This window comes from Delphinapterus leucas, chromosome 4 (assembly GCF_059928025.1).
Source record: "Delphinapterus leucas isolate spDelLeu-1000000601 "Yukka" chromosome 4, BTC_Dleu_Yukka2, whole genome shotgun sequence".
NCBI lineage: Eukaryota > Metazoa > Chordata > Mammalia > Artiodactyla > Monodontidae > Delphinapterus > Delphinapterus leucas.
Genome location: NC_143132.1, coordinates 2,933,089 through 2,994,036, shown reverse-complemented (window position 1 = coordinate 2,994,036; position 60,948 = coordinate 2,933,089). Strand labels below are relative to the sequence as shown.

Genomic DNA, 60,948 nt, shown 5'->3' with positions numbered 1-60,948 from the left:
CCAGGCTCGGTCGCAGGCAGGTCCTGCGTCCTGGGGCCCAGGGGTCAGCCTTTCCAGCCATCCTGCCCCCTCCCGCCTCTGCCGCAGCCTCTGCCTCGCGTCTGGGTGTGGTTCGGGGTTTGGGGGCGTCCCTGGGGCTGAGAGGCTCCCTGCTCCTCCCCAGAAGCAGCAGCCTTCACCTGGGTGGGGTCGGGGGGTTGTCCCGCCCCCGCTGGATTAAGGCTTTGCTTCGAAGGAGGGGAGGGTCAGGGTGGTGGGTGGCGTTTCACGCCTTCTCCCCCGGGGCACCGGGCTGGGGGTGGGGGGGAGGTCTCCAGCCCCTGCCCTGCTCCCCGGCACACGGTGGAGAGAACGCTCGCCGGCCGAGGCGGTGCCCTTCGCAGCTGGGCTGCCGGCTATGCCAAAGGGGAACCAGCCTGCAACCCCGCCTCCCGCCTTGGGGGGCTTGTCCCTCTTTCGGATTCAGTCACCTGCTCGCCTTGCAACCGCAGCTCTCTGAGCTCAAGCAGCATTAAAGATGTTGTAGATTATCCACTTTTTCTCCTTGATAGGCTGTGAAGTGTTCTCATGGCCTCTACATCCAAAATGCAACTGGGGCCCCAAAATGATTACTGAAAACAAGATTTTACGATCGGTTTAAGTGGAGAAAAAGGAAGTGGAACAAGACCTGTTTCACCATTTAGGCACATGGGAAATGTACAAAACGCTGTTTTTCAAGGATACGTATCTTTCTGAAGGTCCCAGGGAGGATGCCTGGGACGGAGGGGGGAGGGCAGGCGTTAGGAGTGGGTCCTGAGGATGAGCCCGGCTCACATGAGGTGGGGCCTTGTCCAGATGGGGTCGGAGTGCACAACGAGCTCTCTGCACCGCGGGTCAGGAATTAAAAATGGGAATCGGGAGTGGGAAGAACTGTGCCTAGAGACTGTTTTTATTGGGAATTTAAGGGGCTGTTCGGTCGCCTACCACCTTACTGTTGAGCGACCTAAAGCCGTTCCCGTCCTGCTTCTTTGCCCAGCAATGTTGGTTCGCGGCAAGCCTTGGGGTCTCCACAGGTTAATTTCCCCGCAGCGGCCACAGCAGTCTTTCTAGGCTCATGTGCTCTTCTAGAACTTTGCCCTTCGAGCAAGTCCCCTTTAGAAACTGGCTGAGGTCTGGCTCTGCCTTGCCGTCGGGCAGGATGCGTGTCTGCGACGCTGGTGACTGAGGTTAGAACAAAAGTGGACAGCATCCCGTTGGCGCTGTACCACTCGGGACGCGTGCCCTTGTAAGGAAGCCCAGGCCACGTGCAGAGGTTCCAGCCACGGCATCAGCCTCCTGCCACGCACGGGCGGGTGGCCTCGCAGACGCTGGGAGCTGCGCCGTGAGGTGGGGCAGCTGCTCGACGTGGGAAGTGTGAGCAGGTAGATGTCGTCGTTGCCCGATGCTGCTGGGGGTGCCTACCTGAGCAGCCCCGGTGCCCGCGCTCCGCGGTGCCCCGCCTTCGCGGGGCCCCTTCTCCTTCACCACATCAGGCACTGGACCCAGGAGAAGACAGTGAGCCGCGTCGATTTTGATGCTGGTCTGGATCCAGTCACTAACCTTCCCCCCACTTTGATACGGGGCCCGAGGAGAGGCACTGAGAGGGGCTCCAAGGGCCCGTCCTGCAGGGACGCCGCCCTCCAGCCAGTCACCTGCCTTGTCCAGGGTGCGGAGCTTACGATTGGCCCTGCGGCGGTGTCTTCAGTGAGGACAGGCATCCGGGGCTGTGCAGCGAGGGGCTCAGCTTCCCACCCGCTCCCTCCCGACCGGCGTGCTTGTAACTCAACCCTGCCTGCTGAGAGCCTCCCGGCCACGGCCTGCCCTGGGGCTGCAGGAGGCCGGCCCTGCCTGGGACACTCCTGACCTGATGGAGGAGGTGGACGTGGCGATGCCCACGTGGGCCGGCCCGGTCCCACCGGGGGACATGGCTGGGCTAGATCGCGGAAGCCGGAGGCGTCCATGAGAAGGCTGAGCCATAGACTGCAGAGAGACCAGTCCTGTCGCTAAAACGCACAAGAAACGCGCCAGCGGCAAATCAGGTGTCCCTAGGACGGAGGCTTTAGGGCCTTGTTTAAATAACGGCCCGTCTGTAACGAGCAGCCTGTGCGTCCTGGCGATTAAGTGCCGCTGCGTTTCTGAAGCGATGATGCGTGTTCTCGAACGGCCAACGGCTGCACAAATGCGCACGTGGCCGCCCTCCGCGGACCCCCCAGTGCCTGCCTTGCCCAGGAGGCTCCACGTCCTGCAGTGGCGGCCGCAGCACCTGGGGCTGCGGGCTGCCCGTCCCGCGAGGTCACGTGCCCGGCCGGGGACGTAGGCACCAAGGGCTTGCCTGAGCCAAGGCCCCTCCCCGGGTGGGGGAGTCACTGCCGCCCCCATCCCCAACGTCTTGGCTGTAGGGAGGGGCTGGGGGCTGGGGGAGCCCCTCAGCAGCGTCCAGGACCCCGGCTTCCTCCTCCTGTCCTGCCTTGGGGGCTCCCGCAAGACCCCGGCCAGGAAGCAAGGGGACGCGGTGCCTCCGCGGGGGCCCACCCTGCATCGTGTTCCCCTTGCTGCAGCATCACACGTGGAGGGGGTAGATCTGATGGTCCCGCAGCACTTCCTCGTCTCCTCCCCAGCTGCCCCCCTTCGGGGTGTGTTCGTCCCCTCGGGGCTCATCAACTGGCCTTTGACGGTTCCCATAGTCTTCCAGTGGCACACGTGGTTCATCCATCTCCCCCTTTCTTTCAAGTTGTAAACCTTCAAGTAAATAAGTGTTCCAAAATACTGCACTCTTCAATTTTAACCACTCAGTTAAGTTAAAAATAGCTGACATGTATTTGTTATTATTACACAATACTGAAATGCTCACTTAATTTTAAATTTCAAAAAAATTAGAGAACTTAAAAAGTTCTGAGGAGATCGACTCACAAAGGCACGCCGCCCGCCCGCCTTGCCACGGTGACTCAAGGGTGGGGCTCCTGGACTCGAGGGAGGTGTGTCCACTGGCAGAGCCCACGCGAGCATCCTGCCCGGGGGACCCTGGGGGCACACTGAGCCGTCTGAGCAAAGCTCCAGTTCCACGGCCAGCTTTTAGGGACCCCGGGGGGGGACCAGTCTCTGAGGCAGGGCCAGCCTTCATACAGAGCCGACCTCATCACACCCACTGGCTCTCCCCAGCTCCCAGACGCCAGGCTGTCTCTCCCTGCCTGGCCCTGCTCACAGCCCGGCCTCCCTCTCTGCTCCCCTGCTGTCCTCCCGGCCATTCTGGTAAAGCAGCAGTCCCCAACCTTTTTGGCACCAGGGACCGACTTCGTGGAAGACAGTTTTCCCACTGATGTGGGGTGGGGGATGGTCTAGGTGGTGATGCCGGTGGCGGGGAGCAGCAGTGAAGCTTCGCCTGAATGCCCGCCGCTCACCTCCTGCTGTGCGGCCCGGTTCCTAACAGGCCGCGGCCCCCAGGGGTTGGGGACCCCTGTGGTAAAGGATTGAGGAGGAGCTGGCGATGCAGCTCTGACGACGCCTGCCGGCCTGGACCCCTCCTCTGTTCTCGTGGTTTCGTGGCCTCTGCTGTAAGAACCGCATCAGGAGATGCTTGGCAAGACCTCTGCACACCGTGGACTTGCCCTGTCCAGAGCACCGGCACACACGTGCCAACACGGGGCTTCCGTTCACCAAAGAGCCGATGTGAACTCCAGCAAAGCCGGCCTCTGGTGGGTGCATGGCTCAGAGCAGGGCAGACGTGCTCCTGCAGGAAACAGAGCACCAAGCCAGAATCGACGGGCCACCTCAGCTGCGGGGCTGCCCTCTGACTCGGCTCTGAACCTGCTCCCGCTGCGCACCTGGTCCCTCGGCCCATGCCCTGACTTGGAGAGCATCTCCTGCCCCAGGGCCTTTGCACCTTCTGTACCTTCAGCTTGCTGGGCTCTTCCCCTGCTGTCCACCGGGCAGCCCTGCCAGTCTGTTGGGAAACGCGGCCACTCTGCCTCCCAGAGATCTTCAACCCTTTCCTTGCTTTTTCTTTCTTTTTAAAATTGCGGTGAGGGCCTCCCTGGTGGCATGGTGGTGAAGAATCCGCCTGCCAACGCAGGGGACACGGCTTCAAGCCCTGGTCCGGGAAGATCCCACATGCCGCGGAGCAGCTGAGCCCATGCGCCACAACTGCTGTGCCTGCGCTCTAGAGCCCGTGAGCCACAACTACTGAGCCCGTGTGCCACAACTACAGAGCTCACAAGCCACAACTACTGAGGCCTGAGCCACAACTACTGAGCCTGTGCTCTAGAGCCTGCAAGCCACAACCACCAAGCCCGTGCCCTAGAGCCCATGAGCCACAACTACTGAGCCCACGTGCCACAACTACTGAGCCCATGAGCCACAACTACTGAGCCTCTGCTCTAGAGCCTGCGAGCCACAACTACTGAGTCTGTGCTCTAGAGCCTGCAAGCCACAACTACTGAGCTCACATGCCACAACTGAGCCCGCAAGCCACAACTACTGAGCCCACGCTGTAGAGCCCACGAGCCACAACTACTGAGTCTGTGAGCCACAACTCCTGAGCCCATGTGCCACAACTACTGAGCCCACGAGCCACAACTACCGAGCCCACGCTCTAGAGCCCACAAGCGACAACTACTGAGCCCGTGTGCCACAACTACTGAGTCTATGAGCCACAACTACTGAGCCTGCACTCTAGAACCTGCAAGCCACAACTACTGAGCCCGCGAGCCACAATTACTGAGCTGCGAGCCACAATTACTGAGCCTGTGCTCTAGAGCCCGCGCTCTAGAGCCCACGCGACACAACCACTGAAGCCTGCGCGGCTAGAGCCCATGCTCTGCAACAAGAGAAGCCACCGCAATGAGAAGCCCGTGCACAGCAATGAAGAGTAGCCCCCACTTGCCGCAACTAGAGAAAGCCCGCGCGCAGCAACGAAGACCCAAAGCAGCCAAAAATAAATAAAGTTTTAAAAATTGTAGTAAAATACACATATCATAACATGTACCATCTTAACTATTTTTAAGTGCACAGTTTATTTCATCTTCCCAAACGGAAACTCTGTCCCCGTTAAACACTCGCTCCCTGTCACTGCCCCCCGCCAGCCCCGGGCCCCCATTATTCTCACTTTCTGTCCCTATGAATCTGACTCCTCTAGGGACCTCTGTGAGTTAGGGACCTCTGTGAGTTAGGGACCGTACAGTACTTGTCCTTGTGACCAGCTGATTTCACTCGCATAATGTCTGCAGGCTCACCCACGTTGTGGCATGTGTCAGGATGCCCCTGTTCGAGGCCAAATACTATTCTACCACGTGTATAGACGGCACTTTTTATCCATCGTCCATAGGTCTCTTGCTTTTTCCTGGTGGCACAGATCACCTTTGCAGTTGTTTTATTTCTTCTTTGATTCTTCCCACGAGCAGGGAGGCCCCGGTGCCTGATCAGTGGTGGGACCTCAGTGGCTATCTGGTGAGCGAGTGAGTGAATGAGGGAGCATTTTAAGGCTCCTGCTCTCAAGCCGCCCTCCCCGGGGGTTGTCCCGGTTTGATTTGCCCTCGTCGGGAGCTGGTGGAGGCCCACGCCGGGTGGGCAGGGATGCCCAGCACCTCCCACTGCTTCCTCTAATGCTGACCGATTTGGTAGATAAAAAAGAGCCTCGCTGTGAGCCTGCAGGTCTCTGTGTACACGTGGAGGCACGTCTCCTAAGGAGCGCGGGGCTGCTGACAGTATTTCAAGCTGAAGAGCTCTATTAACGGGGGTAGGAGTCTTCCCAGCACCACCGAGACCGCCACGGAGGACAGCTGCTGCTTTCTCCAGCTGGCTTGGCTCCGGGAAGCGGGAAGGGTTCTGGAACCCACTGTGCGCTCAGCTTGAGGGAGAATGAGGGCGGGATGAAGACCCAGCCATCCCTGGCGGCGGAGGAGGGGACATGTCCCTGCTCAGGGCTCCTGCTGCGACCGGCACAGCCCGCGGCTTGTTCGGCCGAAGGGGAACTGTCAGGGGGGCCTGACTGATGGCCACGAAGTGGGAGGGCCAGGCTCAGGCTGGCCACCCACCCATGGCTGGTCACACCAGGGATGGGGAGGGGGCCACGTTGCTGCCACCAGTGGGTGGGACGGCACTGCCCTCTGCATGCCGGCCGGACCCTGAAGAGAGGCTCGCCGTCCCTCCTCCCTCCTGGTGGCCCTGGCCCCGGACCTGGTCGGGGTGGCGAATCTCATCCTCCAGGCATGTCGGGGGGCCTGCACCCTAGCTGCAAGGGATGGTGCGGGAGTGGCTGGCGCTTCCGGCCCAGAGGTTGGGAGGTGGGCTTTGTCTCCCCCCAGGACTTGAGTCATGAGATGAGGCAATCCACAACCCAGGAAGACCCCCTTCCTGCTGGGCACGGCCAGGCATGACCCGTGTCCACCACCCCAGCTCGGGGGAGGGAGGGCCCACCAGCCACGTGGGCTGACCACGGGTTTGGACCCAAGGAGCTCCATCCGTTTGCTTGCTCTCTGGGACACCAGTGTCCTGAGCCAGCTCTCTCTGTCATTTGGGTTTTCATTAAAAAGGGCACCTTGGGAAGGGGTGAGGGTATGGCAGAAATTGAAACCGGCACCCAACTTTTATTTTTTCTTCTTCCTTAGGACTTCCTTAGACACCCCCCCCCATTTTAAGCTGAGCCTGTGGCCACGGAATAAATGTTCCACTGCCCAGCCTCCCTTGCAGCTAAGGTGGGACACGTTCCCACATTCAGGCCAGTGGGCAGGGCAGCCTCCTGTGCTAATACTGCTGTGGCCAGAGCGAGGGTGTGGAGAGGTTAGCTGACTCCAGGCCGACCTCTGCTCACACTAGAGGGTCCCCAGCACAGGCCTGCGTCCTGGGTCTGCCTGGAGAAATGGCAGCGATGGACTAATTCACCATTTTTCCAATTTGCACAAAGGCACTGTCGCCTTGCCAAGCTGTGTGCCCCCAGGGCTGCATCTAGCAGAGGGATTGCCTTTTTCAAATTCCCCCAAAGGTACCCTGTGTGATGGCAGCTGGATCAGCCAATAGGATCCAAGTGGAAGTGTCGGGTATGACGTCAGAAGTGTCAACAAAGGGATGAGGGCAGGTTATGTCGGGGGCGTCGGGGGCTGACTGCGTCCCCTCCAAATTCATAGGTTGAAGTCCTAACCCAGCACCTCTGAATGTGACCTTATTTGGAATGAGGTAGTTATAGATAGATGCAGTTAATTAAGATGAGGTCATTAGGGTGGCCCTAACCTGATGACTGGGGTTCTTATAAAAAGGGGTGACTTGGAAACAGAGACACATGCAGAGGGAGGACGCCATGTGAAGATGGAGGCAGAGGTCAAGGTGATGCTTCTCCACCCCAGGGAAGCCCAAGAGTTGCCAGCAAACCCCGAGAAGTTAGGAAAAAGCCTCCAGACGGAACCAACGCTGCCCACACCTGGATCTTGGCCCTCTTTCCTCCAGAACTGTGCGAGGATTAATTTGTGTTTTTTTAAGCTGTCCAGTTTGGGGTACTTTGTTACACCAGCTCTAGCTAATGCGGGGTGGGGGGCGGATGGCCGTCTATCTCTGGAAAAACTGAAGACACCGTCACTCCTAGCAGCCCCCCTCCTCCTGCCTAAGCATCGCAGTGAGGGTCGGGCCCAGCTGTAAGTAGCACAGACCCAAAGTAAGAGTGGCTTATGCAACAGAGGAATGAGTGTCTTTCTCTCTCATAGAAGTCTAGAGGTTAAATCACGGGACTTAAACTGAGTGAATACACATGAAATGCTTAGAACAATGGCCAGTTCATAATAGTGATCTGTAAGGTTTAGCCACTGCGTTCAGAGATGTTTGTGGCCGCATCACGTGTCACAGTAAAGCACTGGAAACAAACACCCGTCCGTGTGGGTGGGCGAAGCGGTCTGAGGGAAGATGACACGGCCGGAAGTGGACGAGCCGGTGCGGCACCATCGACACACACCATCCTGAGAGCGCGGAGCTGAGCAGAAAAGGCTGGCGGCACAACGGTACCTATGATACCGGTAACACACGCCATCTAGGGACACACGCGTGTGGAGCGAGACGACACAGGCACCATCAGAAAGCCACGCGGGGCTCCAGCTGCCGTTGTGAGGTTTTATTTCTTCAGTGGGGCGGTTACTGTTCTTTCCTTCCTCCCGTCTGTTTGTCTGAAATACTCCCTTAAAATCAGAATATTATGCTGAGTGAAGGAAGTCAAACACAAGAGTATAACCTGATGATCCCACCGATACGCTGGGGCTGCTGAAACAAAGCACCACGAACAGGGGGCTGAAAGCAACAGACCTTCATTCCCTCCCAGTCTGGAAGCCAGGAGTCTGAGATCAGGGGGTCACAGGGCCGTGCTCCCTCTGGAGGCTCTGGGGGCGGGTCCTTCTGGCTCTTCCAGCTTCCAGGGCTCCAGGCATCCCTGGCTTGTGGCCGCATCCCTCCCATCTCTGTCTCCACGGCCGCATCCTCCTCCTCTTGTCCGTGAGTCTCAGGTCTCCGCTCACCTCTCCCCTAGACGGACCCTTGTTGGCACACACGTGAGGGCCTTTAGGCCTACCTGGATGACCCAGGATAATCACCCCATCACACCTGCAAACGCTTCCAAAGAGGGGAACATTCTCAGGTTCCAGGGATTAGGACCTGATATTTCTTATTTGTCCTACCACAGTTCTACTGAAAAATACTTTTTTGAAAAAACTTCCCCATCCTCAGTCAAATCATCAAATGAGCCCCCCTGAGGTCAGAGCACATCTCCCGCCAGCTCTGTGCAGTCCCAGGCCCTCCTCGGACCTGGTGGGGAAGGCCTCCGCCTGCCGGGTTGTCTGTGGGGACCGGGACGGCTTCCCGCACAGCCCCCGGGGGGACAGCGGCGTGTGGCCTGCTCACGGCTGCCGGGGGCCCGGGGCTGCAGAACACCCGGAAGGAGCCTCGGTCTTAGAGACAAATAGCTGACGAGTAAGAAACTGGCCATTTCCAAAAGGCACACCCAGCTGTACCTGGGGCTCTTTACAGAGGAGTGAAGCCACGTCCACGACAGGAGGCCTTTCCCGGAAGATGGATGGAGTGCGGCGGCCGGGACAGGGTCAGGCAGCTGTGAGCACCCCGTCCACACAGCCCAGCCCCGCCAGAAAGCTCCTGAGGGACAGTGGCCTCTCCCATCGAATCTTCGGCCTGCCCACGTGGTCTGAGGCCTTGGAAGGGGCCGTCTCCGGCGTTTAGGAAACAAGAGTGGGCCCTCAGGGCTGCGTCTTCAGCATGTCCTGCACGCTGTGTCCGTCTATCGAAATATCTATGGCTGCCCAGCCCTGTTCCCCGTCACTCTGGGGGTACCCGTCTTGATGGCCTGCTGGGGCCCTTGTTTTCCCCCTTCATTTTGGTGTAGTGCATCTTCCAGTGCTCCCCTGGGCCCAGAGGCCACCTGCTTCGGGGGAAACGTCTACAGCCTCCCTCCAGGGTTAAGGGAGAGCGTGCTTGCATCCAGGATTCTGGCCCACGTCCCTTCTTTCAGATGTTTTGAGTCTTCGCTCCCTTGTCTCCCAGCCTCCACATGCTAGAGATGGAGAAGCTGGATCCCCTTCTCATTCCCTAGACTCTCTCTGTGGGCTGGATTTCCCCACCCGTAAGTGGAAACTTTTTCTGATCTTCTTGTCCCAAGTGATCTAACATTTCACGATGATGTTCCCTGTGTGGGTCTTTCTCCATCTGTTGTGCTGGGTACTAGGTGGAACCTTTCAATCTACAAACTCGTGTCTTTCAGTCTGGGACAGTTTCTTGAATTATTTCACTGGTGATTTCCTTCTCTCTTGTTTCCTCTTTTCTGGAACTCCTACAAACCAGATACTGGAGCCCAAGAAGCTCAAAGAATTCCAAGCACAAGAAACATGAAGAAAGATACATCACGATTTCCAAAACAATACTGAACATAAACAAATCCAGAGGACTCACACTTCTTGATTTCAAAACTTACTACAAAGCTACAGTAATTAAAACAGTGTGGTACTGGCATAAGGACAGACATATAGACCAGTGGAACAGAACCAAAAGTTCAGAAATAAACCCATACATCTATGGCCAGCTGATTTTCCACAAGAGTGCCAAGACCATTCAATGGAGAAAGAATGTCTGTTCCCCAAATGGACAGCCATATACAAAAGAATGAATTTGGACCCCTGCCCCGCACCATGTACTAAAATTAACTCAAAATGGATCAATGAACTAAACGTAAAAGCTAAAACTATAAAACTCTTAGAAGAAAACATGACCTTGGATTGGCAAGGATAGAATACCAACAATGAAACAAAAGAAAAAACATAAATTGAACATCATCAAAAACAAAACACTGTTGTACACCAAAGGTCATTATCAAGAAAGAGGAAAGCTACCCCACAGAATGGGAGAAAATATTTGCAAATCGCATGTCTGATAAGGCTCTAGTATCCAGAATATATAAAGAACTTCTACAACTGAACAACAAAAGGCAAACAACTCAATTTTAAAATGGGCAGAAGTACCTGAATAGACATTTCTCCAAAGAAGATACACAAATGACCAAACAAGCACATAAAAAGATGCTCAACATCATTAGTCATTAGGGAAATGCAAATCAAAACCACAGTGAGATAACGCTTTACACCCACTATCACGGCTATAAAAAACAAAACGCAGAAAATAAGCGTTGGTGAGGATGTGCAGCAACTGGAACCTTCCTGCACTGCTGGTGGGGATGTAAAATGGTGCGACTGTGGAACACAGTTTGGTGGCTCCCCCAAAAATGCATCATAGAATTATCACGTGGCCCAGCAATTCCAGTCCTGGGTATAGAACCAAAAGAACTGAAAACAGCTGTTCAAACAAATGCCTGTACACGAAGGTGCGTAGCACTACTATAGGCTCAACAGCCCAAGAGTGGAAACAACCCAGATGCCCGTCAGCTGATGAGGGACAAACGAAACGTGGTCTGTCCGCATAAGGGATACTGATCAGCCACAAAAATGAAGCACGGATCCATGCGGCAGTGAATGAATCTCAAAAACAGCAGACAAAGGGAAATAAGCCAGACACGAGAGGCCACAGATTGTATGATTCTTTTTATATGAAATATCCAAGACGGTAAAGCCACGGGGATGGAAGGCAGAGTAGTGGGTGCCAGGAGAGGAGGGGAGAGGGGAGTGACTGCTTAATGGGGGGATGAAATGTTCTGGAACTCGACAGAGGTGGGGGCTGGACGACCTCTAATAAACGCTACTGAATTACACATTGGAAAATTGATCATTTTAGGTTAAGTGGATTTCACCTCAATCAAAAAACCCCAAACACTCAAGCCACTCCAACCAACCCATGCCCAGGTGAACCACGCTGCTGGGAGAAGGGCCACAGCGCCGACGCACGCTTCCTGGGCCCCATTCTCCTGCTCCCCCCTCTGGACTCCTGGGAAAGGCACCGGCCTCTGTCTTCAGTCCCCCTACCCCAGTCACGGCAGGGGTCCATCCGCCTGGCTGAGTTCTCTTTGAAAAGATTTGCTTGCTGAAACATCTTAAGAGAAAGTTAGTTAAAGAAAAACACATCTAATCGAATAAATCATATATAGATTCATTTAGGTGGCCAAGTGTTAATGACGGGGACCTATAACATCTCTGCTGGGCCCGGGCTAAGCAGTAAGCGTCCTTGAAACCCATTGTGACAGAGTGATGCCCAGCGCCAGGTGGCTAAAAATCACGTGTTTGTTTGTTTAGTGTTTATGAAAGCAAAAGAGAACAGCCACACAGCCCTGGGGGGTAGTCAGAACTGGGCTGCGGCCCCGGCACCTCCACTTCCCGAGTTTGTCTTCTGGTTCCGCTCGCGGGCGGCCACGAAGTTCAGCAAGTCGATGGCAGTGACGACTCCGAACACCATCTGCCTCTTACTGGACTCCCCGTGGCTGTGGTCTGAGGGGGGACAAGGCCGCAGGTTCAGAGGGGCCTTCATACGGAGCGGATCTGAGGCGGCCACGCCCCCGGGCACAGGGTGGCGGGGGTGTGCGGGGAGGATGCCCCGTGTCCACGGGCACCTGTGTGCCCTGGCGGCCCAAGCACAAGTGCCGTCCCCTCCCAACGCAAGCCACTTGGGCGAAGCTGCAGACAGCAGGGCCCTGACCCCTCTGAGCCACGTCCACCAGGGACGCCCGAGGGTCACATTCATTCAGAACAGCCGGTGGTCGCCCCTGGTGCCCAAGGCCCGAGTCGTGGCATGAAATTCCAATCCTACTCACACCCAACACCACCGGCTCATCACATCTCTGGCCTACAGTTCTGTGTTCAAACCCATGCCTTTCTCTCAGGCTTAGAATGGATGCAGGCCGCTGGCCCCCTGCCCTGCCGCCCAAGGGCAGAGAGGGTGATGGAGATGGTAAATTTTACATTTCAACTCGACTGGGCCATGGAGTGCCCCGATACTGGGCGAACATTCTGGGTGTCTTTGGATGAGATCAACTCTTGTTTGGATGGACCTAGTAAAGCAGATTGCACTCCCCAGTGTGGGTGGGCCTCATCCAGTCAGTTGAAGGCCCGAATAGAACAAAAGGGCTGACCCAACGCGAGTAAGATGGAAATGTCCGGCTTTGGACTCGGAAACATTGACTCTTGGGGCCTTGAACCTGGCCACTAGCCCCGCAGGTCTTGGGACTTGCCAGGCTATAAGCCATTCCTTAGAGCAAATCTCTGTATACACACATCCTACTAGTTCTGTTTCTTCGGGGAACCCTGACTGACAGCTGTTGTGAAGCACACAGCGGGCCGGGCAGAGCTGAGCAGCCGGTGGCAAATGCCCAGGTCGCACCCCATTCCACCAGACCCCGCTTCCCTGTCTGTCCCTCACGCCTTTGAGGGCAGAGGTCACACAGGGTGGGCTGCTGGAGACACAGAGAGGCCAGGCACCCTACTGGCCGGCTCGGAGCACCTCAGGAAAAAGCAAGGGGCACCCAGAAGAGATGAGGGGCTTCTAGGCAAAGGGGCAGCTTTGGAGCACTGAGCCCCACGGGGGCGGGCAGTCAGAGCGGTCTCCAGGTCCCCCGGGAGACTGGCCAGAGCTGGGTCAGCAAACTTTCTGTAAAGGGCGGTAGGGTCTCTGTTATGACCCCTCAGCTCCGCCCACACAGCACGAAAGCGGCCGTTGACCGTGCTTTCTGACAGGGCGGTGTCAAAGGAAACTTTATTTACAGACCCTGAAACCGGATCCCACGTCAGGGTGTGTAGATGTTCAAACACGAGTGTGTGACACAAGAAGGGGAGCCCAAACTCGGGGTCCGGGCCTGGACGCCCTCCTTGGCACTTGGAGGCTGCGATGCTGACCACAGCGCCGCTCCCCAGCTCGAGGGGTGGGCGGGGCGTACACACCTGCAGGTCCCCCCCCCACCCCCAAGGCCAGGTCCCACGCCGAGGAACCGAGGATGGGAGAGGGTTAGGTGGGGGCGCCCACGCCCCGGGACCAGCCCTCGGCGGGCGGGAGGGCGGACTCCGAGGCCCCCCCGCACCGACCCCAATTCTCGGGATTTGTATAACCCTCGTCCTCTCCCGGCACCAGAATAACATCCCGGGCCTCCAGAGATGCGGCCAGGAGGTCCGGGAAGGGCTTTGTGAGCAGGCTATAAAGCCCTGTGATCTCACCGCGAGCCGGTACCCAGGTTGGCCCACAGCGGGGTCCCTCTGAGATCTGCACCCAAGGCTGGGGATCAGCTTCTCCAGCTCCCAGACGCCCTGTGCGCTCACGGCTGGAAAGCGCACACACAAGCCTGGGCCGGGGGCCCGGCGGCCAGCACCCCACAGGGCTCACGCCCCCACCCACAGCCCGCAGAGGGCCCCACTTACACTGGATCTGCTCATGGACCACCAGGGCGAAGTGGTCCATCTCCAGGATGTGCGAGAGCTTGCCCAGAGGGTCCGTCAGGTGGATCTGGAAGGGAAGCCGTGGTCAGCGCTCGCCAGGGCAGCCCAGCTTGGCCGGAGCCCGAGGAAAGGAGCACAAGGCAGCAGGAGGGGCCGGCGTCCCTCCAGAAGGTTCTTCTGGAGCCTCTTGCTGACTTAGAAACTGAACGAGCCTTGACACACGTGAAAGGACACTTGGATGACCTGGAAGAGTCCGTACGTGAAAGGACACTTGGATGACCTGGAAGAGTCCGTATGTATCACTCTGCAAAGAGCCAGCAGGACGGCTTCCCACAGTATGATTCCACCTCTATGAATTTCCAGAAAAGGCAAAACTAGTCAGATTGGCGGTTGCAGGGTTCAGGCAGTGGGGAATGGGTACAGGGATCCAGGGCACGTGGGGCACATACACTACTGTGTGTGATGCTCTAATGGGTACAGGTCGCTGTACATTTGTCAAAACCCACAGAGCTATAGAACCCAAAGACTGAACCCTCAGTAAACTAGTGACTTTAGTTACGAACAGCGTAATATTCGCCATCCATCGGAACAAATCCTACATCAGTGCAAGATGTGACAGTACAGGGCGTGGTGAGGGGCGGGGGTACAGGGCCTGGTGAGGGGAGGGCAACGTGAGCGCCCACTCTGGGCCATCTGCTCAGTAGACACACGATGAGAGCTTCCAAGAAAAAGAAAACAAGGACACTTGGGTCCATCTTGCAAACCCCAAGGCGATCTCCAAAGCTGTGAGCCCCACTGGAACCCCTTCTAGGTCGGCTCTGGCAACGGAGGCAAGTTCCCTGGGAGAGGGCGCAAGCTCGGGGGTGGGAGGAAAAGCACCAGCAGTGCCTTAACCTGTGTAAGGAGGGTTGGGCACCACTGCCCGCCAAGCACTAGTGCAGCCGAGCGGTACACAACACAGCGGCCCCGGGCTGTGGAAGCAACTTCCCCCATGCTTGCCTTTACGAGGTCAGACGCTGGGCGTGGTCAGTAGACCACGGGGGTCAGGATTTCTCCTCTCCGTCGGGAGAACAGGGCGGAAAGGGGGCGCCACAGCTCCACGGGCACCTCCCCCGGCTGCTCACTGCCGGCGGCCAGACCCCCGTGGCGGCAGGAAGGGGCAGCCCTGGATGCGGAAGGTGTACCCAGGAGACAGGACCCACCCAGGTTTCCTCAGGGCCGCATTCTCCTCGGGACCCTGTCTGCACCAGGGATGCCGGGGACCCTGCTGAAGGACGTCCTGTGTCCGCTTGCACCCACCGCTTGGTTCCTGGAGCAGAGCAGGCACACACGGCCCCACCCAACATCTCGGTGGCAGGGCGTCGAGACCCCTGAGGGCCTGGATGGCACTAGAGCCCAGGGAACTGGGGCTCGGCTACACCTCGGGGGAAGGCTGCAGCTGGAGGTCAGCCTCGGCCACTAAAGGGGGTGACCTAGTGGAACAGGGAAGAGCCAATCCTGACTACTGTTTCTTTTACTTTAACCTTTGCTTCCCGTTGCTTTTGTTCGCTAAAAGGACAGCCTGCCTCGGGGAACCCCGCCCCTCTGCCTGAATGTTAAACCCAAGTGCCTTTGTTCAGGGAGGCTGCAAGAAAGAAGAAGCTAACACATCCCCTCCCCGAGGCTGGCCATTCCAGGGGACATTTGCATATCTTATGGCCTTTTTACTTTACTTCCCCACCTCCTCCCCCTCTCTGTTCTGTGAAAGAAACTGGCATCCAGACCCCGGGAAGACGGTTCTTTGAGACATCAGTCTGCCATCTTCTCCGTCTGCTGGCTTTCCAAATAAAGTTGTATTCCTAGCCTCGACACCTTGTCTCCCGATCTACTGGCCTGTCGTGCGGGGAGCAGAGCAAGCTTGGACTCAGTAACATTAGAGCGCTCGGCTCTTCCCTGGGGGAGGGGAGGGCACACACAGCAGAGAATCAGCAGGAGAGGCCAGAGACACACCAGGACTGGACTCAGGCACGGGAGGGGGTGGACAGCATGCACACCACACCTCGGAGGGACCTCAAAACACTCTGCTGGGCTTCCCTGGTGGCACAGTGGTTAAGAATCCGTCTGCCAAGGCCGGGGACACGGGTTCGAGCCCTGGTCCGGGAATAGCCCACATGCCATGGAGCAACTAAGCCCGTGTGCCACAACTACTGAGCCTGCGCTCTAGAGCCCGCGAGCCACAACCACTGAGCCCGTGTGCCACAACTACTGAAGCCCTCGCGCCTAGAGCCCGTGCTCTGCAACAAGAGAAGCCACCGCAATGAGAAGCCCTCGCACCGCAACAAAGAGTAGCCCCCGCTCGCCGCAACTAGAGAAAGCCCGCGCGCAGCAACGAGGACTGAACGCAGCCAAAAATAAAAAATAAATTTATATAGAAAATAAAGCACAAACCACTCTGCTGCATGAAAGAAGCCAGACAAGGGTACACACGGTGGGGCTGCATATGCGCACGAGCCCGGGGAGGGCGCACAGTCTACGGGACAGGATAGACGTGCAGGGAGGGGAGAGGAAGCCGGGGTAGAAGTGGGGGAGGGGATGGATACGCTCACTCTTGACTGTGGTGTTGCGGGTGTCTGTTCATTTCAAAATCATCAAATGGGACACGCTATGTTCAGCTCAACGCAGGGAAGAGGAGGGGCAGAAACTTCCAGAAATGCTGGTGGGCAATGGCATGGGCGGAAAGGTTGCCCCTGCTCAACCTGGCTGGCTACCCACGGGCATGTGACGCCGGGCCCTGTGCTCCCCACTCAGGGGCCACGGGGCCAGGATAGCCTCTTGGAGCTTCCACCGGACTGGGGGGCAATAAGTGCTCCAAGAACACACCCCGTGTGCTAGGTGCTCGGGGCCTGGGGGTCAGAGAGGCCGAGAGGAGGGGACGGGCGGTGGGGAGCGGGAGAGCAGAGACAGCCGGTGCCAAGGCAGCAGGAAGGGACCGGCCCGTCTGAGAACCAGGGCAGGTGGACGGCAGGAGTGGAGGCAGCCGGGGTCGCAGGGCCGGGACCCTCCCGGCTGGGCTTGGCAGGAAGGGGCAAGACCCCACCCACGTCTCCTGTGGGCTCTCCAGCCGCAGAGAGGGCCAGGAGTGAGGGGCCGTGCAGGGACCGCGCTGGAGGCGATGGCAGCGGGGCGGATATGGGGAGAAACACACAGATTCTGGTGACATTTCGGCTACGTGTGAGGTGGGGAAAAAGGAAAATCAAATCCATTCCTAGATTTGGGCTCCACCTGCTAGCCTTTCAAGCGGGGGACAGCCAGCGACCCAGCACTCCCACTCACTGGGGGTCCGAGGAGAAAGGAAGGGGTTGCAGAATGCCAGGAGACCAGGGAGAGGGGCTGCCCTGACCCCAGGCACCCTCGGGGACACAGAGTCGGCTCTGCCCTGGCCCATCACAGGGTGGCCATCATCTCAGGATGACCACGGGGTCTGACCAGCCCCGGCTCAGCCCCCAGAACGTTCTAGTTCTTATTAAGTACTTAGGCGCGCCAGGTGGTCTTAACTGAGGTGGGCACAGGACAAAATCAGGGCCCGGTGCCCTGGGAATGGTCATGCTGGCAGATGCCCGGCTCGGCTGGGATGACGGTCCCTGGGCTTGCCAGTGACCACAGGCGTGGCTGAGCCCTCACCAATGCTGGCCTTTCCCCACCTGGGGCTTCTCGCTTTGTGAAGCTGGGGCGAGCTGTCAGATTTAGGGGTCTGATGGGATCTGGGGTGGTGTCAAGGGTCAGGGGCGAGGGACGCGTGGCCCCGCCTCCCGGGACAGAGCTGGTCTCAGCACCGACTTCTCAGGCCTCGCGAGGCTCGTACCTGTTTGAACTGCTTGTAGATGACTTTTCGAACTTGGTCCGAAGGCTGAACCTTCCCCGCGAGCAGGGACGACAGCATGTTCCCCAGGGTCACCATCCCCAGGATCACCCTGGGGAAGCGGAGGCGGTGCAGGAGTCAGCGCTGGTGCCTCTCCCGCACTCTCCACGCCCCACCCCACCCCCTGCCAAGACAGCAGAGTCCGGCCCAGCCACCCTCAGGGTCAAACCCAGAACTCCTTAGAATCAACCACTATGCCCAGGGTCTCTGTGCGGCAGGAGCCGAGCAGTGACCAAACACCCTGCCCTTGGAGCTGACCGTCCAGTGCAGGCAACGGTACACCAGTGAGTCCTCTGGGCACCTCCATTCTGACAGGTGTCAAGGGTGACCAGCTGGCCAGTGTCGTGGGACATGGGACTTTCGGTGCTAGAATTGGGACAGTCCCGGGAGAGCCCTGATGGTGGGTCACTGTCGCCAGGGCACGTCTGTCACGGCCTTCCACCGTCAGGCACATGCCCAGAGCCAGGGCAGGACCCTACACCGGCCTCCTGTGCACATGCTGGGTGCAATGGGCTGGGACCAAGGCATTAAAGCCCAAAGGGTTAATATAAGCAGTCCCCATCCTGGCCGGTGCTCAGGGACCAGCCGTCCAATACTCTGAGCATCTGAGTGCAAAGTGACCAAGGTCAGCCGGCCAGCTGTGGGGTCCACTGGGCTGCCCCGTCCAGCACCGCGGACACAGAGCAGCGTGGAGCACAGGCTGGAGGCGCCCAGCAGGGCCCTCTGAGGGCAGAGCTCGGGATGGAGGCTGAGACTGACCCCGACTCGTCCACCACGGGCGCCTGGTCAAAGCCCTTCTCCCGGAGGATGTCGATGGTGTGCTCACAGGTGACCGTGGGCAGCACCGTCAGTGGGGCCGACAGGCTCAGCTCCTGAACTCGGAGGTGCCACCACCTGCAAGAAGAGGGTGGGCGGGAGGCTGAGTCCAGGACAGGGAGACCACAGGGGCGCCCAGCCAGGTGCAGGACAGCACACGTGCCCTGGGTACCAGGAACGCAAGTCCCGAGCCACACGCGTGTGGTTGGGGAGACATCTCTGCTCAGAGGCGTCCTCACCATGGCTTCTTCACCAAGAGGTCCTCCTCCTTCATGAAGCCCTTCTGCAGCATCCACTTGTCGCTCAGGAACTTGGACCTGCGGCACCACAAGTCACCAGGGTCTCACCACCACCTCTGCCCACACTGAGGATGGAGGTTCTCAGAGAGAAAGCCCAGCATCCCTCCCCAGACCCCACGGTCCAGCAGAGACCCCAAAGGGGCTGGCTGGAGGCTCCGCGAAGAGGCCTGAGAGCCAGATTCCAGAAAGACCCCCTAGGGAACTGTGGTCGACGGGGGTATCTGGTCAACCAGGGCTGAATGAGCTCAGAGCACAGCAGAAGGTTCTGTGGTGCGCTGGGACTGGGACCTGGGACCCTTTTCTGCAGTGCTTGCACCTGGACAAACGTCTTCTCAAGCAACAGATACAAAGAGACTATAAGGGACTAAAAATAACTGCATGCACAGCACAGCTGGGGCAAATTAAGGACAAAACAAGATAGAAAAAAACCAAAAACCCAACTGCCACTTCTGAGTTGCTGGGAGCAAAAGCAGGGTCCTGCAAATGCCCCATGTACACAGTACCACAAAGGGGTGGGCAGACCACCTAAGCCAGCCCTCCTGACCCCTGGACCCACCCCTACCCTCACCCCACTTAAGGGACCAGCTCACCCCCTCCTCAGCGAGAGAGCAAGGGAAGCTGTTACTTGTTTCCACTCCCGCCTGCTACAGAATGAGTCCCAATAAAGCCTTGCCTGAATTTCTTGTCTGGCCTCTTACTAATTTCTATTGATTAAAGAGTCCAAGAACCCAGGTGGGTAACAGTTCTGTCCCGGATCCTGTGCCGTCATGTCCCCTCGGGGCTCCTGGGTGGCCTCTTCCCTGGCTGTCCTCATGTCTGCTCTGGCAGAGGGGGATGAGGGACCCCATCCCACCTGGGGTCAGAGGACACCAGACCAGGCCTTGGGGTCTGCCAGAGACCTGCCCTAAAAGGGCAGATGAGAAAGCACCTGACAAATAGCTCCTTAGGCCTGGAGCTACAGGGGCAGGCTTGGAGGGAAGACCCGCTGAAAGCCCAGAGTGACTTCAGTTTAGGGGTGAGGAAACTGAAGCCCAGAGGGCAAAGCAGAGTTGTTGACCCTCACCAGCCATGTGGCTGACAGGGTCTTGGTGCTCCGGCCGGGTGTCAGGCCTGAGCCTCTGAGGTGGGAGAACCAAGTTCAGAACAGTGGTCCATCAGAGACCCTCGTAGTATCAATCGGCAAGAGCTCTCCCAGAGATCCCCATCTCAACACTAAGACACAGCTCCACCCAACGGCCAGCAAGCCCCAGTGCTGGACACCACATACCAAACAACTAGCAACACAGGAACACAACTGCACCCATTAGCAGAGAGGCTGCCTAAAATCATAAGTTAACAGACACCCCGAAACACACCACCAGAGGCAGTCCTGCCCACCAGAAAGACAAGATCCAGCCTCATCCACCAGAACACAGGCACCAGTCCCCTCCACCAGGAAGCCTACATGACCCACTGAACCAACCTTACCCACTGGGGGCAGACACCAAAAACAATGGGAACTACAAACCTGCAGCCTGTGAAAAGGAGACCCCCAAACACAGTAAGTTAAGCAAGATGAGAAGACAGAGAAACACACAGCAGATGAAGGAGCAGGTAAAAACCCACCAGACCTAACAAATGAAGAGGAAATAGGCAGTCTACCTGAAAAAGAATTCAGAATAATGATAGTAAAGATGATCTAAAATCTTGGAAATAGAATGGAGAAAATACAAGAAATGATTAATAAGGACCTAGAAGAACTAAAGAGCAAACAATGATAAACAACACAATAAATGAAATTAAAAATTCTCTAGAAGTAATCCATAACTGAATAACAGAATAACAGAATAACTGAGGCAGAAGAACGGATAAGTGACCTGGAAGATAAAATAGTGGAAATAACTACTGCAGAGCAGAATAAAGAAAAAAGAATGGGGCTTCCCTGGTGGCGCAGTGGTTGAGAGTTCGCCTGCCGATGCAGGGGACATGGGTTCGTGCCCTGGTCCGGGAGGAGCCCACATGCCGCGGAGTGGCTGGGCCCGTGGGCCATGGCCGCTGGGCCTGCGTGTCCGGAGCCTCTGCTCTGCAACAGGAGGGGCTGTGGCGGTGAGAGGCCCATGTACCACAAAAAAATAAAAAAAATAAAAAAATAATAATGAAAAGAATGGAGGACAGCCTCAGAGACTTCTGAGAAAACACTAAACGTGCCAACATTCGAATTATAGGGATCCCGGAAGAAGAAGAGAAAAAGAAAGGGACTGAGAAAACATTTCAAGAGATTATAGTTGAAAACTTCCTTAATATGGGGAAGGAAATAGTCAATCAAGTCCAGGAAGTGCAGAGAGTCCAATACAGGATAAATCCAAGGAGAAACATGCCAAGACACATATGAATCAAACTGTCAAAAATTAAATACAAAGAAAAAATATTGAAAGCAGCAAGGGAAAAGTAACAAATAACATACAAGGGAACCCCATAAGGTTAACAGCTGATCTTTCAGCAGAAGCTCTGCAAGCCAGAAGGGAGTGGCAGGACATATTTAAAGTGATGAAAGGGAAAAAAACCTACAACCAAGATTACTCTACCCAGCAAGGAACTCATTCAGATTCGACAGAGACATTAAAACCTTTACAGACAAGCAAAAGCTAAGAGAATTCAGCACCACAAAACCAGCTTTACAACAAATGGTAAAGGGGCTTCTTTAGGCAGGAAACACAAGAGAAGGAAAAGACCTACAATAACAAACCCAAAAAAAATAAGAAAATGGTAATAGGAACATACATATCAATAACTACCTTAAATGTAAATGGATTAAATGCTCCAACCAAAAGACACAGACTGGCTGAATGGATACAAAAACAAGACCCGTATATAGGCTGTCTACAAGAGACCCACTTCAGACCCAGGGACACATACAGACTGAAAGTGAGGGGATGGAAAAAGATATTCCATGCAAATGGAAATCAAAAGACAGCTGGAGTAGCAATTCTCATATCAGATAAAATAGACTTTAAACTAAAGACTATTACAAGAGACAAAGAAGGACACTACATAATGATCAAGGGATCAATCCAAGAAGAAGATGTAACAATTGTAAATATTTATGCACCCAACACAGGAGCACCTCAATATATAAGGCAAATGCTAACAGCCATAAAAGGGGAAATTGACAGTAACACAATCATAGTAGGGGACTTAACACCCTACTTTCACCAATGGACAGATCATCCAAAATGAAAATAAGTAAGGAAACACAAGCTTTAAATGATACATTAAACAAGATGGGCTTAATTGATATTTATAGGTCATTCCATCCAAAAACAACAGAGTAGTCTTTCTTCTCAAGTGTTCATGGAACATTCTCCAGGATAGATCATATCTTGGGTCACAAATCAAGCCGTGGTAAATTTAAGAAAATTGAAATCGTATCGAGTATCTTTTCTGACCACAACACTATGAGACTAGATATCAATTACAGGAAAAAATCTGCAAAAAATACAAACACATGGAGGCTAAACAATATACCACTAAATAACCAAGAGATCACTGAAGAAATCAAAGAGGAAAGCAAAAAATACCTAGAAACAAATGACAATGACAACACGATGACATAAAACCTACGGGATGCAGCAAAAGCAGTTCTAAGAGGGAAGTTTATAGCAATACAATCCTACCTCAAGAAACAAGAAACATCTCAAATAAACAACCTAACCTTACACCAAAAGTAATTAGAGAAAGAAGAACAAAAACACCCCAAAGTTAGCAGAAGGAAAGAAATCATAAAGATCAGATCAGAAATAAATGAAAAGGAAATGAAGGAAACAATAGCAAAGATCAATAAAACTAAAAGTTGGTTATTTGAGAAGATAAACAAAATTGATAAACCATTAGCCAGACTCATCAAGAAAAAAGGGAGAAGACTCAAACCAACAGAATAAAAAATGAAAAAGAAGTAACAACTGACACTGCAGAAATACAAAGGATCATGAGAGATTACTACAAGCAACTATATGCCAATAAAATGGACAACCTGGAAGAAATGGACAAATTCTTAGAAAAGCACAACCTTCCGAGACTGAACCAGGAAGAAATAGAAAATATAAACAGACCAATCACAAGCACTGAAATTGAAACTGTGATTAAAAACCTTCCAACAAACAAAAGCCCAGGACCAGATGGCTTCATAGGCAAATTCTATCAAACACTTAGAAAAGAGCTAACACCTATCCTTCTCAAACTCTTCCAAAATATAGCAGAGGGAGGAACACTCCCAAACTCATTCTACGAGGCCACCATCACCCTGATACCAAAACCAGACAAAGATGTCACAAAGAAAGAAAACTACAGGCCAATATCACTGATGAACATAGACGCAAAAATCCTCAACAAAATACTAGCAAACAGAATCCAACAGCACATTAAAAGGATCATACACCATGATTAAGTGGGGTTTATCCCAGGGATGCAAGGATTCTTCAATATACGCAAATCAAACCATGTGATATACCATATTAACAAATTGAAGGATAAAAACCATATGAAAATCTCAATAGATGCAGAAAAAGCTTTCGACAAAATTCAACACCCATATATGATAAAAACTCTCCAGAAAGTAGGCACAGGGGGAACTTACCTCAACATAATGAAGGCCATATATGACAAACCCACAGCCAACATCATCCTCAATGGTGAAAAACTGAAACCATTTCCACTAAGATCAGGAAGAAGACAAGGTTGCCCCACCTTCACTACTATTATTCAACATAGTTTTGGAAGTTTTAGCCACAGCAATCAGAGACGAAAAAGAAAGAAAAGGAATCCAAATCAGAAAAGAGGAAGTAAAACTGTCACTGTTTACAGATGACATGATACTATACATAGGGAATCCTAAAGATGCTGCCAGAAAACTACTAGCGCTAATCAATGAATCTGGTAAAGTAGCAGGATACAAAATTAATGCACAGAAATCTCTTGCATTCCTATACACTAATGATGAAAAATCTGAAAGAGAAACTAAGGAAACACTCCCGTTTACCATTGCAACAAAAAGAATAAAATACCTAGGAATAAACCTATCTAAGGAGACAAAAGACCTGTATGCAGAAAACTATAAGCCACTGATGAAAGAAATTAAAGATAAAACAGATGGGGAGATATACCATATTCTTGGATTGAAAGAATGAACACTGTGAAAATGACTTTACTACCCAAAGCAATCTACAGATTCAGTGAAATCCCTATCAAACTACCAATGGCATTTTTCACAGAACTAGAACAAAAAATTTCACAATTTGTATGGAAACACAAAAGACCCTGAATAGCCAAAGCAATCTGGAGAAAGAAAAACGGAGCTGGAGGAATCAGCCTCCCTGATTTCAGACTATACTACAAAGCTACAGTAATCAAGACAGTATGGTACTGGCACAAAAACAGAAATACAGATCAATGGAACAGGACAGAAAGCCCAGAGATAAACCCACGCACACATGGTCACCTTATCCTTGATAAAGGAGGCAAGAATATACAATGGAGAAAAGACAGCCTCTTCAATAAAGTCGTGCCGGGAAAACTGGACAGGTACATGGAAAAGAATGAAGTTAGAACACTCCCTAACACCATACACAGAAATAAACTCAAAATGGATTAAAGCCTAAATGTAAGGCAAGACACTATAAAACTCTTAGAGGAAAACACAGGCAGAACACTCAATGATATAAGTCACAGCAAGATCCTTTTTGACCCACCTCTTAGACAAATGGAAATAAAAACAAAAACAAACAAATGGGACCTAATGAAACTTAAAAGCTTTTGCACAGCAAAGGAAACCATAAACAAGACCAAAAGACAACCCTCAGAATGGGAGACAATGTTTGCAAACTAAGCAACTGACAAAGGATTAATCTCCAAAATATACAAGCAGCTCATGCAGCTCAATATCAAAGAAACAAACAACCCAAACCAAAAATGGGCAGAAGACCTAAACAGACATTTCTCCAAAGATACACAGATTGCCAACAAACATATGAAAGGAGGCTCAACATCACTAACCATTAGAGAAGTGCAAATCAGAACTACAATTAAATATCACCTCACACTGGTCAGAATGGCCATCATCAAAAAATCTACAAACAATAAATGCTGGAGAGGGTGTGGAGAAAAGGGAACCCTCTTGCACTGTTGGTGGGAATGTGGGCTAAATTGATACAGCCACTATGGAGAACAGTATGGAGGTTCCTTAAAAAACTAAAAATAGAACTGCCATATGACCCAGCAATCCCACTACCGGGCATATACCCTGAGAAAACCATAATTCAAAGAGTCATGTACCACAATGTTCACTGCATCACTATTTACAATAGTCAGGACATGGTAAGTGTCCACTGACAGATGAATGGATAAAGAAGATGTGGCACATATATACAATTGAATATTACTCAGCCATAAAAAGAAACGAAATTGAGTTAGTTTTAGTGAGGTGGAAGGACTTAGAGTCTGTCATACAGAGTGAAGTAAGTCAGAAAAAGAAACAAATACCGTGTGCTAACATATATATGGGATCTAAAAAAAAAAAAAAAAAGTTTCTGAAGACCTAGGGGCAGGACAGGAATAAAGACGCAGACGTACAGAATGCACTTGAGGATACGGGGAGGGGGAAGGGTAAGCTGGGAGGAAGTGAGAGAGTGGCATGGACATATATACACTACCAAACGTAAGGTAGATAGCTAGTGGGAAGCAGCCGTATAGCACAGGGAGATCAGCTCGGTGCTATGTGACCACCTAGAGGGGTGGGATAGGGAGGGTGGGAGGGAGGGAGACGCAAGAGGGAGGAGATATGGGAACATATGTACATGTATAACTGATTCACTTTGTTGTGAAGCAGAAACTAACACACCATTGTAAAGCAATTATACTCCGATAAAGATGTTAAAAAAAAAAAAAAAAGGCAGACGAGGACCAAGAAAGTGGGGAGCAGGGAGGACCCACAGCCCCCCAGCCTAGGCGTGTGTGCCCGAGACATGATCATTCAGTCACACTCTCGCCATTTCTCTCCCACACACACAGTCAGGAGTGCGCACGCACAGCAGGCCGGCCCAGCACACGGGGAGATGGCCGTTCTCACGCACCGTGCGGTGTGAGCGGACGGCCATGCTCAGGACAACCTGGCAGTGGACACCCAGACATGCCTCACCCCCTGCTGGAATGGGCGCCCACCAGGGGCAGCGGAGCTCACCCGAGGTATGTAACCTGCCACTCCTGGGCCAGGGAGGAAGCCCACGGGTCCGTGGGGGAGGTCTCTAGCCCCCTGTGCCCTTGTTCCCGCACAGCAACCCTGGCTCTTTCAGCCGGTGGCCCCAGACGGGCGCCATCGGCCCAGAGGACAGGAACTGGAAGTAGGAGGATGCAAGCTGCCACCTGGGCAGGTGTGCAGATACTCAGCACCATCGGACTCGAAGGGGCCTCGGAGGCCAGCAGGCAGGCATCGCACAGCCCGTCCCCGGGGCTGCCGAGCCCAGCCTGGGTCTCGCCAGGTTGGGGCTGCAGTGTGAGCGTAGCAGCAGAGCCGGTGCTCCCTGCAGCGGGGGTTGCGGAGGCGTTCTTAGGGCGGCTGCGTCCTCCTCCGCGTCCCCCGCGGCCTCACAGACCCCCATGCCCCCTCCCTCCTGCTGCCGCGTCTCGGGGAGGCCTGGCGGGCAGCAGGGCCGGCACAGGCGCCTGGGGGGGCGGAGTGCGGGCAGCCGAGGGGCCGGAGGGACTGCTCCTTACATGTAGTTCCGCACAGAGTCCGGCAGGATCACCACGCAGCGCTGCTCCTCCCTGAGCTCTTGGGCGGCCTTCACGGCCACCGACATGGCACTGCCGGCACTGCCGCCTGCCGGGAGGGTCGGGGTCAGACCCGCCGGGGGCGGGGGCGTGCGATGCGCGTGTGCGTACCAGTGCGTGTGCACGCCCCAACATGCTCTGGAGGGGTCCTCGGTGGAGGGACCGGGCTCGGGGTGCTGGGAGGACCCCCGATTCTCACTGTCCACCCACATTCTCCTCGTTACCACCAACTGTCACGACCAAACCCTCCTCGCACAGAGCCTCCAAGCCCTGCAGCAGATGGCGTGCAGGTGGGCCGGGCAGCCCCAGAGCGAGGGTGTCCTTCCGGCGCTGGCCCAGCAGCTGGCAGAGGCCGAGCGCCCGGCGCCCCACTCACCGCACAGCAGCCCCTCCTGCGCGATCAGCATGCGCGCGAAGGCGAAGGCATCCTCGTCGTTGCTCTTGAACCACGTGTCCACCACCTGGGGGGCCGAGGGCAGGCGGTCAGGCCGGGCAGCGCCGGGCGCTGGGCAGCGGGGGTGTGGTGGGCGTGGGCACCACCGCCCAGGTTGCAACCTCACAGAGGACCTCGGTCCAGGAGGTCGTGACCCTCCAGGGATGCGGCCCAGCCCCTTGTCTGGGATCCAGGACTCGCATCTGCAGACCTAGGTCGCGCCCCACCCCCTCCCCCCGGGTCCAGCGCACCGTGCACGTGGCCAGTAAAACCGCCCAGCAGCCCCGCTGAGGGCCACACTTCTAGTCTAGGTCTTTGACCGAAGCATCCTTTGGGGTCCTTAAAAGGAGCCTTCTCTGGGGTCCTTAGCTCTCCCACGTCGGCCTGCTTCCCCGCTCCAGCCACCCGGCTCCCTCCCCCTGCCGGGGTGGTCTGTACCACCCGCCACCCCCCAAGGGCCTCTGTGTCCGTACACGCTCGTCAGGTAAAGTACCGCGAGTCACCACGTCATGACCCCCGAGACTGCTGCCCCGCGCGGCGCGGAGCTCGCGTCTCTGTCCCTGCTCAGCCAGGTGCCCCGCCACCCCCCCCCATGCCCCCCCCACCCCCCCCCCACCCCCCGTGCCCAGCCAGGCAAGGCTGTGGCCTGAGGGCTGGGCTTGTCACTGCCGCCCCGCCTACCGTCCTGTCCAGCACGGTGGGGATGAAGTCGTAGCCGATCCCTTCCACCTCGTAGGCCGTCTGCTCCGTCTGGTTCAGCTCCTCAGGCTCTGCGAGGATGGAGCCTTTGGGGTCCACCCCGATGATCTGCAGAGTGGGCAGCCTTAGGGCTCAAGTCTCACCTGGACGCACCCGGCTGTCATCCGGGCGTGGGCCCTGTTCCCGGACCTCGGGCACGAGGCTCGAAACCCACTAACCCAGGCCCGGGCGCTGGGAGATCGCAAGGTAAATAAATGTCCAGCTCAGGGCACTCAAGGGGCAGCACGAGGCTGGGGGAAGTGGCGTCCTGGAAAGCTCCTCCTGCGCGGGGTGCCTGAGGACAGCCCCAAGAGATGCCCCGGAACAGTGGGAGCCTGGGGCGAGGGGGGTGCTAGGACTGACCTCTCCTGGACGGCGGAGAAATGGGCAGAGAGGAAGGGTGCGATCGGCACCTCCAGTGGGGGTCTCTCTGAGCCCCTCCCCAGGCTCAGGTGCCCCTCCCTACTCTCAGAGCCCCGGTGGGGCGGCGGTAGGACCTGAACCTGAGAGCTCTCGGCTTCTGGAATGACCCTTGGAGGCCACCCAAATGGACTCTCCCACCCCCAGCTCATCTGGGCGTCCAGGTCGCTGGGTCCTTTATCCCCCGGGCAGGCACAGGTACAACCCCCCCATATAAGATGCAAGGCCGTCTACGCAGAAGTGTCAGAAATGGGAACTTCCGGCTCTAAAGCAGAGGCCACTCTGTGGGCCCAAGGCCAAGGAGCCCAACAGTTAAGCCTCCAGCTGCAGTTCAGGCCACAGGTGGGAAACACGCACACGTCCAGGCCCACATCTCCTGGGCGGGGTAGGGTGGCGCCCTCGCAGCCCCTCACCTTGCATCCAGGGCACTTCTCCTTCAGCTTCCTGGCGATGCCCGTGATGGTGCCCCCCGTGCCCGCCGACGCCACCAGCATGTCCAGCCTCCCTGACAGGGGAGAAGGCATGTCAGGGAGAACATCCTCAGGCAGGAGCGGCCGACCCCCACTCTTTTTTTTTTTAAATCATCTTTATTGGAGTATAATTGCTTTACAATGGTGTGTTAGTTTCTGCTCAGCCCTCCACTCTTAATAAGAAGCAAGAAGGTCTTCAACCACAACGAAGGCAAGTTATCAAAAAGGGCAAAAGCAAACCTATTCTCAAATTTAAAGCCTCTCATCGCAGTCCTCCATCTTTGAGACACAGTCACGGTAACAGAGCCCCGGGGAGCCCCATTTAAGGCTAAACGCAGCCAGTCCCTGAAATCCCTATTTGTCGTGAATCGTGAACGAGGTGACTTCCTGCGGGAGGTGGGCCCCAGGTGGCTGAGGGCTGAGCCCAGGGAGGCTCTTCACACTTCCTTAAGCTGTTTGGTTCAGACGACGTGGATAAGTGAACTGAATTATCAAAGGGACCAGAATAAACCGCTCAGCTTGGCTCAGACGTTGTCTGGGCTCTCTCAGTGCCCGGTGGCCAGCTCAGGCACCTGCAGACAAGTCAGCGCGGGCACCCGTGCTGAGGCAGAAAGGCTGTTTTTACCGAATGAGAAGATTCTCACACATAAGACCTGGGTGAGCAAATGCCTGGACTTTGCTGCCTGGCTCCTGGGCACGGAATGAGGGCACTTAAGCCAACGCTAGGCACCAAACAGGAAGCCAGGGGTGCCAAGCCCCTGGCAACTCTTCCCGAAGACCTCTTAGGGAAACAGCCCGTCAGAAAACATCGCAACCCCCTCGGCCTTGGCACCAACTGTGCGGAGAGGTTCCAAGCGGCCTCATGTCTGTACAGAGTAAGCTAATTGCAGATGTCACCACCCCAGTTCTGCAGATGAGAAAACCCCAATGTTGAATTCAGCGCCCAGGCTGGGACTTGAGGCCAAGTGCCGTTCAGCAACGTGAAGCCCCAGCTGTGAGCCCAGAACCAGCGTGGGACACCCTTGTGCCCTGCACTCAAGAGCTCCTACAGGTCTGGAGGAAAGACTGCTAGGTAAACAAATACAACCACATGATATGTTTGGTGCTATAGGAGAGGCACGGGCAAAGTCCAAGAGGGAGGAAACCGCTCTAGAGAAATGCTCTAGAAAGCACCTCACGGAGAGGGGACATTTGAGCTGGGTTTTAAAGGATTAAAAGGAGTTTACGAAGGAGCGGGTAAGTGACTTGTACACTCCCAGTCAAGATGGACAGCAGGGTTAGAAGTATACACCGTCACACTGCTGCAGGATCTCCTCGGCCGTGATGTCGTAGTGAGCGAGAGGGTTGCTGGCATTGCGGTACTGCAAGGAAAGAGAGCAAAGGAGTCGTGCTGAAGTCGAGGCACAGAACCGGCAGCAGCCCCAGGGCACCAGGCAAACAGCTCAGTGCAAAGCCAGAGAGGATGCCGGCAGCTCGGGGAACGGCCCGAGCACCTCAACAGACACCAAGCATGAAAACCAGCTCTCCACAAGATGCGATTTCTGAATTAACCCAGACGTGGAGTGAGTGACAAAGAAGAGCTTCCAGTCAAAAGGTCTGCATGTATTTTATGCCTGTAGAGAGCTTCCCGGGTCCTCTGCAAAGGGCGTTCCAGCGCACTGAGCTGAGCCCTCAAAGCCGGCACACAGACAGCACAGCCAAAGGCTTGGCCGACCCTGCCGGCCACACACTGGGCTGGGAGAGGCCAGTGACCGCGTCCCAGTGCGTCGGTCCCTCTGCAGCCTCTGCTCCTGCTGCAGATGTAACACCACCCCCAAGCCCCCGGCAGACATCCCCCAGGGAAGGCCCCACTTGGTCCCAAGCCTCTGGGCACACAGTCGCCCCCAGGGCCCGGCCCTCACCTGGTCCAGGATGTGAGAATTGGGGATCTCGTTCCTCAGCCTCCAGGCCACGCCCACATGTGACTCAGGGGAGTCGAATCTGGCATTGGTGGGTGTCCTCACGATCTCTGCCCCCAGGGCACGCAGGACGTCCACCTGCAGAGGTACGTGGTGGCCTTCACCTCCCCACCAGGCCTTCAGCGCAGGGGCAGGGGCCGGGGAGATGCCCGCCTACCTTCTCAGTACTCATCTTCTCTGGCATCACGATGATGCAATGGTAGCCCTTCACCGCGGCAGCCAGGGCCAGCCCGATCCCTGGGGACAGCACATGCAGTGAGAGGGGGCCACGGTGCCCCTGAGACCCCGCTTCCAGCCCCAAAGGCCCAGGGGAGAGGGCGCTGCAAAAATGCCCTACATCATCCCCTTCTGCCCTCAAATGAGGGGATAAGAGGAGAAGGTGGAGGCAGAGATAAAAAGGCAAGTGTGCCCAGAGAAAAAAGCAGGCTGCCCACCATGAACCCCAATTCCTCCAGCTCTTACTGGGCGCCTGGGAGGTGACAATAGCAGCAGACGTTGTGGAGCCCGCGTGTTCCCGTCCCCAGCCCCACCACGGGGCCGGGGCACAGGCCTGGGCCGGACGCCTCCTCCCTGGTTCCAAAGGGGTCAGGGCCGCTGCCCAGGGCTGAGGGGAGGGGTCACCCCAGTTAGTCTGAAGACAGAACACGGAGCCAGAGAGGAGGGTTCTGGAGCCTCAAGATCTCCTGGAGTTTGCCCCACTCGGCTTCGGACCTGCTTGGGACCCACGACCCCTTTCTGGGTTTGGATGGGAATGTCTGTCCTGTGCCTGGCCTGCCACTGTGCTTTGGAAACACATAAATTGTCCGGTTTGAAGGTTCGCAGCCGGAGGGGAATTTTGCTTCAGGAGGAATCGAGCCTCAGGTCTCATCCACCTCTGATTTAGGTGATCCTTAGATGAGACTTAACGTCGGTGCTGGAATGGGTTCAGACTTTGGGGGGCTGTTGGGATGGGGGTGAATATACTTTGCATTCGAGAAGGACATGAATTCTGGGGGCCAGAGGGTGGAGTGTTATGGACTCAACTGTGTCCCTCCAAAATTCATCTGTTGAAGTCCTACCCTGCAACCCCCCTCAGAATGTGACTCTAACTGGAGATGGGTCTTTGAAGAGGAGATTAAGGTTAAACGAGGTCATATGGGTGGGCCCCAACCCCGTATGTCTGGTGTCCTCATAAGAAGAGGAGATCAGGACACAGACACACACAGAGGGACGCACGTGAGGACACAGGGAGAAGATGCCCAGGAGAGAGGCCTCAGGAGGAACCAGCCCTGCTGACACCTGATGTCAGTTGTCCAGCCTCCAGACTGTGAGATAATAAATGTCTGTTGATTAAGCTGCCCAGGCTGTGGGATTTATTACCACAGCCAAAGGAAACTAGGACAGATTTTTACTACAAGGTGTAGTTGCCCACATAACAGACTCCAACATCACCAATGCAGCTGGGACGGCAAGATATCAGAGAAAGCTGGGCTCAGCCACACACCTGCACACAGGGATCAGGTGCCGAGCAAAGTGCGTGGAGGGAAGGGAAGGGCCAGCCTGACAGACCAGCGCGTGCAGCCCTGGGTCACCCGGGCCGGGAGCTCTGGCCCGTGGCAGCGCCCACCTGTGTTCCCCGACGTCGGCTCGATGATGGTGTCCCCAGGCTTCAGGGTCCCCTCGCGCTCAGCATCCTCAATCATTCGCAGGCTGATGCGGTCCTTCACGCTCCCGCCCGCGTTGAAGAACTCACACTTGGCCACTGGAGCCAGAGACGCATCATGAGAGAGGAAGAGGACCCCGACTGCTAAGGGATGCCTGCCGTGCCGTCCCCTCCCCAGCACCCGATACGCCCAGGATGCAGGGACAAGCTTCAGTGGTCCTGAAAATCATCGCCTTTCCATTGTCACCTCCCACACCTGACGTGGGTGAGGGTGCTTGCCCACGGGAGCTTCTGCCACCTGCCCGTCCCACCCCCTATGGACCACGTGGCAACTCCAAGTGCATGAGACAGAGCAGCCTAAGGAGCCCCCCCAACTGGATGGATGGAGCAGAGCCACCCCCGTGACGCAGCACAGTCCCGAAGAGACTTGCTGTGTGTGCAGGGGGCGGCCGACTGGAGCCCAGGCTTAATTCAGGGCAGACAGCCCCGCCATACCCAGCGGATCATGACAGACGACCTGATGTCCTGAAGCCACAGCTCGCCCGTCACACCCCCAGACCAGGACCCACACACCTTCCACACCCGCCATCTTCCCCACCTAGCAGATACGACGTCCTCTCCTGTGCCTAAACCTCTGCTTCCGCTCTTCTTTCCTCGGGGGAGGACTCCCTCCCACCTCTCAAAAACACGCAGTGTTCGTAAAAGGGGGAGAGATGGCACCAAATGTGATTGAAGGACCAGGCCGGCCTGCAGCACCCACAAAACAAGCTCCTCCTGCTTTGTCCTGGTTTCTGAAATCCACAAGACCCAGAGAGGCCCCTGCCGGGACAGTGAAGGAGGGGCTCTTGAATGTCTGACCGCTGAGGAGCCCTGCACCCCAGACTCCTGTAGGTCACACACTTGAATTACTTGTTAGAAAATTCTAATGAGCCCATGGGAAAGCCAACAGAGACGCAGGGATTCAAGCTGATCAGCCGTGGGCAAGCCAAGTAACCAACCGGAGGCTCGGTTTTTCCATCTGTAAAATGGACACAGTAAAACCTACTTCAGGGGCTCCTGCCAAGTTGAAGTGCATGCAGCAGGCCCATGCCTACGGGGTACTAGTTGCTGGTCTCTATTATCTGATGGAGGAGCACAGAGCAGACGATAGCTCTCCTGGGTTGTTCTGATACACCCCCAGCAGCGCCTGGGAGTGTGTACTGCTTGTTGCTTATGAGAGAATTCTTCACCAGAGGCGTGCGCGGGAAGCCTCTGATGGTGATGCCTCTGGGGTGAATCGACCACGTGGCCTCGGTCCCTCCCCTAGGAGGTGTTGACCCCCAAGGACCCCCACGCTCTCCCCTCCCCAGCTCTCTCTGCCCCAGCAGCACCAGGCCTGGTCCGCCCCAGGGCCTCTGCACCTGTCACTTCCTCTGGGACAAGGCTGACATCTACCTGGGCTCCGAGCTGGGAGAACAGTGGAGGTGAAGAAAGCCCCCCACCCTCTTGTGTTCCTGGAAACAGCCTCCTGCAAAGAAGTCCCTTCTCCATAGGAGTTGGATAAGACTCTCAGGTGATCCCCATGTGTACCAGACACAGCTCCCAAATCCCCACTCTGTGTCTCCTAAGTGAGACGCGAACTGTCTGTCTGAGCACCGGGGCAGCCAGTTCCTGCCCGGCTGATGGCTGGGGCCCTCATCACAAAAACCGCCCCGGCTCTCAGGTCAGCCCACCCCACCCACGGCATGGCTGCCCCTCCCTACGAGAGTCCGAGACAGACCGGCGCCGCTCTGCTCCTGCAGTTGCCGGCTTAGAGCACCGCCTTCCCGGCTCGGGTTCTGCCCACATCTGCCCGGACACGCTTCCCTCCACAATCCAGGCCTCGGCTCACAGGCCACGGCCTCCCTTACACCGACTCCGGCGAGGGCTTGCTCACCCTCTCCCGACCTCACCTGACGTGGTCAAACACCCCTCCCGCAGGGTGTGAGGGGCCCACCCGCACCCCCGGCCTGCGAGCCGCGCGCAGGAAGCCGGCACTCACGGAGCTCACACTTCAGGCCGAAGTTCCTCCCAATCTTGTTAATCCTCACCATCGGGGTATCCCCAATCTTCTTCAGGATGTCTGGCAGGATTTTGGGAGATTTCTCCCTAAAACAGAGGAGTCCACGATTACTCAGAAAAACAAAATGGTACCAGCCTTGGCAGGCCAGCACATTCTTTTAAATAAATCAAGAAGTAAAGCAAAGAATTGCCTTTCATGAGGAACTGGGTGGCAAGTACACAAATCCACATTTGCTAAAAGGTCACACACATATGCACGGGCAAGTACACCTCAAAACCTATGAAAACGAATGCAGTTTAGTGAACAGCTGCACCAATGTTTCCGGGGTTTGAAAACTCACTGTGGTAACAGATGGTATCAGTGGGCAGCTGGGCGAACGTCCCCACGACCTCTCTGTATGATTTTTGCAACTTCATTTGAGTGTTATTTCCAAATAAAAAAGTTAAAACAAACAAACACTGATTTCAAAACATCACGTCCTGGTCCACCTTTTTAGGTTTGTTTTTTTTTTGGCATATGGGATCAAACCCGCGCCCCCTGCATTGGAAGGCGGAGTCATAGCCACTGGACCACCAGGGAAGTCCCGATCTTTTTAGGTTTTTGATCTTCAGTTCACCTCCTCTCTCAGCACCTGCCTCCTGGGATACCTCCCTTCCTTTTCTTCGATGAAAAAACTGGTGGGGACCCCTGGACAGAGACCCCCTCAGACGGTCTGGCCACCGGGCAGTGACAGTGACTGCAAAGAGCCCACCCAGGCACCTGGCATCACTCAGAGTGTCTGGCACAGGTGGCAGGAAGCCTGATACTCAGACCAAAGAACAAAGGCCTCTGGCGGGTCATCTCTTGTCCTTGGGGCTAAGGTCAGGCGAATTCCCAGGTGGGCCTCCAGGCTCAGAACGGGATTCGCTCCTCATGGACCAACTGTCCCCCTTCACATTCGAGTGACTGTCCCCCCCTCCCCAGTGGTTCTTCCAGCTGAGCAGCCGGTGACAGGTGACAGGAAGGTGTGGGACAGCTCAGCTGCTGCTCAGCTGTGCACGCTGTGATACCTGCATTTCCTGAGCGGCCCCCACGATGTTGCCTCCATCCTCATCCTCAAGGACCGACTATTCATCCCGGAATATGCAAAACTGACGTGAGTTCCAAGAAACTCAATTTCTCAGGTGCCATCCCCACGGCTCTCACGCTTGCGTGAGCCGCGGTCCCCACTGCAGGGACCCATTAACCATGTAGATTCCTCCCCGCTCCCAAGGTGGTGATCCACAGCTCCCCGGGAATGCCGCCTTCCGCCCCGGGGCCCACACAGGCAGCAACACGGCCTGGCTGGAGCCCAGCTACGCCCTCCGAGGTGGCACGGACGCCCCGAGCCCCCCCAGAGGCAGGCTTGGCCAAGAGAGGTGCGGAAGTTGGGGTGAGGGGAGAGCCGGGGCGGGGGCAAAGGGCTCCTGACCCCAGACTTGGAGGGAGACCAGGCTCTAGGGGCGACCTCGGGGTTGACTTATTAACTAGTTAAAGCCAAGGCAGGAGGGGTAAACACCTGGGAAGGACTGGAGGGCGGCTGAGTCATCCACCCCCAGCAAAGGTTGTAGCGGCCTGAGAACCGGGAGGCCCAGCCCGCCCCTGCGGAGAACTCAGGGCTCCTGACTCAGCACCAGGCCCGGGGGTGGGGGGTGGGGGGTGGAGCAGAAAGTCACCTGGGAAGCTTGCCTGAGGTGATCGGGCCAGGCCTGGGGAGGGAATTTAACACCTTATCTCAGCTGCTTTCCCTGTGACAGCCCAGGAGGCTTCTGGGAGCAGAGCCCTACAGCCCCCTGGAATAACCTGAAACCCCCTCGCCTGGCAGGGCGCCTGGCTCTGCTTCCCCTCCGCAGCCCCTCCCCTCCCTCTGCTGCTCCCATACTGTTGCTCGTTCTAAGCCCACCCTACCTGGGAACCGTCTGGAACCCCTTCCCCAGATACCCACAGGGCTGGCACCTCCTGCCCATCCAGGTACCGGCTCTGAGGTCTCCCCAGGCCACCCGGCCACATCACCTGTCTCATCACCCCTGTGCTCTCACCACCGGGATGGCCTAGACTGCCTCGTCCAGGGACCCGGGTCCAGCGTCCTGACAGCGGGTGAGCCCCAGAGCCTCAGGCCCGGGCCCAGCTCCTCATAACCTGAACTGGGACAAGCAGTTTCAGGATGGGACAGCAACCCCGCCAGGGCGTTTTAGGAGGGTCAGGCCACCACGTGAAGTGCAGGTGTGATGCTAGGTTGCAGCCTGGATAGGATGGTGTCCCAGCCACCCCAGGCCCAGTGAGAAGCTCACGGAGCCATTTCACCCCCTGCTTTGTTCTGGAAGCAGGGGCTCACGCCCTATGGCCGGCGGCCAACTTGGCCTCCTGAGCTCCCAGAATCGAGGTATGTTTAACGCTGGGAGCTTCTGGGTTTGTAAATGTTACTTCGGTCCATTGGCCCCAGTGAGGAGAGCACCCCTCCCCCTCCCCCTCCCCAGTTCTGAATCGAAAATCAATAATCATAAACGTTGGTACAGCAGTGCATGAAGGATAAGAACCAAACATCCAAAAGGCATGTTCTTCCGACTCCTTTGTTGTACTTCTGGGAGATAACACTAAGGAAATAAAGATAATCCTAAGGTTTAGTGAACTCAGTTCGAGTTTCATGATGGGTCAGGGATTTTTGCCTTTTTTTTTTTTTCCCACTGGTTGATCTGATGGTGCACCTAGAACAGGGCACACATATAGTAGGTGCTGTGACTAAATGAACTGCATTTTCCTCTGCAGTTATTCACAATGAGATCATTGCAGACACATGAATACCCAAGAGAGGGCTTAAAGTCGTGGTTTATTCATCCAACAGTCTCAGTCCAACCACAAAGACCCCACTACAGAAAAGTATTTCACAGCCTGGAGTTAAGCAGAGAAGGGCAGGCATGATCCTAATTACAAGAGTGTGCAACCGGACGGATCTGGATCAGAAACCTCCCCCCTGCCTGTCACTCAGAGCGTGGGCCCTGGGCACATCCCTTTATTTACTGAGCATCTGGTCTTGGGAGGCACTGAACTAGGTGCTGCGCTACAGCACAAACGAGCCTTGGCCTCTCTGAGCCTTGGGGGACTCAGCTATAAAATACCTCCCACCCCAGCTCACCATCCACCCAGAGTGACTGCAAGGGACGGGGGTGGTGGGGTGGTGGTTCACACCCCAGGTCCCTGTGGCTACCTGGCTTCAGGTAACAAACGCTTCCCCCCATCTTATGGTCATAAAGAGGACTCACAGAGCAGTGTGGTGATGTGGAGAGTTGGTGGCAGGCCTGCCTAGCTGCCAGGAGCACCTGCTCGGGGCATCGGGACGGATCCACAGGACCTCCTTGTCTCCCGGAGGCTCCTTTTCCAGGCTTCCTTTCCCCAGGTGTGCCCCTGAGAGGTGGGGGCACCCTGCAGCCCTCTCTTCTGCTTGGGGTGTCTCAGAAGGCATGGTGGGATCTGTCAAAGGCAAGGGGAAGAGATGCCGTCAGTTCGGGCAGTTTCCAAACACCTACAGAAGGGCCTGCTTCTCTGTTGCCTGTCCTGGGAACCCTGCGCGCCCAGCGCCCAGCCCCCTCTGGGCGTGGAGCTCCATTCACTCAAGTAGCTCGGCAGGAAAAGGCATAACTACGCAGGCACCAGCTGCTGTGGACAACAGCTGGACAGCTTCTCAAAGGGTTAAGCATACAACTACCGTGTGACCCGGCAATTCCACCCCTACGCATACAGCCAAAAAAAATGGAAACATACAGTATGTGCCCACCGCATTCCTAACGGCACTATTCACGATAGCAAAAACCTGGAAACAAACCAAGTGTCTGTCAGCGGATGAATGTATAAACAAAATGTGGTTTACCCATACAGTGGAAGAGTATTTGGCCATGAAAAAACAATGAAGTTTTAAAATCTTCTTAACATGTGAGCGCATGCACACACACACAGACACACACACACAGCAACTATGTAGAGGTGATGAATGTCATTCATCTTGATAGCTTGACTGTGCTGTCTTTTCGTAACGTATACATAAATCAAAACATCACGTTGTACACCTTAAATATACACATGACTTTTTTTTTTTTTTTTTTGCGGTACAAGGGCCTCTCACTGTTGTGGCCTCTCCCATTGTGGAGCACAGGCTCCGGACGCACAGGCCCAGCGGCCATGGCTCACGGGCCCAGCCGCTCCGCGGCACGTGGCATCCTCCCAGACCGGGGCACGAACCCGTGTCCCCTGCATCGGCAGGCGGACTCTCAACCACTGCGCCACCAGGGAAGCCCCACATGACTTTTATATATCAAAGATATCTCAATAAAGTTGTTTGAAAAAGACTACATTTAGGGACTCCCCTGGTGGTCCAGGGGTTAAGACTCCGCGCTTCCAATGCAGGGGGCCCAGGTTCGATACCTGGTCAGGGAACTAGATCCCGCATTCCATAGTGAAGATCCCGCATGCTGCAACTAAGACCCGGAGCAGACAAATAAATAAATATATATATTTTAAAAGACTACATTTATATGATGGAAATAACAAGAGGAAGATGAAGATGTCAATAAATATATTTTTACCCTAAAAAAGAAGGAATGAAACATTCTGCGAAGTCAAATAAGCCAGAAGAATATTGCATGACTCTACCTATATGAGGTAGCTAGAATAGGCAAATCAGAGAGACATGAAGTGGAACAGAGATTCCCAGGGGCAGCGGGAGGGGAGTCACTGTTTAATGGGTACAGAGTTATGAGGAAGAAGTCCGGGGTACAGATAATAGTGATGGTGGCACAACACCGTGAATGTGTGTATTGCTACTAAATTTACACACTTATGAAAGTTAAACAGTATATTACATGTATTTTATCAATTAAAAATCTCATGGAACCTTAAAATAGATGACAAAAAAAAAAAAAAAAGAAAGAAAGAAAGAAAGGAAAGGGAATGGGCACACTCAAAGAAGAGGCTGCAGCCCTGCCCAGCTCCTTCTGGTGACAATGAGCAAAGGCCCACCTCTCAGGACTGAGCTCAGCCGCTCGGCTGCCGCCCTGTGATTTCCCACACTGAACAGAGGACCGGTCCACGGCCGGCGCGGAGCCATCACTCACCAGGCTGATGACCGAACACTCACCACGGCTCCAACTCCATAAGGAGCAGTGAAAACTAAATGGAATGAGGTGTCTTGGATGGAATCCCAGAACAGAAAAGGGTATTAGGGGAAACTAAGGAAATCTGAATAAGTAGGGACTTTAGTTAACCATAATGTTCATTAATTGTAAAAATCGTAAGATGGTAATAATAGGGGGAACCGTGAGTGTGAGGGGGGAGGTACGTGAGAACTCTGCTCTCTTCTCAACTTTTCTGTAAACCTAAAGCTCCCCCCACCCCAAGTCTCTGGAGCCCTGTGGGTCTGGAAGGTCCCTGCGAGGAGCTCAAGGTAGGGGATGTGGCTCGGGGTGACCTCTGAGTGCAGCCCTCACCACTCCTCCAGCCCCCAGCCTTGCCCCTCTGCTCCCCAGGACATTTCGGCAGGCAGTTTGCTGTGAAAAGGTTCGGTGGCCCAGGCGGAACTGGGCTGGAGGTGCACATGGAGGCTCGTGGACCCGCTGGATTTCTCCTCGGGAGCGGCCCCATCTGGGTACCGCCACCATCAGCAAGGGCAGAGGCCGCCCCAGCTGGTTCCCTGTCTCCCAGCGCAGGGCCAGGTGCAGACCAGCGCCCAGCAGGTCGCCCCAGATGCCCAGGCCGGAGCCTGCGCGCAGGGGAAGCGGAGACCCCCACTCTTGGCAATCACATCCGTTTCAAATCCACGAGGCCCGCGGCGCACGGCTTTCCGGGAGAAACCAGCCTCCCAGCCGATCTGCCCCCAAACGTGCCTAGAGCAGAGGTTCCTTCAAGTCTTTGGATCAGCAAGTACTTTTTCAGGCGTTCAGTTCCCCTCGTTAAACCACAGAGGGACGTCCCGCGTCCTTCTTCCACCTTTCAAAAAGCCCCCGTGGTAAGCGGAACACTGCCTTCGCTCCGCGGTGCGCCCGCGGGTAGGTGGTTCTTCCGTCGTGCAGAAGCGCCCCTGTCGTAGACCTCTCTCCCCATCAGAGGCCGACAGGCCGGCAGCCCCCTGGCCAGGACACCCCGCAGACCGGCCACGCAGACGCAGGCAGCCCTGCGCCTCCTATGTGGCGACTTGCCTCGCCTGTAGCGACCTCCCGAAAGGTAAGGGGCTGCTGGGAACTCAAATCGAGACCGACAGAGCCTCCGTGGAACCCACAGGCACTCGGCGGGACCCTCGCTGGGCGACCCGGGTTCGAACCCGCGGATTCAGTCCAGCGCAGCCCATCTCAGCTCCCAGCGGGCACAGCTCCCCGCGGGCACAGCGCCCAGCGCGCCGACGCACGTGCGTGCTGGGAAGGCGGGCTCCCCTGGCGCGGTCCTGCTGGCTCCTGCCGCACCCCAAACCCCAAGACCCTCCTGGGGTCACGCCCCCCGCGCCCCCCAGCGCCCTGCACGCGCGCACCAGTCGGCCCAAGGGGGCCAGTTAGGGCCAAGGGTGCGGAAGGTAGTAAACTCCCGTTTCAAAGAGAGACTTTTCAGGCGGGTAATTGAGACGCTACAGAGGATCTGGAGACCGCCCGGTCACCTGGCCTTTGGGAGGGGCTTTTGGGGATACCGTTTGGGATAAACACCCCCAGGTAACTCTTGGGAGGCTAAGTTTTGCGCTCCCGCTCCTTCCCCACTACCCCTCCCCATTCTCCAGCTCAGCCATCCGCCTAGCCTAGGGCTCGAAGTGAGGGTCTCAGGGTACCCTCCCCCATCCCCTTAGTACGTGCTGGAGGCAGGGCCCTGTTTGCCCTACGCGCCCTGCGCTCCCTCCCACCGCGGGCAGCCACCTCCCGTGCAGCCTACGCAACTACATCAATATTTTACACCCCGCTCCCCCCCCCCGCCCACTCCACAGAACTGGCAGAAAAGAGCAATTTTCGAGACAACCATTTCCCATCCAAAATGCAGCGAAAAATCAATGATGGCACCATTAGAGCGCATCTTCCGAAAGTCTCAGCTCGACGCCCCCCGGCTCGCGCCCCCTGCCGTCCCCTCCGCAGCCGCAGGAGTTGGAGTGGAGGCCCTGGGCCACGTGGGCGCGGAACCCCCAGCTTCAAGACAGTCTGGACTCGCGATAAGGGGAGGGTCCTGGACGCGGGCGGCGCGGGGCCAGCTCCGCGGCTGGCAGATGTAGATGATGCAACGCCGGCCCAGCGGTTGCCGAGGCGGGGACCCCGTCCCAGACCCCGGCCAGATCCCTCCGCCTAGGGGTGGGGCGAGTCACGGTCCGGCAAGTGCTCACCTGGACCGAGACCGGGAAAAAGCGGCGGGCTGGGCGCGTCCGGGAGCAGCGAGCTGTGACCCGGAAAGCGCGACGCCGGGGCTGGGTGGCACCCCGGGGACCGGGCGGCCAGAGTGGAAGGAAGGCGATTGGCCGAGAGGAAGGGGCGGGGTCCGGCTTCCGGCCAATCCCGAGTTGCGGATCGCGCGGCCACCACCTCTCTCGTACCCGCCTCTCGCCACGCCCACACGCCACGCCCCCATCCCTCCCCCACTGCCGCACCTTGGGTCAAGACCCCACCCCCATCACCTACTCTCTTTTGACGCAGCCGTGGGCCGGTGGCCTCTGTCCCCTCTTCTCCCCTCACTCCCGGGACCCCAGCACGCTCCGCCTACCCCTACCCTCTCCCCACCTCCCGCCCCGGGACCCCAACCAGAACCCCGCATCCAGGGGTGTGCGAACACTCTGTACCCAATGTCCCGATTCTGTTTTACTTGGGTAAATCCTTGCTCTGCGGGAGTGTAATAAATAAATATTGATTGATGAGTTAAAAACGTGCGGTCTGGAGAGAAGAAGGACTTGGAAGGCCCTGAGGATGAGCCTCAGCACGCATCCCGCCTGCTGGGTCCCCTCACGCTGGCCCGGTCCCGCGACCACCGGACACGGTTCTGTCTGGTCGCGGGACCCCAGGGGGCTGAAAGCTGCGGGCGGACCCAGCGCGCAGACAGTAGGCGCTCTGCACCTGGGCTTCGGATCCATCACGGCGGGTTTGTCCCGACTTATTTCCTGCCCCTCACGGTCCAAGGGCCCAGCATACACAGTGCTTCGCCGGCCGAGCCCCTCTGTCTGCCCAGCCCGGTGACCGCTCCCATCAGGGAGGGAACTTGAGCGCACGTGGACATGGCCAGAAGCCACAAAGCCGCTGGGAGCCGGGCTGCCGGCAGGCTCTCACGGGCGCCAAAGGCGCCAAAGGCTGACGGCCAGGATGGCCCTGGTCGCTGGGAAGGCGACCGCTAATAACAATATTCCAGACTGGGTGCTCTCGACTTTTAAAGAGCCTGCCTGCCTCTTGAGGTTCCGAGCTGAATGGAGAATCCCTGACCCTTGAGTTTCTCCTGCACCGTAGTGACTAAGTGAAAGGCGGAGCCGCCAGGCTTGGGCAGACATACAGGATGGAGTTACTTGGCCCAGCACCCAACTGTTTAGTGCGCTGGCCACGTGCCCGCATTGCTCCCAGCACTGCATGGGAAACAGAGCAAGCTGAGACAAATGGCCTCTGCGCCTGTGGGGTTGCTGTTCTAGGGGAGGGGGCTCAACAGACATCACTTCATAAAAAACTTCCACTAATGAGATTGATAATAAAGAATGATACAGCGGGGAATGGAGAAAGACAGGAGCGGCAGAGTCCCAGATCAGGTGGTCAGAAGTCTCTGTGGACAGGTGACCCTTGAGCAGAGAGCTTAGGCACCACATCTTGTCCTGGAGAAGGATGTCCCCGGCTGAAGTTAGCCAGTGCAAAGGCCTGGGGCAGGAAGAAAGCAGGGTGTCCGGGGAAGCAGGGAAGGTCACTGTGGCCAGAGCGGAAGCAGGTGCGGTCAGAGGTGGGAGGGGAGGCGGAGTCCAGGCCACGATCTGGACTTTAGCCTCAAAGACCTGGGGCGCTTGGGAGGGTTTCCAGTGGGGAGTTTTAAATTATGCTCCGAATTATGTTATCTTGGCATAATTTCAGACTGCCACAAAAGTGGCGGGAATAGTATAAGAATTCCCAGATACTCAAAGATTCCCAGATGTTAAACTTTTACTAACCCCTGAATCTTTGAGTGTGATCTTACTTGGAAATAGGGTCTTTGAGGATATAATCAACTTAAGATGAGGTCATAGTGAATAAAGAGGGGAGCTCTAAATCCAGTATGACTGGTGTCCTTACAAGAGGGAAATTTGGACACAGACCCACAGAGGGGAGATGGCCATGTGAAGACAGAGGCAGAGACTGGAGTCATCCAGGCACAAGACAAGAACACGCAAGCAACAGGAGCTGGAGAGGCAGGAATGACCCCCGCCAGAGCCTCAGAGGGAGCACGGCCCTGCGACGCCGTGATTTTGGACTTCTGGCCTCCAGAGCTGTGAGAGACAATGAACTTGTGTTGTTTTAAAGGGCAAGCATAAAAATTAAAAAAAAATTTTTAACGTAATTTCAGAATGTCAGAAAAGTGGTATAGTGTATATATATACTATATATATATATTATAGTATATATACAGTATATATACTATACCACTATAGTATAGTATATACTATAGTGGTATAGTATATAGTAAAATAGTATAAAGAATTTCCAGGTGCCCTTCATCCAGATTTTCCAAATGTTAAATTTTTATTATGTTTGCTTTACACTTCTCTCTCTGTGTGTCTCTCTCTTAGATTCTTACATATAAAATATGTATCTAAGTCTTTGTCATCAATTTATCTACCATCTATCTATGTTTTTTCTGAATGGTTGAGAGTAAGTTGGAGATACAATGTCCCTTTGCCCCCAACTACTTCAGTGTGTATTTCCCAGAAACAAAGAATTGTTTCCTATAACCATATTTCAACTGTCAAAATCAAGAAGTTAAGCTAAAACTGCTTTTAAAAAATTAAAGACTTTAAAAAACAAACAAAAAGTTAACGTTGATACAAAACTATGATCTAACCAACAGACCTTCCTCAGTTTGCCAATCATTCCAACAGTGTCCTGCATAGCCAGTCCCTGACCATATGCCACATTCAGTGGCTGAGTCTCTTTAGCTATTCTTTGTATTAAGACATTGACATTTTTTCTTCCTTCCTTCCTTCCTTCCTCCCTCCCTTTTTTTTTTTGGCTGCGCTGTGCGGCTTGTGGGATCTTAGTTCCCTGACCAGGGATTGAACAGTGAAAGCGTGGAGTCCTAACTACTGGACTGCCAGGGAATACCCAGGACACTGACATTTTTGAAGTGTACAAGCCAGGGATTTTGTAGAATGTCCTTGGTTTGGTCTAATTCCACCCAGGGGATGCACTCTGGATGGAGACCACGGGAGTGGTGCTGAGTCAGCGTCTGAACTATTGTTTCTTTACTGATTTTCCTGTGTTCCTGCATTCCCTCACTTCCCCAAAGATCATTAATTACTGAGACCAGTTTAAGGGCAAGCACTGTGGCCAAGCTTAGATCACAAAGTGGCTTAGGGGACTTCTTGGGTGGCACAGTGGTTGAGAATCTGCCTGCTAATGCAGGAGACACGGGTTCGATCCCTGGTCCGGGAAGGTTCCACGTGCCATGGAGCAACTAAGCCTGTGCGCCACAACTACTGAGCCTGCACTCTAGAGCCTGTGCGCCACAACTACTGAGCCTGCACTCTAGAGCCTGCGAGCCACAACTACTGAGCCTGTACGCCACAACTACTGAAGCCCGTGTGCCCTACAGCCTGCGAGCTGCAACTACCGAGCCCATGTGCCGCAACTACTGAAGCCTGAGCACCTAGAGCCCGCACTCAGCAACAAGAGAAGCCACCACAATGAGAAGCCTGCGCACCGCAATGAAGAGTAGCCCCCGCTCGCCACAACTAGAGAAAGCCCATGCGCAGCAATGAAGACCCAATGCAGCCAAAAAATAAATAAAATACAATTTTAAAACAAAAGCAAAAACAAACAAACAGAAAAAACCAAAGTGGCTTAGGCCAAAAATGGCTTCTCTTGTGTTGAGAAGGCCATGCCTGGTTCTCTTTCTCCGGGACCCCCTACCCTATCTGCTTGCACAATGTGTCCCTGTTATGGGCTGAACTGTGACCTCCCCAAATTCATATGTCAAGTGCCACCCCCCAACACACACCTAAGAATGTAACTATATTTGTGGATAAAGTCTTTGAAGAGGTGATTAAGTGAAAAAGAGGCCTTTAGGGTAACTAAGACTCCTTGACCAAACCTTGGTCAGGCTCCTCTGAGCCCTCTTCTCCACTAGCATCCCCCCAACACCTTGTCTTGGGCCTGCCTAGGCCACTTTTAGCAGGAATCCTGCTAAGTCAGTTTAGAGAGACTGCCCCACCCCATATCTGATCACCCTTGACATTCAATCAAGGTCCCCCCTCTTTTGATGTAGAAGTCCCTGGCCTGCCTTTAGCAAGAACTCTACAAGGTCTGTTTATCAAGAATCTCCCCGCCTTAGGGCTTCCCTGGTGGCGCAGTGGTTAAGAATCTGCCTGCCAGTGCAGGGGACACAGATTCGATCCCTGGTCCTGGAAGATTCCACATGCCGTGAAGCAACTAAGCCCGTGTGCCACAACTACTGAGCCTGCGTGCTGCAACTACTGAAGCCCGTGTGCCTAGAGCCCATGCTCCACAACAGGAGAAGCCACTGCAATAAGAAGCCCGCACACTGCAACGAAGAGTAGCCCCCGCAAGCTACAACTAGAGAAAGCCCGTGTGCAGCAACGAAGACCCAACGCAGCCAAAAATAAATTAAAAAAAAAAAAAAAAAAAGGAATCTCCTTGCCTTGATGTCTCCTAGTAGTTTTCCATCCACTGAGCCCTCACTCTGCTCCTCGGCAGCAAATCCCCGGCTTCCTCCTTGTACTTGGAGTTGAGCCCCATCTCTCTCTCCTATTGCAACAGTCTCAAATAACGTCTTCTTTACCCTTTTTACAAGTGTGAGAATAATTTTCTTTAACAAGAGTAGGGGCTCGGCTTAAGCAACAAACATTTATTTCTCATAGTTCTGGAGACTAGAAGCACAGGGTCAGCCTGGTGAGGCCTCTCTTCCTGGCTTGTAGACGTTGGGGGAAGGAGCAGGGGACAAGCTCACTTGTGTCTCTTCTTATAAGGGCACTAACCCCATCACGAGGGCTCCACCTTCACGACCTCATCACCTCCCCAAGGCCCCACCTCCAAATACTGTCACATTGGGGTTTTTCTGGTTGGGGGACGGGGGCACAAATATTCAGTCCATAGCAGGCTGGAACCCAATCTGACTGGTGTCCTTATAAGACGAGGAAGAGACACCAGGGATGCACTCACAGAGGGGAGACCACATGAGGACACGGGGAGAAAGCGGTCATCTACAAACCAAGGAGAGAGAAACCAATCCTGCAACAACCTGATCTTGGACTTCCAGAACTGTGAAAAAATCAATGTCTGCTGTGGAGGAGTTTGCTGTCCCTGCACCCAAGGGCCCTAGGGGCCAGCAAAAGGGCTTGCAGCTCAGGAAGAGGCAGGACATTGAGGTATATGAGGGTGAACTCTCCTGCGGAGGTGAGTCTGGGTGGCAGATGGCTGGCTGGCCCCTCCAGTTACAGGGCAGGAGGAGGAAACGGTTCTCACCCACAGGGTGACAGAGCAAACGCAGGAGAAGAGCTAATGGTAGAAGCATTACACAACAATGTAAATCAACTATACTCCAATAAAACTGGAGTCTCTTTCCACCCCCAGTTCCAGGTCTCAGAGACAATTTATTTGGCCATTTTCATTTCATTTTATTTTATTTATTTATTTATTTATTTATTTTTGGCTGCATTGGGTCTTCGTTGCTGTGTGCGGGCTTTCTCTAGTTGTGGCGAGCGGGGCCTACTCTTCGTTGCAGCGCACAGGCTTCCCATTGCGGTGGCTTCTCTTGTGGAGCGCGGGTTCTAGGTGCGTGGGCTTCAGCAGTTGTGGCACACGGGCTCAGCTGTTGTAGCTCGCAGGCTCTAGAGCACAGGCGCACAGGCTTAGTTGCTCCGTGGCATGTGGGATCTTCCTGGACCAGGGCACGAACCCAAGTCCCCTGCATTGGTAGGCGGATTCTTAACCACTATGCCACCAGGGAAGCCCTGGCCATTTTTAAAATGGTATTCATCGCCATAATGTAGACAATATCTAGTATTTCTTTTTCTTGATTTATGAACTTTAGGCCATATCTATTTTAACAATAAAAATAAATGCTTGGGCTTCCCTGGTGGCATAGGGATTACCTCTTTGTTAAAGAGATAATTCTTTCCCCATTGACTGGTCTTGACACTTGTCAAAAGCGATTGACCATAGATGTTAGGGTTTACTTATGGACCCTCAATTCTAAATATTTCGTTGATCTACACATCAATCCTTATGCCAGTACCACACCATTTTCATTACTGTAACTTTGTACTAACTTTTGAAATCAGGAAGTGCAAGTCTTCCAACTTCGTTCTTCTTTTTTCAAGATTGCCTTGGCTATTTGGATTTCCTTGCAACTCCATAAAATTTTAGGATCAGCTTTTCCATTTGCACAAAGAGGCTGTTAGGATTGTGAGAGGGACTGAACTGAATCTGTAGATTGTTCTGGGGGAGTACTGCCATCTTAACAACATTAAACCTTCCAATCTGTGAACAAAGGATAACTTTCCACTTAGTTTTTCTTTCATTTCTTTGCAATTTTTTTGTCATTCTCAGTGTACAAATCTGGCACTTCCTTGATTAAATTTGTTCCTAAGTATTTTATTCTTTTTGATTTGGGGAATAAACTTTCTAGCCCATGAATGAACATGGGAGGTCTATTTATTTAGCTCTACTCTAGTTTTCCCAACAATGTTTTGTCAATTTCAGAGTATGTTTTGTACTTAGTAACTGCTTTTTGAAAAATTTTATTTATTTATATTTATTTAAAGAAAATTTTATTGGAGTATAGTTGATTTACATTGCTGTGTTAGTTTCAGATGTACAGCAAAGTGAATCATATGTCCGCTCTTTTTTAGATTCTTTTCCCATATAGGCCTGTACTCAGTAACTTCTCATACCACCTGTCAAGTCCTCACCTTGTAAAACAAGCCTATTAGGGTTCCTGGTTATTCCTCTGCTTGTCCTTCTCCATACCACCATGTCCTACCTTCAGCTACGAATAGTGTTACCGCTAATAACAACAACTAACCCTGCTTGAGCACTTACTATGTACGTGCCACTCACCGTTCGAGGAACTTTACCTAACTTTAACTAATGGAATCTTCGTAACTATCCTAGGAGGAGAGGTTGGGTGGCTTGCCCAAGGTCTGCAGCTAAAGGGGAGCAGAACCAGGATTCGACCCAGGCAGTCGGACGCCTGCATCTCTGCTTTTCTTGCCCGTCTTGCAATGGCAATCAACCCAACCTTGGGACATGTTAGGTTGACCCACATGAAACTGCTGATGTCTGACCATTTTTAACCTACAAAAAAAATGGCAATTTCATTTGATTCAACTTGTTAAAAAAGAAATAAAAAGACCTGGGATTTGAAGCAGGTGCCTGAATGTTTGTTCACCAGATGCAGGTGGGGATTTTGTGAGTTTAAGGCTCTGCTGTGTAAGGTTTGAGGACGCTCGCCAAGGAAGCTCCAGCTGGGAGTGAGCCAAGTTCACCTGGATGAACCTGGCATCTTCTGAGCAAAAGGCCACAGTCTGTCCTGAGATGGGGGCCCTGTTTCGGAGGTGAGAGCTCCTGAGCTCACTCTAACAGTAAGTCCCAAACGGGGGGGGGGGGCATGGTAGGTCCCCCCGAGACCCATACTGTGCCATCCACGTGAGTCATCCGGCCACCAGGAACCCGCCACCAGGGACGGGTGCAGCTCTTACGTCCCGGGCAGGGAGCTCTCCTGACGGGCCACGTGGACTTGCAGGGCTGTGTTTTCAGGCCCGTCCTGCTTCCTGGAACAGGTGCAAGGGAAGGCAGCCACCTGGTGGCCTCAGGACTGTTTGGTTGAGAAGCTTCCATTACATAAGATGCCATAGGAGGAAGAGACCTTGAGCTTCAATGTCTTTGAACTTTATGGGGGAAGGTGATTGCGGCTTTGGACTACCCTCTCTTAGGGATTTGATGTGGGAGGAGGGTTACACTTTCTCAATTCCCAAAGTTTCAGATTGCTGGCTTTGTTCTCATTCGGTCTCCTGCACAGGTGCTGGGAAGCCTCTCTGGACAGTGGGACCGAGGCTCAGGGGAGACATGCTTAGGGAGTGAAGTTTCAGCCTTGACCTCAGGGCGGCCCTTGAGTTGATTACTGCACGGTTCTCACCTGTTCCAAACTTTCTTGGGATGAAGCCAACCGCCCATCCGTGGAACAGGAGGGGTAGGGGTACTGGGGACATGGCCTGTGCGTGACGGAGGGCAGCCTTGAGGGATGAGTCCTCCCCAGCCCACTCTGGACCCCACCTGCCTCCGCCCAGGGAGCTGGGAGAGAGCTCTGAGGAGTCCTGGGGTGGGAAGTGACGCCCCTTTAGCTCAGTACTGTGTTTCCACAAGGAACCAGCACCCATCACAGTGCTGCCTCCTCCCCTCTCCTCCCATGCCCCCTCCCTCCCAGGAGAGGAGAGTGGAGGTCTGCTTGGCGGAGGCCCTTGACTTGTCCGTTCTCTCCCGACTGCAAGACACTGATCCGTTTAAAAGGTGCGAACCCTGGGGACCAACTCTCCTGTCCCCTCCCCAGGTTGGCATTGGCAGCATCCTGGAGACTGTGCATGTCCTGCGGACACAGGCTGTCCCTCAGGTGGGCTGTCCCAAGGTCAAACCATGGATGGAGGTGGTAGTACGAGTTCTACGGGCCTTAAAACCCACATTCATGTTCTCCCATCAGCTTTATCAGTAATGAAATTGATAAAGAAAAAAAAATCTGCTGAGGTTAAAGCCCGTGGAGGCGACCTGGAACCTTCTCTCTGACCACATCTGACCACCAGCAGGTCCTATGGGCTCTCCTTCATTCTGACTATATGTGAGGCACAAGGAGGTACCCGGGACTGGAGAAGCTGGAAACGGACCCATCTACACGTGTGGTCACCTGATTCAACAGAGGCCCCCTCAGCTCTGCAGGGAAGGTTGTGGCTCTTTCCACAATAAAAGTTGCTGGAACTATGGGCTAACCCTGTAGAATAACAAGCGCCCCTACACCATACACACAAAACGATCAGAGAGCAATCCTGTGTGTACCCTAAGTGTGCACGCTAAGACGATAAGCTTATGGCGAGGCAGAGTATCAGCAGGAACTCGGGAGCAAAGGTGTGTTAAACAGGACCCAGAAAGCACCGTCCACAGAAGACATATTGCTGAACTGGACTAGTTACATGGGAAGACATGCGTTCATCCCACCACTGAGAGGGAAAAGGACTTCCCTAGACCGGGATAGATATTTGAAACCTTCAACAAAGGACTCAGACTGTGTAAAGAACTCCTAGAAATACACAAGAAAAAGACAAACGACTTGATTTTAAAATGGGCAGAGACTTGAGCAGGTCCTTCACAGGGACATGCAAATGGCCAATGGCACGAAAAGGCACCAACCTCATCCGTCCATTGTGGACGTGCCAGGTGAAGCCAGGGACCTGCCAACCTGCCACTGCAGCCACTGGAAGAGCTAGAAGACAAAGGGGACAGAGACCGTCTGTCCCAGACTCAACGGCCCCCAACACCTGCCACAGTCCAAGCTGCCCTCCCCGCCTGCCTGGACCACAGCAGTAGCTTCCACTCTGGTCCCCTTCCAGCACCCTGCGGTGAGACACTACTTCAGAAACATGAATCAGAATGTATCATCCTCGTGCTCAAATCCTTCCCACCACTCAGGACGAGCTCCAGGTCCTTCCCAAACTCACGAGGCCCTGTACAATGTCGCCCTGACTCTCTTTCCCGTGTGCTGTGCCTTGAATGCACTTTGGAGGATGCTGCTGTCCACCCAGCATCCCAGGACCCCTCCCTCTGGCGCCCCTCCCACTGCAGTGCTGAGTGGCCTTGTGACTTGCTTTGACCCACGAAGCGTGGAAGGAAGTTCACGTGTCTCTCTGATCAGAGTTGAAGAACCGGCAAGGGGTTTGCCTCCCTTTCTGTGCCCGCAGGCTGGCCACGCTCCATCCAGGTGGGGCTGCCCCACCAGCCGCCCCAGGGAAAATGACGGTGCTGGGAGTCAGAGCAGCTGGCCCTCGGCCGACACGTGGGGTGAGGGGGGATGAGGGCCCCGTGCTTCCACAGCACAGCCTAGTGCCGGTCTTTCCTGATCCAGGCACGTCCAAGCTCACTCCTTCCTCAGGGGACGCGTCCCCACCGGCCCCCCCTCCTCTTCCTCCTTCTGTTCCTCCAGCTGGCCAGCTGTGCCAGTAACAGGTATTAACTACTCGATTCATATGCCTCGAGCTGCAGTTTCAAGTCAGCGGCGTCCAAAAACATACTGAACGTTGCAGACAAGCTGAGTCAAAGCAAGGCAAGGCGATACGCAATGATTCCATTTATATAAAATTCAAAAACAGGCAAAACTGTAATGTTTGGTGAAGCCTATGTAGATTTTTTTTATTATTATTGGAGTATAGTTGCTTTACAATACTGTGTTAGTTTCTACTGTACAGTAAATTGAATCAGCTATACGCACACATATATCCCCTCTTTTTTGGATTTCCTTCTCATTTAGGTCACCACAGAGCATTGGGTAGAGTTCCCTGTGCTATACAGTAGGTTCTCATTAGTTATCTATTTTATACATAGAATCAATATTGTATATATGTCCATCCCAATCTCCCCAATCCTTCCAACCCCTAGATTTTTAGTTTTGTTTTTATTGAAGTATAGTTGATTTGCAATGTTTATTCTTTTTCTGATTCTTTTCCATCATAGGTTATTATATCGAATACAGTTCCCTGTGCTATACAGTAAGTCTTTGTTGGTTATCTATTTTATTTTTTTTATTTTAAAAAATGAATTAATTTTATTTTTGGCTGTGTTGGGTCTTCATTGATGCATGCAGGCTTTCTCTAGTTGCAGCGAGCGGGGGCTACTCTTCATTGTGGTGTGTGGGCTTCTCATTGCAGTGGCTTATCTTGTTTCGGAGCATGGGCTCTAGGTACGCAGGCTTCAGTAGTTGTGGCACGAGGGCTCAGCAGTTGTGGCTCGCGGGCTCTAGGGCGCAGGCTCAGCAGTTGTGGCGCACAGACTTAGCTGCTCTGCGGCATGTGGGATCTTCCTGGACCAGGGCTCGAACCCGTGTCCCCTGCATTGGCAGGAGGATTCTTCCCCACTGCGCCACCAGGAAGTCTGACTGATTATCTATTTTATATATTTTGTATCTGTTAATCTCAAACTCCCAATGTATCCACCCCCCACCCTTTTCCTCTTTGGTAACCACAGTTTGTTTTCTATGTCTGTGAGTCTGTTTTGTAAATAAGTTCATTTGTATTGGTTTCTTAGATCCCACATATAAGTGATATCCTATGATATTTGTCTTTCTCTGTCTTACTTCACTTTGTATGATAATCTCTAGGTCTATCTATGTAGAGTGTTTAAGATAATAAAACCAAATCGAAACAAGACGATGGCCACACATGTTGAGATGGTCGATGGCCACACATGTTGAGATGGTCGATGGCCACACATGTTGAGATGGTCATTTTCTTGAGGAGGGAGGTGCTTTGTGGCTGGGAGGCTGGTCTGGGCGTTGGCCAGTGCAGCTACTTCTTGACCGGGCAGGACCTACTAGGGGGTTCACCTCATAACAGTTCTCTAAGTATTGTGCGGTAGGCATCACGCAGCTCATTAAAAATATGACAATTATGGAGCCGGCTAAGAGATACAACACAAATGTGATTGGGACTCTCCTAAGAAAACTTAAATAGAACAAATTAAATATTTGTTACCGTTCATCCTTAATTCCTAGAATAAATCCCACTTAACTGTGGCATATTTAATATGCTGCTAGATTCTGTTTGCCCGTATTTAGGACTTTTGCATCCATATTCAGAACTGAGACTCCCCTGTAGTTTTGTGTGTGTGTGTCCCATTTCTTGGAGATTTTATCAGTACCGTACTCATTTCATATGAAGAATTTGGAAGCTATAAGCAGTACCAATTTGGGTCAATGAGACGCCAGGTGCTGGGTGTCCTGGGGGAAGGTGTCCTTGCTCTGGAACGTGAAGCCTGGAGAAGCTGAGGCGATGCAAACCCCTACGGGGTGGGGCAGGCAGAGAGCTAGAGCTGGAGCGCTGTGGGGACTTGCACACGGCTCCTCACGGCTACAGACCCCAGTTGGATTCTCTGCTTATCCTGAAAAAGCCCATCTTTGCTGGAGAAATAACTGGCAGTCTATGTGTTTTGGGTCAACACAGCCAATACATCCTTTATTTTTGTTGATGGGACTAGCTCACCGTATCTGCTGTTACTTGCACTGGGACAACGTGCTCAATTTACCTGATTTCTAGAGCTGTTCCCTCCTATCTCTCAAAAGGTTATGCAGATCAACTGGGATAAAAAGCCTGACCCAACAAGGTGCCTTCTCTTCCTGCTTTGTTCCATGCTGCCTGTGCCTGTATTGACAGGGACAGGAATTCAGCCTCCAGGGCTAGTTCCTGTTGCCACTTCCAAAGCCCTCTGAGAACCTAATCCCTGCGCCCCTAGACAGACCCCAGCCCTCTTCCCAAGTTGCTTGGCTGGACCCAAGAGTTCTCGGAGCACCTGGTCTTCTGAAGCGCCTCTTCTAGTTGAGCATCCTTTTCTCAAGTGTAGAGCTTTGCCTAATTTTTGCCCTGAAATGCCAGCCGAAAATGCCAAGTGCCAACAAGGCATTTATTCCACCTTGCTCACTTTTGGCTGGTGCACAAGCGTGTGTGCAAGCACACACACACACACACACACACATCACAGCACCCTGATGGACGGTGCTGCTACACCCCAACCCTAGGAGATACAAAAGGAAAGGCGAGGCACCATTGGCTGATGGAGCCAAGCTTAGTCCGGGCTGTGCTTTCCTGAGGTGGCAGCATGGAAAAGTCCTTACGTTTCAGGGATGCAAACATTTTACATACACAAGGTTTAAGTATCTGGGGCTTCACCACAATTTCTCTACTTTTGAGTATGTTTAAAAAACTGAAATGCTCTTTCAGCAAATGATGGGTGAAATTTGATGAGAGCAATTTAAAAAGTCCCACTTAGCAAACCAGAAGTTGAGAATCTTATATTGACCACAATCCTATATTGTTTCTTTGGGAAATTCTAAATGGTCTGAGAACCCCCAAGACTGGGAACCACTGGACTAAACAAAGCCAACCTCACTAGGGCCAGCCACGCTGAGTCCCATGTGACACTCTGACTGCCAAGACCCCAGCCTGACTTTCCATTACAAAGGCTCTAGAAGCACATTTATAATACCAGTGTTTTCTGTGTTTTGAATAGACTTTTTTTTTTTTTTTTGCGGTACGTGGGCCTCTCACTGTTGTGGCCTCCCCCGCTGTGGAGCACAGGCTCTGGACACGCGGGCCCAGCCGCTCCGTGGCACGTGGGATCTTCCCGGACCGGGGCACGAACCCGCGTCCCCTGCATCGGCAGACGGACTTCCAACCACTGCGCCACCAGGGAAGCCCCTGAATAGACTTTTTTTTGAAAAAAGAAAAGTCATTTGCTGCTTCATCCCCTTTTGGTAAATAAGGACTCCTGAACTGAGAAGGGAGAAAGTGATACTGCAGTGACCACACCAGCAACCCTTTCTCCAGTACTATCTTGTTCAAAGGAAGTGAATTCTCTCCCATCAATAGTGGTGGTGACCTCAAACGCCAATGTGTGAAATATTTAAAATGATTTTCAACTATTATATATACACACATGCATAGGGTAAGCTTGCTATACGTGTGTCAAAACAGCAAGCAAAAAAACAAAGGCTGTGAAAGTTAATTGAAGTAATTCAACACAACTGTTGAATTAAATGTGTTGATACTGTATTTAAGAGTTTGTTTCAGCAGCTATTCTCTATTTGGTTTCAGTCTTAATATACATCGTGTAATATTCAGGACAAGAAACTTTTCCAGTAATATTTGGGCCCGTCCTCATTACAAATCAATTATTTCAAGTGGCTTTTTTAAAAAAAATAAATTTACTTATTTTTGGCTGCGTTGGGTCTTTGTTGCTGTGCGCAGGCTTTCTCTAGTTGTGGCGAGTGGGGGCTACTCTTTGTTGTGGTACGCGGGCTTCTCGTTGTGGTGGCTTCTCTTGTTGCGGAGCACAGGCTCTAGGCACGCGGGCTCGGTAGTTGTGGCTCGTGGGCTCTAGAGCGCAGGCTCAGTAGTTGTGGTGCACGGGCTTAGCTGCTCTGCAGCATGTGGGATCTTCCCGGACCAAGGCTCGAACCCATGTCCCCTGCACTGGCAGGCGGAGTCTGAACCACTGCACCACCAGGGAAGCTCCCCCCCATTTTTATAAAATAAAAATCCTCTTGGACCTGGGTGCTACCACCTTTACTTGGGCTTATCTGCTGAGCTGCTCCTTGCTGACGTGGGTAGGTCCAAGCATGCCCAAACCAGTGGCAACACGGGGCAGCTTCAGGCCCAAACTGCCCTCAACGGCCTTTCACTCCAGACCTGTATTAGGGTGTGGAGGGTGGGGCAGCAGGGTTCCTTTCCCTTTACTTTGTAAGCTCCTCTTTCTGACTTTGGTGACAAAGTTTTCAAGACACTTAAAAAAAAAGTCTACTTATTTTTGGCTGCAACGGGTCTTAGTTGCCGCACGCGAGATCTTCCACCGCGGCGTGTGGGTTCTGTAGTTGTGGCACACGGGCTCTCTCGTTGAGGCACGCGAGCTCAGTAGTTGTGGCGTGCGGGCTTAGTTGCCCCGTGGCATGTGAGATCTTAGTTCCCCGAGCAGGGCTCGAACCTGAGTCCCCTGCGTTGGAAGGTGGATTCTTAACCACCGGACCACCAGGGATCTTCATTTACTTTTGAAACTAGAGACTTTCACAGGAAAAGGTGACTCTAATCAAAGTTAAGAAATACAAATTAAAAATTCTGTCACGTTGCCTCCTTCAGATGCAGTGGAAATGACTCAGTAATTTCCACAACTCTGACGAAACTTAGATAGAAAATCTGAAGTACTGGTACTGACTCTTTTGCGAGTATGAAAACTGATTTAAAGATAACTTCCTAGACCACTGACTCAAAGTGCCACTTCATCCAAAGTCATCTGCCTACTACTGCAAAAAAACAAAAAACCCCCAAAATTTCAAGACAGCAAACCTGAACAAAACTAACGTAATCACTTTTTATAATGTATCAGATAAAAGCTGACTTCCATGAAACAAACTGGTCAGGGGAGTAGTGTGTCTCCCCGCACTCAGCAGGCACACCTCTCAGGTGTGGGTAAGAGGGTCGGACGCCTGCGGGCAACTGTGCTTGGGGCTGTCTCGAGGAAACACGGGGATGCCACGCAGTGCCGTGTGCTGGTCACCTGGAAGCATGTTTCGGTTTGCCTTTGGGTAAGACTTTCTCTTAAGAGAATCCCTGTGCTCTCAGCCGAGGCGCAGCCACGGCAGGAGCCGGGACACGACTCCACGGCTGCCCCGAGTCACACTGCCCTGCGTTGCCATGACGAAGATGGTTTGGGAAGGTGACACCAGACAGGAAGGTTCTGCCGAGGCAGATGTGATCACAGCGCTTGTGCTCCTGTCCCTCAGTGGTTTACGGCGCAGCCATCAGTCGGTGAAACAGGAACGCGAGCGCCTGAGCGCATCCCGTGTTATGTGCCGCCCGTGTCCCAGGACACAAGGCAGCCCTTGGAGCAAAACCAGAAGCTCACGGATAAGAACCCAACACTGCAGGCTCCACGGACTGCGCTTGGTCGAGAGATCAAGTTTCCTGCAGACGCCAGCGCAGTCCGCGGGGCTTCCACTCCAGTCTGCTGACAGCTTCGGAAGAGAAACACTGGATTACCTGTTAACGTGCAGATCGCAGGAAACAGGCCTTTTTCGCACGTGAATTTTCCCTTAACCGGTAGATGTGTCATTTATACGCGAAGTGACTGATGTAATGCCTTCACCTCAAGGGCTGATGATGTACGCACAGGTCTGTAAAGGAAGAGACTGGAAACAAAGACTTGGCACAAGAAATCAGTCACACAGGAATTCTGTATCACTACAAATTTTATTCAGAAACCCATCTTTGTTTTTTTTGTTGTTTTTTTTAAAAAAACTCCCATTATGAACTGGCTCGGTCAACCAACGACGGACGACACTTCCCAGCAGACACGCGGCAAGAACAGCACGGCTCAGAATCGCCCAGACCTCTCTCGGTCTCTCGACCGCCTCCTGTCGCGTTCCCGTCCCCCGCCGCCACCACCGCCGCCGCCGCGGCCACGGTCTCTAGACCGAGAGCGACGCTCCCGAGAGCGGGACCGCGACCTATGCCTGCAACCAAGGACAGGAAAGGACACCGTGGCACCCACACCGCAGCACGCAACACACAGGACGGGGACTGACACGTCTGAACACTGCAGCTCATCGCGCCGATGAGGCCACAAGCTGGAGCTGTAAGATGTGCCCTCATCTCAGACGTTAAGTGTCAGGGATAAAAAGGGGCACCTGAAGACTGAAGAGCTATGCCATCTTCTCTATCATATCCTCCTGTGGTGCCAACTCAAAGGGCCAGGGGAAACCCTAATCCACAGTGAATGGGACATACACACCCCTCACTCCACATCTGACCCCAGTTTCAGGTCCCGTCCCAGCCAAGCCGCCGCCCCGACACGTACGCAGCTCAGCGACGGTGTCCGTCGGGCCTACTGTGGGTGAGGGGAGGCCAGGGTTCTTTTTCTCCTATGCTTCTTTTTGTTGACAATGAAACAATCACCAATAAGGTCTGCATTTCCAAATATTTGTTTGACAGGAGAGGGACGAGAATCCCTCTGGGGTCAGAGCTCAGTGATCTGAGTAGAAGAGACTCGTCACACTGACACCTTGGCCTTTTCTCTGCTTGGTGACATGACCACCTGCACTTAAGCAACAGGACCAGACACGTAACGGTGCCCAACTGTCGGTGGTCCATAGGGCAGTGCCCCCGCCCCCAGCCAAAGAAACCTGCCCAAGCCAATAAAAACCAAGAAACCCCAGTGGAAATAGGCAGCACATAAAGGAAGTCCAGATATCTGAGAACAAACACCGTGTAAACAAACCTAATTTTAGTGGTCACCAGCTTAACGGTTCCCTCAGTTATTAAGGTTTGATCTCGACCTGACAAGGAGGAAGCCGTGTGTGCGTGGAAAATGTCCTTCAAAGAGTACATACTATATTTTAAAATATGCACTACATTCTAAGCAGTGCCTTTTAAAGAGAAATGACACGAAGGCCAAGCTTTACTTGAAAACAGTATTTTGGTTAAGAAACAGTCACGGTTCACTCGAGTACTCACTTCTTACGGCGGCGCCCGTACAACTCCCGCCGCAGCTCCCGAGAGATGGGCTTCAGGTGCATGAAGTTGCAGAAGCCTCCCCGCGTGCACTCCCTGCGGGAGAACAGACGGGGTCATGCGGTGCGTGCCCCCCACCCGCCCAGGGCGCCCCTGGGGCCTGCACACACCTACCCCATCTCGTACTGGCGGCAGCAGGCTTCTCTGAAGTCGGTCACAGGGGAGAGCTCGGCGTGGATCGGCTGGCCATTAAACCAGCGGTTGTTCAGGTCAATCACGGCCTTTTCCGCATCTTCTTCACGGCGAAACTGAAAAGACAAGGCAAAAACGTTGCCACCCACACTTCAATGACAAATGTCCTCAACTATGCGTCACCCGCTCACAGGTAAAGTAATTCAGATGGGATAAAGTAATTCGGGTGGGATAATGTCGGACAGCAATTTAAGAACCAGCCCACCCTTTATTTACAATGAGTTAATTTTGCTACGGTCCAAGCTCATGCCATATATGTTGCCATGGTTTTCAAATTCAACTGGTTAAAAGAACACGTCATGATTTATGCAGGCAATGAAAGTTTTATTTAAAAAAAAAAGGGGTGGGGGGGAGAAGAAACCAAACATATAAACCAGCTTCTTCTCCCCAGTCCAACAGCCGCTAACCAACAGCCGAAGACACCCGCCGACCGGGGCCCTCCCTGCGCCTTCCCAGCACCCGCAGGCCGGCCACCGGACCCAAGCCGCAGCCAACGAGGGCCGGTCAGTGCATCGAATTCATGGACAGGGCCGAGCACGTGGAACTTCGAATTCATGGACAGGGCCGAGCACGTGGAACTTCGAGGCTAGCGGCTAAGGGCATTAACTCTTCCTCAGCCTCACCTGCCGTCTCACTCCTACCTTGACATACACGTTCCCAACGAGGTGGTCTCCGAGGTTGTCGCAGACGTTCATCTCCTCCACCTCCCCGTACTTCTCCTCCATTTCTGTGAAAACCTCCTGAAGGGAGGACAGTGGTTTGAGGATCACAACAGAAATAAAAGAGTAACTGAACATAACTCACGTTTAGGCATTTTTATTAATGGAGCAAAGTCCTAATTCCATATACAGAGGGTGAACAACAGGTCAGTGGGTTTCAGTCAACAGCTCACCTCAAAAAATTCATCATAGTGTTCCTGCATCTCGACATCGCTCACAGCACCTGTGAACAACAGAAATCTTGCTGGTTAGAGCAGGGAACCGTGACTGAGACAGCTCTGTGCTTAAACTCAAACTGCTACATAACACACATCAGATTATCTAGAGAGAAAACGAGAGCTGCGTTCTACTGGAGACTGAAGACACTGCATTACACAGCCACTTGTTAAAATTTTAAAGTGTGGTGAGATTTTTAAATGCCCCTTATGACAATCTCAATTCTGGCTATTAAAATGTTAAAATCACAACAAGTTTTAATCAGCATCAAAGGGCCAACATTTTCAGAAAGTGTGAGGAAAAGGTTGACTCTCAAATTAAGAAATTTTTAAGTGAAAATTTTCTTCCTTTTTAGATTTAAGATACAGGCCAAGTAATCACACTGATTTTTTTCCTTTCCTTTATTAGGTTAAAATGAAAGCTGAAATCAGGGTAAATGATTAAAAGCTTAGTTCCTGACTAGTTTCTTTTACCAATTAGCAGCCACACAGAACGTCATTAAAATTCTTTCTGATGCGATTAAAACCCAAATGACCGAAAATAAAGACTCAGTAGGATAATTACCAAGTTCAATTACAGTATTTTGAACGCCCTCTTTCACATAAAGGGAAAGTTACAATGCTTTGTTGAAGCAAGCATTATTTTCTATTTCAAACTATTTTCATCAAGTTTATTCTTCATAATTCACGGGCACTAAGTGAAATCAAGTCAGTTGTGTGGATAGATTTTGCAAATTTACATTCTATCCTCATCGCCCTCCTACCAAACCTTACCATCAGACTCTAACGTTCTCTGAACCTAAATCTGAGAAAGCACAAAGCCGGCGCGTCCCAAACAGCCAGACCGGGGAGTGGCTTCGAGGCTGGGACAGCCTGTCTTTAATTGTCACCTTCCACAGGCCACCTCCTGGACTGGCGGCGCCCTCTGGGC

The 60,948-nt window shown here is 53.6% G+C and overlaps 2 protein-coding genes across 9 annotated transcripts in view; both read right to left on the bottom strand.

Moving 5' to 3' along the window:
- Positions 1-11,072: 11,072 nt before the first annotated feature.
- Positions 11,073-41,851, bottom strand: CBS (cystathionine beta-synthase). 5 transcript variants are annotated; one of them, XM_022552874.3, is made up of 16 exons: positions 41,732-41,851; positions 37,653-37,860; positions 34,354-34,460; positions 32,298-32,432; positions 30,849-30,928; positions 30,635-30,769; positions 30,025-30,094; positions 28,677-28,768; positions 27,787-27,912; positions 27,049-27,133; positions 26,616-26,721; positions 18,813-18,890; positions 18,517-18,651; positions 17,701-17,809; positions 13,842-13,926; positions 11,073-11,924 (listed from the first exon to the last, which is right to left on the bottom strand). In XM_022552874.3, the coding sequence occupies exons 2-16, from the start codon at positions 37,850-37,852 to the stop codon at positions 11,779-11,781; spliced, it is 1,689 nt and encodes a 562-aa protein (XP_022408582.2). In that variant the 5' UTR covers positions 37,853-37,860; positions 41,732-41,851; the 3' UTR covers positions 11,073-11,778. The 5 variants fall into 5 exon arrangements, with proteins under 5 accessions (XP_022408582.2, XP_089766268.1, XP_089766267.1 ...); XM_089910142.1 differs by lacking the exon at positions 41,732-41,851 and adding an exon at positions 34,715-36,986 and having other exon boundaries at positions 37,653-37,743; XM_089910141.1 differs by lacking the exons at positions 37,653-37,860; positions 41,732-41,851 and adding an exon at positions 34,715-37,646.
- A 15,701-nt stretch (positions 41,852-57,552) lies between these two features.
- U2AF1 (U2 small nuclear RNA auxiliary factor 1) overlaps positions 57,553-60,948 on the bottom strand; it is a 12,861-nt gene continuing 9,465 nt past the window's right edge. For all 4 annotated transcript variants that reach the window (XM_022552852.3, XM_022552851.3, XM_089910159.1 and 1 more), the window contains 5 exons: positions 59,976-60,025; positions 59,725-59,823; positions 59,006-59,139; positions 58,835-58,927; positions 57,553-57,834 (listed from right to left, as the gene is read on the bottom strand). In XM_022552852.3, the coding sequence (XP_022408560.1) occupies positions 57,696-57,834; positions 58,835-58,927; positions 59,006-59,139; positions 59,725-59,823; positions 59,976-60,025 (515 nt within the window). In that variant the 3' untranslated portion in view covers positions 57,553-57,695. The remainder of the gene's footprint in view (positions 57,835-58,834; positions 58,928-59,005; positions 59,140-59,724; positions 59,824-59,975; positions 60,026-60,948) is intronic.

Excerpts from the sequence above, each read along its gene's own strand:
- CBS (XM_022552874.3), bottom strand. The coding sequence starts at position 37,852 with ATGCCTTCTGAGACACCCCAAGCAGAAGAGAGGGCTGCAGGGTGCCCC. Across the intron at positions 28,769-30,024 it reads GATCCTGCAGCAGTGTGACG|GGAGGCTGGACATGCTGGTG; the intron begins GTGTATACTTCT and ends CTCCCCTGTCAG. Across the intron at positions 11,925-13,841 it reads GGTCCATGAGCAGATCCAGT|ACCACAGCCACGGGGAGTCC; the intron begins GTAAGTGGGGCC and ends GTCCCCCCTCAG.